At 42.7% G+C, this 72089-nt stretch overlaps 1 protein-coding gene across 1 annotated transcript; it reads left to right on the forward strand.

Moving 5' to 3' along the window:
* The first annotated feature begins 29141 nt into the window (after window positions 1-29141).
* IFNG (interferon gamma) lies at window positions 29142-35388 on the forward strand. The gene is made up of 4 exons (XM_077473041.1): window positions 29142-29379; window positions 32123-32194; window positions 33311-33499; window positions 35109-35388. Exons 1-4 carry the CDS (start codon window positions 29257-29259, stop codon window positions 35256-35258), a joined length of 534 nt encoding a protein of 177 aa, XP_077329167.1. The 5' UTR covers window positions 29142-29256; the 3' UTR covers window positions 35259-35388.
* The last annotated feature ends 36701 nt before the right edge of the window (window positions 35389-72089 follow it).

The following is a 72089-nucleotide window of genomic DNA, read 5'->3' on the forward strand; positions in this document are numbered from 1 at the left end:
TGTTTCTTCATAAATTTAGTCCAAACTGTATTCTGTATTTCTTTGGTGAAAATAACCCAAATCAGTGTTTATTATTTAGTCTGTAGGTAAGTTATAGAGTCAGAAACTAAGATATACAGTATACAGTATTTATGGAAATCAATCAACCCTGATGTATTGTCGGCCTATATAATTTCTTGAGGCCTAAAAATGCCAGGACCATACAAATATCCCCCCAAATGACTCATGTTTGAAAAATAGAGTGGAAGGCTACGTGCTTGGAGCTCACAGCTCCTTCCACTGGCCTCTAGAAGGAGTAGAAGGAAGTGGACGTGGAAGGAGCTGTGAGCTCCGAGCACGTAGCCTTTCATTCCCAGTGACAGTCCTGACCCCTTCCTCCTGCCCCCTGCTGGTGACGGGACTAAAAAAGGAAGTTCAATAGCCAGTAGCCAATAGCTTCCCTTGCATCGTATTCGGTCCGTCGGACCAGCATACAGACGAACGGTTTTCCTGATAGGAATTGAGTCTGTCGGACAGATTTGAAACATATTCTATTTCTAGGTCCATCAGATTTTTATAACAAAAAATGATCGGATTAGCCCACACACGATCGGATTGTCCGATGGACTGATTCCGTCGGACCTAGTCTGCCAGAAAGTCCAGTGGTGTGTACGCGGAATTAGGGTTTTTAATCTTGTGCAATAAATGATACTGGTTTAATACTACATTTAGGCTTGATTCACACCTATGCATTTTTAGTGCTTTTGCATTTTGCAGATTTGCACTACAGAACGCGTTCCATAGGAAACCATGTTAAATGGACTGTAGTGCAAATCTGCCAAATGCAAAAACCACTAAAATGCATAGGTGTGAATCCAGCCTTAGAGAAGTAATTTTTTCCTTCAGATTTACTAAAACCATATAATATGAGGTCAAACCTTAGGCGTTTCAATTTGTATGCAATGAGGCAGGCCCCTACACTACATGGTTTTGGTAAATCTGAAGACAAAAATAAGCAAAAAAATCTGATAGTGTGTATGGGGCTTTACAGATAGCTAAAAAGATCAATTATGTCATCTGGGTCATCTTGTCAGTGGGAAGATATTTCTGAAAATAATTGTGCAAAAAATCTGGTGAAGTGACAGGAGAAAATAAGTATATTTTACTATATGCAGTAGGGTATATTTAGTAAATGTAATGGGGGGAGCTCTGCTGACTTCCATCATCCAATCATGGGCAAGCAAAAATGCTGTTTTTTGTGTTTTTGTTTTTGCCTTCCCCAGTCGCCACGGGAGGCTTTGCCAGACGGCCTTTGGGCCCTGATGATGCCGGACTGGAGGGAAGCGGCTTACTGCAGTAAAAATACTTTGCCACTTTGTTCCCCATCTATATTGTTACTTAAATATATTAAGTTGTTTTTGTCTCATCATGTAATATTTATATCTTTTCAGATGTATTTACTGTATTTCCTGATGAAGCTGTTCACAGCGAAACTAGTTGAAATACTATACCATCTGCAATTTTAGATATCAATGTTGTTGTTTTTATATCAATAAATGTTGTTATATTTTTTATATATGTGTTGTACTATATTTGTTTGTTTACACACATACCTGTACCGAGATAGTACACATGCTCCCCTTTTTTGTAGGGTCTGGTCAGGGACCAGACTCTCAAATTTCTATTCCATTTAATTTGGATGATGGTACACTAGGTATAATTTCTTATATTATTCTTTGTTGTGAGGTCACACAATTATCTAATCATGGGCAAGCAAAAATGCTGTTTTTTTTCCTTGCATGTGATTGGGTATTCTTTGTAAAGTGAAGCTTTACCTCATTTAGTAAGCTCTGGATTAACTTGAAAATTGCACAGTCTATTTACCTTGAAGCAGAACTATAGTCTATTTTGGATATAGTAAAGAAGGGTTATAACCCCTGTCAGTTTTTTGCCATCTATCATCCCCATTGGAAGATGTCCCCTCTATTACTTTTCTGGGGACAACCCAAAATGTGGAATTTTCTTTTACTTTCACTTTCAATGATAATGGTAAACAGGACAAATGGCGAGGGTGAATTTGCCTAATGGGGGTACAAACAGCAATACAAACCTGTCAGGTATTCTAATCCACCTCTACTCTATCCATAGAAAAAAAAAAGTTTTCCTTTAGTAATACTTTAAAGCGAGACTACACTGCGGAAAAAAATATTAAAAGCCAGCAGCTACAAATACTGCAGCTGCTGACCTTTAATAGATGGACACTCACCTGTCCCGGGGTCCAGCGATGCCGGCAGCCGAGGCCGATCTATCGCTCGGCTCTCGGCTGCTGCCGCCACCATTCTAGGTGAGGGAATCAGGAAGTCAAGCGAAGAGGCTTCACTTCCCGGTTCCCTACTGCGCATGCACGAGTCGCGCAGCGCAATAGGAATTGTCCGCGCTGTCTCTGGGACCCGTGTGTGTCCCAGCAGACAGCGTGCAGGGACAGGAAGAGGCATAGACTCCCGTGGGAGTCTATGCCCGGAAGTGGGTGTAAATACCTGTCTTTGACAGGTATCTGCACCCCCCTCCCCCCTGAAAGGTGCCAATTGTGACACCGGAGGGGGGGAGGGTTCCGATCAGCGGAAGTTCCACTTTAGGGTGGAACCCCGCTTTAACTAAATCAACCTCAATGATTTCCGCATTTCAGTATTGAGGTTTCTATGTATTACTGTTGAGAGAACTGATCCAAAAAAGTCAGAGACTACTAAAAATTGGCTATTCTATTTTTATATTCCTTAAATACTGCATGCCTGGGCCACTACTTAATTACTGCTTGCATTTAATTATTTATTTCCTTCTGTGAATTGCGTTTTACGCCTTTTCATGTGGTATCTACCAAGCATTTTCAATGTTTTGCAGTAAATACCACAAAACAGTATAGTGAATTGAAAGTTACAGAATCGCATTCGGTAATTAGTGAAAATGTGTCTGGACACATAAATACTGCATGTGAGGTGCTTTTGTGAATGGAGCCCACTGTCACCAGTGCAGTACAGCCTCATCACATAGCTGGTGTCGCAGTGATCATTGACACTGACTGGTGACAGTATGTAAAAAAAACAATGATTTTTTTAACACACTTTGACCAGAGTAATACAGTGTTACCTGTGTAGTATAATGTATCACTTTACTACTCTGGGGAAGTCATCAGGATTTTTTTTACACATTATGACTTCTTATACCAGTGAATTTCACTGGAGTAAGCAACCATTTTTACTGAATAAAACTGATTAATTCAGTGTATATTGTTGTGATTACCTGTGATTGGCCACAGCTAAACATATGCTACAGATGGGCTGTGATTGACCATGTCTGTACCATGTGATCACCGTGACCAATCACACCTAGAAACACAATTGTACACAATGAATGGCATGCATCAAAGCCATTCATTCTTTATAATTATCATGCGATCTACTGTAATTGATCATAGCGATCACATGGTATCACCTGGTACACTGATCAGTTATCAAATGGCACCGCAGAGTGACCTGTTCCGGGAGAACATCATATGAAGTGGTTAAAACTTCAGGCTTTAGAAATTACCCATGCAGTGGGGTCCCCCCACTACATACACAGCCAACTAAATGCTTATTTGGCTAGAGAGGAAAGGATTAGGTAGAAATGTATAAATTATTCCTCACTCCCTCGGCAGTCTGCATTCTGATGTACAACAATCCTGAATGTGGATAGGCCCTCGTTATCTTCCTGTACAATGTAGGACTACTAATTCTGCATTGTATATGACTTTGGAGCGCTAAGACTGATCAAGTAGTGAAGTGAAGGGGCTTCAGGGTTGCACAGAAAGAAGCCAGTGTTAGCAAGGTATAAGTTAAGTATTTCTACTTATTCTTTTGCCCCATAGCCAAATAAGCATGCAGTGAGGGGTGACCCACATGGGTAAATTTACCAGCAGCCCAGTGTAGTGCTTTTAAGTAGTGAAAACGTCATCGCCAAAAAGCAGGCTTGAAAAAATTGTTTTGGTCCATAAGGGATATTAAAGTAGAAGGTGCTGAAGTAGTTAAAGAAACAAACTGCCTTTCAGTACACCATTGGCACAGATGTGAATGTAATCTGTGTTGTGGTGTGTTACCCAAAAATAGTGCGGGTGCATTTATTTGCGCTTTTAGGCTTATTAAGGCCTGATTCGCACCTATGCAGATTGCAGTCTGTATTTTCCAGGTGCATTTTGCATTTTTCAATATACGCTTTGAAACCATTGATGTCTATGGAACCAAAAACCAGAAAAAAATCCCCCATATGCCCCGTACACATGATCGGACAATCCACCGGACTTTGCAGCTATGGTCCGCCGGACTTTCTGAAAGAGCAGACTTCCCCACACATGACCACACACGAACAGACCTTTCTGGCGGACAATCCGCCGGATTTTTGGCGGAGGTCCGCCAGACTTTCCAAATGAACGGACTTGCCCACACAGGGACTAAAGTCCGTTCATTTTGAACGTGACTTCAGGTACGACGGGACTAGAGAAGGAAGTCAATCTCGCAGCCTCCATCGGCGAGATTGACACCTTGCTAGCCCCGTTGCCTGATATGTATTTTAAAGGGAAGCCCCTACGCCAAAAAAACGGAGCGGGTGTCCCCCCAAAGTCCATACCAGACCCTTATCCGAGGACGCAGCCCAGCCGGTCAGGAAACGGGGTGGAGACAAGTGAGCGCCCCCCCCTCCTGAGCCATACCAGGCTGCATGCCCTCAACATGGGGGGTAAGGTGCTTTGGGGTTGGGGGCCCACAGAAGACCGGGCCAACTCTAGTAAAAGAGCCGGAAGAAGATAGCGGAGGAGCCCGGCAGAAGAACCAGAGAGAGGGAGAAGGGGCTGGAAAGCGCAGAGAAGTTGGAAAAAGACCCCCAAAGTCGGAAGAAGACCCCTGAAGTCGGAAGAAGACCCCTGGACAGTGACGATGATGAAGGAGAAAGCCGAGCTCCGCTAGCAAATGAGTGACAAAAGAGCAGAAGATAGCAGAGGAGCCCGGCGAGAAGACCCCCGAAGTTGGAAGAAGACCCCCAGAGCTGCCTAATAAACTACTTTAAAAACCTGTGTTGTGTTTTTCTTTATTGACACTTTTTCCCTCCAGGTGAATGGGTAGGGGTTCAATGTACCCCATACTCATTCACACAGGGTGGGGGGGGCACCTTATTAAAGGGGGCTCCCGGATTCCGATAAGTCCCTCGCCTGCAGACCCTGACAACCAATGGCCAGGGGTTGTCGGGAAGAGGCCCTTGTCTTCATCAACATGGGGACAAGGTGCTTTGGGGTGGGGGGCCCGCCGGATAGTATGATTGTATGTACGTGGCATAACTGTTCTCAAAAATAAAATTTAAGTTATAAATGTTCAATAAATGTTACTAAAGCATTAATCAAACATTCCAACTTTGTTTTCTGCAAGGTTTTATTTACATTATGCTTTATATTATACAATTCCAAAATCGAATAAATAAAATGATCTCAGTTTTCCATATTACAAGTTCGGGAACTCAAACAGTTTCGTTCACAGTGTTGAAAGTTACAGGAATTTCTTACAATATACCAAGTATTAAATTAAAATGAGTAAGCTTCAACCTTTTGTATAACAAGATGGTAAGTAAAACACTTTAAGAGCAGGTTCTTAAATTTTGTCACTTTTGCCACATCTTCCTGTCACTGAAGAGCACACCTCATGCTAGCATTGATCAGCTAAAACCATTTTACTGGTAAAGCAACAAAGCTGAGGTAATTACGTGTCTGGAAACTCCAGCCTGCTTTGTAAGAGGGTACACTGTTTTGTTCCTTGGTATTCCGGATTGTTCCTTTCATATAATCGTATTACAAGTTAGTAGCGCGTGCTCTGAGTATCTACACCCATCTCAATCCTTACTATAATCATCTCATATTTTCTTTAACCTAAACAACCTAATCACAAGTCCACTTTATAAATCGTATGTTTACTGATTACATAGAAACATACAATTACTGTAGTTGCCTACAATATTCTTTATCGATTCACTTATGTCATGCTTAACTAATATATATTTTAGTTTATATATTCATATTCATTCACTAACAGAAAACTGTACAGTAGATGCTAGCACTTAATAAGTATTTAGTAAGAAAAATATGATGCAAAGCAATCAACCAGAAATCCCCTTTCTCTATTATGGCAGCACAAAAATGCTGAACCCTAATGTCCCATACACACGATCTGACTTTTCAACAACAAAACCGTGAAATTTTGTTCAACGGTTGTTGGCTCCAACTTGTCTTGCATACACATGGTCACACAAATGTTGGCCAACAATTATGAATGTGGGAACGTGGTGATGTATAAGACGTATAACGAGCTGAGAAAAAGAAAGTTCAATAGCCAGTACGGCTCCTTCTGCTTGATTCCGAGCATGCGTGAACTTTTGTGCGATCGGAAAGAACCTGTTAGCCAACATCTGTTGGCGGAAAGCCTGACAACAAATGTTCAATGGAACATACACATGGTCGGACTTTCAGCCAACAAGCTCACATCCAACACTTGTTGACAGAAAATCTGATCATGTGTACGGGGCATAAGGATTCATGGAGAGCAGAGGAAACAACTTAGATTTATTATTTTATTCTACAAAGTATTTCAAGCACCACCAGCATATTAATTCACTAAATAAATATTTAACTAATTACAATAAAATAAGGTTTGGCAAGCATTTACTGCATGCAATAAAAGATGTCATTTCTTATTTGTCTGTTCATATTGAACATTTCTGCTCCCTACATTCAGTTAGATTTACTGCTTTTATAGATAACTTGCTACTTTGATCCACCATTTATAGCTAGATTTACAGCTTTCAATTATAGTTCTTCTCTTTGGTTCATCATTTCTGGTTAGATTCACTGCTTTTAATGTTAGTCTGCCACTTTTGTTCATCGATTATGTTTAGATTCAGGCTGAATTCACACATAGTGCAGTGACCGGTTTTTTACCACAGTTGTTTTCTGTGTGTCCCATTCGCACTCCAACACAGCCAGGAGCTGTGCTAAAATGCAGACATGGTGCATTTAATTGTAGTGCATCGTACAGGACCACATGCTGTACAGTGTCATGAATGAAGTGTACTTTTGTACACTTTAAATAAAGTTGAGTAAAAAATATTAAATCACAGAACAAGTAAAGAGCTGCCCATTTCTATGTGAATAGAGCCTCAATGCTTTCAAGTGTAGTTCACCACTTTAGTTCATCAATTCTGGTCAGATTCACTGCTTTCAAAAATTCTTCACTAGTTTGGTTCATCATGTATTCACCTTTTTGTTACGTTTAGTACACTATTTTTGTGATAATTTGCCAGTTTCTATTCACATTTCAGAATCATAATAATTATTATTATCAAATGTTCTTCAGTTATAGTTTAGATCACCAAACCTATTTACTTGGCTACCACCAGTCTTCTTCCTTGCACAATTGACCTTCAGGTTCAATAAATGTTTATTGTGATTTTACCAAAAAAGGTACAACATCATGTATCATATGCACATGAGAGAAAACACACGTTATAAAAAAAAGTTAGATGTCCATAGAACAGTTACTGAATAGAGCACTCGGGACACTTGTAACTACCATTCCTACATATATTCAGGAGCAGAAAATGGGGTCGGTCCGGTACATGGAAACGTTCAGGGTTTATTCTCAAACAGAAAGGAGTCATACTTGTAAGACCTTATGAAATGATAAAGGAGGTTGTATTGAAATCCAAAACAAAGGCTTGTGTGTTATCACATATATATATATGCAGACAAAAGCAAGGGGTTAAAAAAGAAAAGGGGGAGGGAGGGGTAACATGGGACAGGGGCCAAGGATCATCCAAAGATGAAAGGCCCACTGACTAAAAAGAAAGAGAAAAAAAAATGGAGGGGGGAAGGGTGTACGCATAGTCTGTAGAGAAATTATGTGCTAGAAGGGTAGAAAATGGGAGAAGAGGAAGGAAGGAAAAAGGGAGCAAAAGAGCATTTGAGTGCCACCTCGAGTATACGTGCGTAGTTGACCTTCTTTTTTATTATGTCATAGTCCATACTTTACATTCATATTACATGATTTAATGGCAAATTGGTTTATTGCAATGGAGACAAAATGTGTGCCTGTTTTGTAGTGGAACTTGGCTTAATAAGGAGAGACAGCGGATCCCTAATTTTTCAAAGGATACAATTCAAAGTCTTTTTTTTTCTAACATAAAAGACTTCAAAACCATGGCATCTTCTTAGACCTTCTATTTAGCTCCCAAGTATGTACCTATGGGAAATCTTTGGCATACTCATCATTCTTTCTTTCTTTATTTCTTTTTCTCACGCACCTCACTTTTTTAGAACTCTATTCCGCATCTAACCTATTTTATAGCAATTTATAATCTAAGTAGATATGAAAAGCTGTGTAGTACTTAAAAGTTAGCAGCTGTACACAGTAGGTCTTTTATTTCAGAAATGCAATGCTTTACAAAATAACTTTCCCATCATGTAGTACATCTTGAGTTCTTGTACTTATATATTCTTCTTTTATATAACAAACTTTGGACAGAGTTCCTTTTTTTGCTTTTCCTGTTTTTTCCCCATTTAGGTCAATAATAAAAATAAAGTTTTGTTTTTTTAAGTGTTATATATGATGTACTGTATCCTGTAAAAATGTAAATGGTAAAAATTAGCCAAATGTCAGACTTTTCATGCATTATGTTGGAACCTTTGTTCTGAAACCTCCAATGTAAGTTTTCTTATGCTGTCTTTTTTATAAATGTTTCCCCTCATCTTTCTTCTTGATGTTTAGATCTGTATAAAAGAAAATGGTTACTGTTCATATTGATTTCATATTTATTGATGTATATATTGTGTTATATGTTTTTATATTTTATGTACGGTTTCAGCTACAAGTGAGATTAAATTTTGGTTAGTAGCATGATATTTACCTCTAATTTGCTACATTAAAAAAATGAATGTGTTGTGAAGGAAGTAGTAATTAACAGGGGGCTAATGTCATAATACTAAATGAGTTTTTACAATAAGCAGTGAAAAATGAATCAGGAGTATCAAATGTTTATTTTGCCTTCTAACTTGTATGATTCAAACCATCCAATCATAATTTATAAACTGTATGATTTTCTAGTGCGTGTACATGCATCAGGGTTAAGGTATTATTGTAAGTCACCTTAGACTACAGATTTTGGACTGTCTCCAGTGATCTATTGAAACATGTCAGCAGTGTTGATGGTCTCGTTTTAGCCCCTAGTAGTCTCTTATAACATTTTGTGGTGGTTTCTGTTTTTACATACTTCTGATGTGGGCAGTCATTATGCTGCATGTAGGGAATGTAGTGGCTGAGAAGCTCTATCACTTAGCTGCATCCCTATTTGGCCCCATGTTTTTTTTTCCTATCGTCCCTTTTTTTACGTTTGAGTGAACATTTCACTGAGATTTTGCCATTTCAGCAAAATAAATTGTTGACAACAGAAAAAAAAAAAAAAGTTATTCTGTGGTGATTTTTAAGGTTGCAATGTGGTTTCCATGACTCCTGAGGGTTAGGGAAGTTTCTTTTTGAACTGTCATTGACCTCTTTTTGTGCCAAAAAAACCAAACCCAATCTTTAACATGTTCTTATTGTATTTCTGTCACTGACTTACTTTACTAAGGCCCAAGCCTAATGTATTGCTGCTATTTTCTGCACCACAGCTGTGTCTCTTTATGTTACAAAATGTATTTAATATGTTCCAAAATGTAACTTTTGCATTATTAGGAACACTGTTAAACATGCTAATTTCACACTGCATGGGATGGACCACAGTCAGGAAAAAAATAAGGGTGGTTAACTTTTGGGGGGCTACTATTCATAATAGGGCTAAAAGAAATCCACACTGGTTAAACTTTAATGCAAATTATATGATCAATGAGTACTTCTCTCTGTGTTCAGGGTACAGTTGTGTGATTTACTGTAAGCATGGAACCACGTAAAAAGGAACGGAGCAATATGCAAGGTGCTTTAATCCACAGTAACTAACCAACTGTCATCTTTAATTCTTCAAACCATTCTATATGGATGTAAACTAAACTCTGATTAGTTACTTTGGGTCAATTATCACTCCAGCCCCATCTATTATTATATGTACCTATTTATGTACGTGTGTATGTCTATGCACATGTTTGTGCACCATCACTAGTCCATTCATATAAATCAGGCAGTATACTTTGTTTATGTCCTATTTGACTGAGTATGCACAACTGTAAACAGGAAAGAAGATGTAGCTCTTTTTTGGAGGACAGGCAGCATACAGCTTGAAAAGTCTACTGTCTACTCTGTAAAATGATTTAAAATATTGTCCTTCTTTTACCTAAATAAAGATATTCAATTTAAAAAATAATATGGTTATGAACTTTTCAATATGTTATTTCCACATTACATACATAAAAAAGTCTCAAGACAAGACATACATTTATTTTTTTATACTTTCTATATATATTTTTTTTACACCTTCAATATAAAACATGTTAAACATTTGGAACCTATTATGTGCTATAATCTAAATAATGCCATTACTGAGGCATAAATAAAAAAATCCCCTTTCTTTTTGATATGTAGTAACATTAAGACATAGGGTAAAGGAGATTTTTCCTGCAATTTTCTGCAATTTTCTTTTTATTTACAAATTTGTGCACTTGCATCTTTACTGCCTTGGGACCCAGGCAGCAGAAGTTGAATCATCTGGTGGGCTTACTGGACTAGTTGACTGGCTGTTTTTTTTTGCCCTTGTCTGGTGAATGAGTGTTCTTACTAAGAACTGATGTTACTTATTTTCAGAAAGCAAGCAGAAATTAAACCTGCCTTGAAAGTATGTATACATTTAATGGCATTGGACAAAAAGGCTCAGTTTGTAGTAATAACACACTGAGGCTGGGTTCACACTGCTGTGCGGAGCGGCTCACAGCAGGGGTCCGGGCGTCCCTGTTCTCTGTTTAAATTGTTTGGCTAGATTTGGACCTGAAATGGATCAGAAGACACACAGGATTCTTCTGCAAACCACTTTGCAGCTGCCCCGGGGGCTGTATGAACCGGCTCTATTGAGTCACAGTCTCCTGACATGTGAATTGGATGTGGAAAATCTTTTTTTTGTGAAAAATGTGAAAAAAAATTTTTTGCATGCTAATCTCAGATTGAATCTGAATAGTTTATTAAAGTCATTTTTGAACGACAGCTGTACTGATTACACGAAAATCGTACAATCTGGCATTGTATGAAAAACATTTCTGATCAGATAATATTGGATGAACTGTCATGATGGGTTCTCGAAAGCTCTGTACTAACAATCTGATTATCATATGATTGCTTCAAAAGCGGTATTTTTCATACAATTTTCTGATCGTGTGTACAGGGCTTTAGGATTGCGGAAAAAAAAATTGCAAGACATTATCAAGAAAAGAAAACCTTATTTGTCCTTAAAAAAACAATATGTTGTGATTTGGGGTGATTAAGCTCAGTGAGGTAGATGCATTTTTAGTGAGTCATGTCAGTCCGAACTGTGTTTAAAAGGCTTGTAAGCCCCTTTTATTAAACAAGGTTAAAGAAAACAAAGTCTCTTGTGTCAGTATTTTTCCCACACTGGGGTATCAGCTTCACAAAGCATTATCAGAAAACAGGCAGTGAAAAAATGCTAAGCCACCTAGCTCACTTTGGCAGCAATGCTGCTTTTCTTACCAGTACCTCTGACTGTAATTCCCACATCTCTGGCTCTTCTGGCTCAGTCAGCCTTGGTTACAGAGAAGAGCTGCACATGCCCACTCATGGCCTCTAGATAAGGGTTCTCTTGACACCCTCTGCTCTCTAACTAATCTTAGACTTCTCTTAGTCCTGTAGACCTGCCTTGTTGTTCCAGCCATCTCAGTCTCTCAGACCCTCTCTTGGTCTTCCAGACTTGCGTAGCTACCTCAATTTTCTCAAGTCCCATGGACATAGAACCCCTCCAACATGGTCTCTAGGAAAGAGCGCCTTGGTCTCCAGACAGGATCATATTCCTGTATACACACAAAGAGGTAAAGTGACCCCAAAGAAAAACCATGGAGTGCCACTCAAAGGACGAGCATGAACAAATCCTGGCAGATGCAGTCATCCAGTCTGAGCTCATCTAAGCTCACAATGAAGTGCCCAATGTCAAACATAGAATGCAGCACACCAAAGGCAGCCCAGTCCTGGTGAAAAGCAATGGCTGTATCCTGTCTTCTTCCAGGCCGTGCCTCTCGAATATGTTTCACCCTCCCACAGGCTTAATCATAGAGATTAGAGGTGAAACTTCTGAATTTTAAAATTAAGTTTAATAGAAAGAAAGAAAAAAAAATGCTGCAAGACAATATTTACATAAAAAGATATCACAAAATAAACAGACAAAAGCAGCGGTAATATAAAAGAAAATACAAGTGAAAAGTACTTAACAATGTTTTGTCTGGTCTAGGAGTCCAGTTTAATGCAAGTGGCAGCTGCCACTTCCAATAGCTGTTTATAAACCCTCTTGAGCAGTCTTTCTCAACCTTTTTAAAATGGAGGGACTCTTGACATAAATTGTTTGTCCCAGGGAACCCCTGCTAAAAAATACTATATTTACAGCATACTAAATATTAGCATGATGGATGAGCACGAGGGAAAAATTCCCTCTTCTACAGATAGCTAAAAAAGATCATTCATGTCAGTAGTAGCTTAACTGAGAGGCAGAAATATCTCAAATCTCAAGGAACCCCCAACAACCTTTGGAGGAACCCTAGTTCAGAAAGGCTGCTCCAGAGGAAACCAATTCAACTAAATCAGAAGGGCTGAAGGGTGGGATGTAGGATGGTTGGATTAGTATACTTCATCAGATTCTCCTTTATTGTCACTTTTTCTAATTATATAGCAACCAAGCTATTATTGTACGCAACATAATCGCAGTGTAATAGAGACTAAACATGAATCGGATATAAATAATTAGACCAATCATTCTCCTGTACATAATATCCTATGTATGTCTGATATCATATTATTTGGGATTAACAGTTGTTATATTCAGATGGGCACTTGTTATTACTGATATTCTAACAGATCAGGATTTATGGATTACAAATGGATTTTGAGAGCTGAGAGTTTGAGAGAGGGCATTTTCAGGACAACTGATATCAGAAAGATAATGGTTTTAAGTTATATTATATAAGGTATATTAAAGTGTTTCGTTTTACAGCCTCTATTAAGTGCTGTGATAATGAGTCGTTATCTTTTTACAACCAGCTAATTAATGTCTCTTCTGATTAGTCCAAATCTGCTGATTAGTCCAATTAGCCATTCACAAAAAAACAGTCCAAGGAACGTTTAATGACTATTTTACAATAGATCCCAACTAAACAGAATTAAAGATAGCCTAATCTGTGTCACAAACTGAAAATTGAATCGGAGGGTTTGGCCCCTGAACCAGTTCAGCTGGTCGCCTTTGAGTTTTGTAACAAAGTATGACTTCTCATTATCATTACTGAGTTTGGGACCTCGGTAGACTTCATTAGACCTCATTATTGTCACAAACACTTCCTGTCCTTGAATGATCAATGCTTACTCTACTTTATCTATGGAGGAACAGGATTGTCACCGCAGGGTGCTCTTCCAATTTGGACTAAAAACACCTTCTTCTCTCCTCATCTCCATAGCATAGGTTTTGGTGTTCTGTATTTCATAGAGGAGATGGGTAGGCTGATAATACTATTTGAGATTTTAGTTCAGCGCACATAAAGTTACAAGAAAACTGGATTCTTGTAGGATCAATGGATATATTTCTGTACTTTCAGAAAATGTTTATTTATTTATTTATTTTTTTTGGAGAAAGATAAAAAGGTGCTGGATGGATGTAAAGTGGAAAAATGTTCCTCTAGGTTTAAAGACATAGGACAAGCAGGACATCAAAGGGAAGTTTTTTTGCTACAGGTACCATATAAACATTTTTAGTATATTTCGTTTTAAATATTATTCTTACATTGCAGTGGAAAATGCATGTCAATGACTAGCATCACTTTGTGGTTTTTATACAACCCACAGAAGATGAATATTTTAGGGATGTTACAAGATTATTTCCTTTAATTGACTAATCTGAAGGGCAAATTTAAAGGTGTGAATTGCTTCACCATATAACACATGCTTGTCAGTAAGATACACCTGTTTCCATGTTGGCTTTACTTTTTCTAATGACAACAATAGAAAACATATACTTTCACTTTCCAGCTGCAGTCAGCACTCTTTTCATATAGATATGATCTTTTAATGGTTTTGAAGATATGAATACTTAACATACAAAAACAAAGCATGCAATTGTTAGGTAAATACATAAAGTAAATGGGCATTTCCAGGGCAATCAATGGCCCTATCTCATTAGACCAATACTTTTCAGCTCTGATAATCATGTCTTCTACACATGCAGCAATTAAAAGGCCTTCGATGGTGTGATAAGAGATTGAACTCCATATGATCTTCAAACATTATCACTCATCCAAATGAAAGGTCCCCATATTCTATGGGACCGGGTGTGTGGAAGCACGAGGTCCCATGGTCTGCAATTGCTATATTGTGTGCTGCCAGGCTTTGCTGCCCATGTTCTTTATTTTGATTATTGATCGGCTCCAGTAAGTACTATATGGAAGAAGTTATCTTTAAACCCCAGCTCTGAGGTCTCCTCTTGTACAGCTTTACTAGTTAATATAACATATTCCAGAGAGCCTGCTAACCTGTATTGAGGTATTCAGGTATATTTTTAGAGAACAACAAAGTATGGTGATTTCTTTTTGCATAGAGAATTTGAATATTTAGCTTTTTTTTGCTATTTATTCTGTTTGCACAGTTGTCTAATATGTGAGAGCATCTATCACGTAGTGGAACAAATGCTATTCTTTGCTGTTGTCTATTGGGGAATATTTCTATCCCTGATACTTGTGGCCAGATTTACCATTAACAACAGTTGACCTGTGCCTATAGGCAACAGAGTCAAAGAGGTGTCTTTTCTTTGTACAACCACACATTTTTCTCATCACCAGAAGGTATATGGTAAAATCACTAGTGGCATTCTGGGAAGTAAACCAGCAAAATTGACATCTATGCATTTTTGAGATTATTAATGTGTAAACTGCTGGATGTTGGATAGTCAACAGCACCACATCCCTATATTAAAGTACATGAATAGAAAGAGGATGATGGGATTTTGTACGGTGCCAGGAATGAACCAAAAACAAACTGATATATATAAATATCAAATTTATTTATACATAAAAACATCAGGATATCACCATACCGTAACCATATTGTAGACGAACAGCAGTATTTTCTTGCTCTACGTGTTTCACCATACAATGGTTTCCTCAGGAGATAAGTACTGCAAGTATGGTCACTATGAATTGAAAACAGTATGTTAGAGACATACAGAATTGATGTACCGTAAATGCCGGTGTATAAGACGACCGGGCATATAAGACGACCCCCTAATCTTACTGTTGTTTAAGCATTTTTTTCTTGTACTTACCGTATAAGACGACCCCCTTCCAAGGCTTTCGACGCTTGATATTTCGTCCTTCTTGCTGGAGCAGAAGCTGGCGCCATATCCTTCTTCCTGCTTTTGCTGGAACCAATCACGGCGAGCGATGTATTCTATTAATGAATACAAAGCCTGCTTGGATTGGCAGAGGCTGTATCATCATCAGCCCGCGCCTCTCTGACTCTCAAAGCCAATCCGAGCAGGCTACAGAGTAGCCTGCTCGGATTGGCAGAGGTTGTTGTTCATTTGAATACATCGCTCGCTGGGATTGGCTCAGCGGTATATACTGTATGTAGCCGAAGCTACATACAGTATTACCGAACCCTCAGCAGGCATCGGAGGGGCTGATCCGGCGTATAAGACGACCCCCGATTTTCGGCCAGTTTTTTTAAGTGTAAAAGGTCGTCTTATACGCCGGCAAATACGGTATATAAATATAACATCTCAATACAAACAGTATACACATCAGAAAATTCTCAAAAAGCATGGAACCAAGAAGCTGCATTCAGCATAAACCTACCTGATATACTAAATATCCTATCAGTCAAGGTTAACGGCTCGGATGTCTAGAGGACATTGATAATTAGGAGATATCTGGTGCACCACAGAGGGGGATATAGGCCTGTAAATATGGGAAGATATTATTTGAAAGATCATCATACACTGTATAAATATTAGAAACAATTGGGCAAACATAGGCACGTACACATAATGCAACCAATAGGTTGAACCTACCAGAAAATTCTAAATCTATAACTCAATGTTCTGAAATGTTCATCCCAGAAACATGGACTCTCGGTTGTCGCATATTGAAAAAATGTAACTTCCCAAATGAATTTCAAAAGTTGGTGATAGTCCTATATTAATGATGAGTAAGAGAAGGAACAGTTCATCAGTGTACAATCAACTTCACCCTCAATCAGAGAGAGAAAGGACTGAAACAATACCAAACATTTTTCTTTACCTTAACCGAATGGTGCCATACAAATCTCTTCCATCCAGTATCAGACCGCTGCAAAAATAGAAGGCTAAGAGAGCCTTTTATACCCCCTCCACTTCCTGAGCGCAACGAAAACACCGGTGCCATGTTAGAAAATCTGCCCAGAGCAGGGAGTGGCTTCAGGCTGTACAGCTCTTAGCCACTCAGATCTGCCTAAGACCCAACAGAAATTAGGGTAAAGGGGAAGGATACTACTATGGGGGAATGCTGAGCAGATGGCCAGTGGCTCAGCACCAAGTCACCCACAAAGGAAAGCCCTTAAAGGAGAATTATGGTGATCACCCTGGGCGTTCATATGGTCACCCATCTCCAAACAATGAACATCATAAGTAACCAACAGCACGCCACCTGGTGGCCAAGAATGGGAAATACAACCTCAGCATATAAAATAAATGTAATATTGACATATGAGCCAAATGTCTATGGAACAAATCTCAAGACAACAGACAGGATATATTAAAGGCAAGGAAATCTGACTGACAAACCAGTTCCATACTTGAATGAGTTACAAAAAACTATTAAACATATACACAAACATTATATCATCTTATTAATAGGAAAGATTATCCAAAAAATGCACTTACAATTCTCCTTCAGAGAAGAAAGAAAAAATGAAATGGCTAAAGGAAGGGTTTGTAGCTATAGCTAACATCCTGGACTCGTTCAATCCAGGATGTTTCATAGCTGATAAGGTATAGATCCATTTGGTCTCACGCTGTGAGAGAAATTTATCAACGACACTCCCTCTCTCATGTACAAGTATAGTATATTGCAGGTAAATACTTTTTAGCAGTTGTTAATGTGTTTAGGCTCCTCCTAACCTCTAGACCCTGGTTTTCCTGTATGAATGGTAATTGGTTACTTGTGGAACACTCAAATTACAGATGTCATGGTCCCTGATTGGACTATATTTCCTGCCAGTCCTTTCAGGAGATGTTATTGATGCTTCCTTTACAATGCCAATACCTGTGTACTGAAGGAAGCGCAAGCGTGACTATATCATACTAATCTGTCTAATGTGGCTGCTCCAAAGCACTTTGGCAATGTCATTGGCTCTGCAAAGAAGTGATGTCAAAAGCGCCATTCTGACAGAATGAACAGGCAGGCGAAGAAAAAAAGAAGGGCACTGAGTATTATGTGAAAGTTCACACAAAGGAATATTCTATTAACTGCATATAGCTTTTATAAGGAGATACAGAATTACATCTCTTTATACATTTTTAAATAATTTTTCCCAATGTTTTCCAGTTGAATTCAATTAGAAAAAGTGTGAATCTTGAGTACAGGTGATACTTTTATGTCTACTTGTTCCAAAGCTTAGTATTATGAAAAGAAAATTGACAGTGAAGATGTAAGTAGGGCAGGTTACCAATTGTATTATCCCTGCATACTTTTATGTAGCTTACTTAATTTCCAGCAGGGTTGGCAACCTCTCATGACATTTTTTTACTGACAAAGCATGGGGAATTTACTGACTGAGTACACTTTTTACTAACAACCTGAAAAACAACTTAACTCCTGTTAAAAACAAAGACAATAGATAAATTATAAATGTATAAATATGATATGGAAACACTGACAATACAATCATAATATGTCATTTACCTGGTTTACACTTAAAAAAAATAAACACAGCATGATTTTACGCCCCCTAGGGATACAGTTGAAGAACAAGTTCTGCTCTGCATGCCTGAGGTTTAAAAGAGGATGATTAAATGGAACTGCCCCCTGCCACCTACCTTTATCATCTTAGTTAATGTGAGGGGCCCCCAGACTGGAAGATGTAATATCTATCCCATGGAGGGACCCCAGGGATTGAGGTGCCAGACTCCTATGGAGGAGCCCCTGGGCTAAAGGTTGCAGTCTCTCTACAGAGGGACCCCTGAACTGAAGGTGACAGTCTCTCTATGAAAGGGCCCCTGGACTGAAAGTGGCAGTCTCTCTATGAAGGGGCCTCTGCACTGGAGGTGGAAATCTCTCCATGGAGGGTCCCCAGGACTGGAGGTGGAAATCTCTTTATGGAGGGTCCCCTGGACTGGAGGTGCCAATCTCCCTATAGAGGGGCCCCTGGCCTGAAGGTGGCAATCTCTTTATGGAGGGTCCCCTTGACTGAAAGTGGCAATCTCTCTATGATTGGAGGGGACAATCTTTCTATTAAGGGGCCATTGGACTGGAGGTAGCGGTCTTTCCATAGAGACTGCTACCTCCAGTCCAGGGTCCCCTCCATAGGGGGACTGTCACCTCCAATCCAGGGGCCTTTCCATAGAGAAACTTCTACCTCCGCTTGTTGTAGGGTGACATTACAATTAAACTGGGGATAGTAGATCAGTGCAGTGATAGCAGTGCAGGAACACTGTGCCCCCCCCCCCCAGCAATTTATGCATTAAGGTGTCCGGTGTGTGCCTCGTATGTGGTGTCATATGAGCTGAGCCTGGTCTAACACTTCTCTTCTCCTCCTCAGCAGGCAGGTGCCAATTACGGCCTTGCAGTGTGGGCACAGGGCAGCATAGGGCGCTTGCTGTGTGATGAGGGAATTGGACATAGTGAAGCTTAGGGGTTGCCTGCTCCTTAGGTGTTGGGCGCCTGCCCAATGCTCTCAGTGTATTTTGGCAGAGGTGCCTGCTAGTGTTCTACTAAAAGGCCTTGATTTTCACAGGCAGAAAATGTCTATACTGGACATTTACAGACAGTTGTAAAAATCAGTGATTGATGATGATGAAATGTATGGATGGTTGGCAACCCTGGGTGACAATAGAGGACTATGCCTGTTTAAGGTGTGTTGAAAGGTGTTGTAGTTTCCAATGTAAGCCTATGTTGCAATGTAACAATGCAAGAACACAATAGGGTGATGGGGATAGAATGTTGTCTCCCAATAACAAGAAGTGTCTGACCAAGGACCTTCATGACAGGATCAACTAATATTATTTTTACGAAAACTGTAGTTTTAAGGGCATTAAAAACGACTTTTTACATTAACATATTACAGCCTATGAGACTTTAAGGACTAGATTACGTGTACGTTATGAATCATTTGTCCACATAGACAGTATGGTCTAATTTTTGCCTTTATAAAAACATTTTACTGGTGATTTTGTGTATGGACATACAATTATTGTGTGATGATAGGAACAATGCATAAATAGGTATTGCAAAGTACAGAATTATGTGATATATATTGCACTCTCCATTCTTTGGCAGTTTACCACAAACTATATTCGATTTTTTTTTTAATTTACAAACGCACAGCTGCAGTATCATCACTGGCTGTGTTTTAAGAATTTAAGGCGACAGCAAAAGAACACAGTTTTCACAAAGAACACTGTTTTCAGAGTTCAGCTTTAATCAAAACCCTAGCAAATCATAGTTATTTTTAAGAGCTTCCCTTTTTGAGGCCAGAAAGGTCAGGAAAGCCACAGATACAAAGTATGAAAGCATGGTTTCTGCCTAGGATTCCCCACTCCTCCTTTAAATCTTTTTGTTTAACAATTTATTGACCTGTGCAAGTTATTTTTAGATTTACTGTTTTCACCAATTCAAGAATACATTTTTTGTCTGATCCGAAGTACCGCTAACAGGGCATATTTCCCAGATACTTCTTTTGAATGCCATGTGATATATTCGGTACATACACTATATCAGGGATAATTTTAAGTCATGAGCTACTAGCCAGGCCTTAAGAGTTACTCGCCACCAGTTGCCCTACCCAACCCCTGCCCTGCCCCTAAATACCCCCTCTTAAATTATCTCATGAAATGACAATATTAAAGTTTTATGCAGAATTAAGTTACAAAAATACATATTTACAACAACAACTTTAACAATATTAACATAAAGCATATTTCATTGTTCTGACTGTGATAAATAAAATACGGCTAAAATATGATTGGCTACCATAGGCACTGTACATCATAACTGCCTTGTTTAGTAAATACATACAGACTACAGGGTTGAGAGAAGCGCTACACTAGTTGCCTTGATGGGAGTGACACCTTCTTTCTGGGTTTGCACCGATCCCATCCCTAAGGCTCCACTCACACCTGCGCATTTTGTAAACGCATGCAAAGTTGTGTATTTTTGCATGCATTTATAAAACCAGCTAAAACCATATCACGTTTGCTGTGCCATTTATTGTTAATGGCATTCCAAACACTGCAAGCTGACATGCGTTTGTCTGCATGCAAAAATATGCAAACACTGTAAAAGAAGTGGTAATAAAAAATAAAAAATAAACATCCAAAACTGAATACGGCAAAAGCTCATGCGCCCACCATCCCTGTACACTGCAGGCCTGTGCACACTTACATACTCAGATTTGTCTCAGTCTCTGATGGTCTCCCCGTCCTCTCACTTCTCCCTGATAGGCCTGGCTGTTTCCTGGAGCCTGTGCTCTCGCTGCCAGTCTGTTCTTCCTCCTCCTCACTGTCCTAGGACAGTAATCACCTCCACCGTCTCCTGTCCGCCATATTGGTGAGAAGAGAATCCATGGGGCTGCACTGGAAACTTCACTTTCTGGCGTGCAGCTTGCCACACTGAGCCCTCCGTATAGTTGACTGGAGAGGCCACCCCCGCCCAAACCGTAACACGCGCCCTCAGCTTATTTTGGAAATTTTGAGGGCTGGTTTAGGGTACCATTAGACATGAGATGACAGTGGCTCAATCTGGCCAATTTTGGCCAGTAAGATGGAGATTTCATGCCCATGATCCTCCCAGTCAGTCACTTTGTAGGAGGATCGTTGATAATACACGTTTGAAAACCTTCAATGATTGCTATTCTTCCCCCTGAGATATGCAACTGCAGCAGTGTTAACCTGTTCCACTCTACTCATACTTCATGTGGCACACGGATCCCTCTGTACAGATCCACCCCCTGTCCGAGCCAGCCGAGCGGACCAGCCTAAGCACCTAAGCTGAGCAGACCTGCCCCCTGCTCGAGCTGAGTGGATCTGCCCGAACGAGTCGAGCCGAGCGGAGTGGACCTGCCTAAGCACCCAAGCTGAGTAAACCTGTCCCGCCCCGAGTTGAGCCGATCCACCTTCCACCAGAGCACGGCCGAACTGGCCTGAGAAGAGCAGACCTGCCTCCCGCCCAAGCCGACCGGCCTGCCCCCTGTCCAAGCCAGCTGAGCCAAAAAGACCTGCTTAAGCACCTGAGCAGACTCTCCCATTGCCCAAGTGAATGGACTCACCTGAGCCGGAATACTCGCCCTCAACTAAATTCCACTTGCCAAATGTGAGCAGGTGAGTGGAATTTTTGAGAGTTGCACTTGTTAATAGTATTGGGATGCCTGCCTTTACATGCAAATGAACTTTAATGGCATCCCAGCCTTAGTCAGAAGGGTGCAATATTGAGTTGGCCCACCCTTTGCAGTTATAACAGCTTCAACTCTTCTGGGAAGGCTGTCCACAAGGTTTAGGGTTGTGTTTATGGAAATGTTTGACCATTGTTCCGGAAGTGCATTTCTGAGGTTAGGGACTAATGTTGGATAAGAAGGCCTGGTTTGCAGTCTCCACTCTAATTCATTCTAAAGGTTTTCTATCGATTTGAGGTCAGGACTCTGTGCAGGCCAGTCAAGTTCCTCCACCAAAGCTTGCTCTTCCATGTCTTTATGGATCATACTTTATGCACTGGTTAATCATTTTTGTGGAGGGGGATTATGGTGTGGGCATTGTTTTTTAGGGGTTGGGCTTGGTCCCTTAGTTCCATTGAAAATAACTCTTAAGGCATCAGCATATCAAGACATTCTGGACAATATGAACATTCACAGCTGATCATAGTATAAACAGAATTGCCAGTTATTGACATTTCTCTTTTCATGTGCTATCACTAGCAATTCCAACAGGGTACATGCACACAAATAATCAGGGCACTAATCATGAGTGCCCTGATAATCAGTGCAGCCCCATCAGTGCCTATCAGTGCCCATCAGTGCCACATATCAGTGCAGGTTCATCAGTGTCCAGTTGTACGACCTCATCGCTACCCATTAATACAGCCTCATCAGCACACATCAGGGAAGGAGAAATTTTTTTTTTTTTTTTTTCCAAAATATTTTATTTTAATAAACAGGGTAGTATACATACAAGAACAGGTAGAATTGCCAGCATTGCGGAAAGACCAACGGTACAATTATTAGTATACAAACAGGCAACATTGACCGCAAGGGGAACAAAACCTATATGAAAAGAGACATAAACTCAAAAAGTTACGGAAACAGTAACAGTAATTATCATTACACATGCGGAAAAGAAGGAAATTGATTGACCCTTGTGGGGAAGACAAATTCCTAATAGGTTCGGTTCGGGGCACCGAGAAGAAGGGTGTAGGGTTGAAGGCCAAGCCATGGGAAACCTGAGAACCTAGGCACTGAAGTAAGAACAACTGGCCTGGAGTAATGAAGGACTGGACGAGTTCATGCACCATCCTATTATGGTCTGTTTTCCCAGTGCTATAATAGCCCCTTGGTCCTAGATACGCACCGTAGAGGTGACACATTTATGTAAAAAACAAAATACCCTAATGTCGAGCGGGTAAGGGGAGAGGGAGGAGGGGGAGACGAAGCAGGTCATACACAGGGGAAGTGAGAGTGGAAAATAAGGGGGGGGGAGAGGGGGGGGAGAAAGGGGTCTGAGGAAGGGTGGGGAGGAATATGGGGGGAAGGGGATCCAATTATGCACCATAAAATAACATTTGATTACTAAATCAGATTTCTCCCAGAACAGCAATAGCGCTAGTAATCAGTATAAGTAAAGGAGGCAGTAGATTAAGACAACTTCAGAAGTAGACTATGGTAGCGCAAACGTTAAGAGAAAAATTATTTACTTGCAAAATTTTATAGCAGAAACTAAGAAAAAAATATATATATTTTTTTAAATTGTCTGTCTTTTTTTGTTTGTTTAGCAAAAAAACTGTGGTGATTAAATACCACCAAAGGAAAGCTCTATCTATCTCAAAAAATGGAAAAAGGGCCATATGGGTACATTCAAATTGTGACAGCATTGACAGCTGAAAATAGACCTGGTCAGGAAGGGGCTATAAGTGCCCAGTAAGCAAGTGCTTAAATCCCCTAGTGGAGTGGTTGTCAGAGGTGACATAAAGGCTCAAAAGCCCAAGACTGACACCACTCTCAGGTCTATTGTCCTGAGTGGAGTCACCCAGTGGCAACAGCAGGAAAAAGAAGCAACCCTCAACTTAAGGGAGAAACCAAGTGAACAAAACTACAAATTGGCCCTAGGCAAAATTATTACCCAGGAGAACTAATTTACTAGACTCCTCTGATAACAGAGTGACTACACATACAGACTCGCCTGGATGGGCCGAGTTCCTAGGAAGATTTCTCTCTCTCTCTCTCTCTCTCTCTCTCTCTCTCTCTCTCTCTCTCTCTCTATATATATATATATATATATATATATATATATATATATATATATATATATATATATATATATATACAGTATCGCACAAAAGTGAGTACACCCCTCACATTTTTGTAAATATTTTATTATATCTTTTCATGTGACAACACTTAAGGAATGACACTTTGCTACAATGTAAGGTAGTGAGTGTATAGCTTGCATAACAGTGTAAACTTGCTGTCCCCTCAAAATAACTCAACACTCAACACAACACCACTGGCAACAAAAGTGAATACACCCCTAAGTGAAAATGTCCAAATTGAGCCCAAAGTGTCAATATTTTGTGTGACCACCATAATTTTTTCCAGCACTGCCTTAACCCTCTTGGGCATGGAGTTCACCAGAGCTTCACAGGTTGCCACTGGAGTCCTAATCCACTCCTCAATAGGGTTTAGGTCTGGAGACATGCTTGGCCAGTCCATCACCTTTACCCTCAGCTTCTTTAGCAAGGAAGTAGTCATCTTGGAGGTGTGTTTGGGATCGTTATTATGTTGGAATACTGCTCTGCGGCCCAGTCTCTGAATGTCACAGTACATGTTGGCATTCATGGTTCCCTCAATGAACTGTATCTCCCCAGTGCAGGCAGCACTCATGCAGCCCCAGACCATGACACTCCCACCACCATGCTTGATTGTAGGCAAGACACACTTGTCTTTCTACCCCTCACCTGGTTGTTGCCACACACGGTTGACACCATCTGAACCAAATAAGTTTATCTTGATCTCCTCAGACCACAGGACATGGTTCCAGTAATCCATATCCTTAAACTGCTTGTCTTCAGCAAACTGTTTGCAGGTTTTCTTGTGCGTCATTTTTAGAAGAGGCTTCCTTTTGGGACTACAGCCATCAGACCAATTTGATGCAGTGTGTGGCGTATGGTCTGAGCACTGACAGGCTGACCCCTCACCCCTTCAACCTCTGCAGCACTGCTGGCAGCCCTCATACATCTATTTCCCAAAGACAACCGCTGGATATGATGCAGAGCACGTGCACTCAACTTAATTGGTCGACCATCGCGAGGCCTGTTCTGAGTGGAACCTGTGCTGTTAAACTGCTGTGTTCTTGGCCACCGTGCTGCAGCTCAGTTTCAGGGTCTTGGCAATCTTCTTATAGCCGATGCCTACTTTATGTAGAGCAACAATTCTTTTTTTTCAGATCCTCAGAAAGTTCTTTGCCATGAGGTGCCATATTGAAGTTCCAGTGACCAGTATGAGAGAGTGAGAGCAATAAAACCAAATTTAACATTCCCATTCACACCTGAGACCTTGTAACACTAATGAGTAACATGAAACCGGGGAGGGAAAATGGCTCATTGGGCTCAATTTGGACAATTTCGCTTAGGAGTGTACTCACTTTTGTTGCCAACGATTTAAACATTAATGGCTGTGTATTGAGTTATTTTGAGGGAACAGCAAATTTAAACTGTTAAAAAAGCTGTACATTCACTACTTTACATTATAGCAACGTACAATTTCTTCAGTGTTGTCATATGAAAAGATATAATATAATATTTACAGAAATGTGAGGGGTGTACTCACTTTTGTGAGATACTGTATATACTGTATGCAGTATATACATATACAAGCATGGGATAATGAAATGCAGTGTCAGAAAAACCGATTCATATGTCTGTCATTCGTATGTGACTCTGCTTTCACTCCAATAATGCTGATATACTTGTAGTCAGAGGCATGTGCTGCCAATGTTCCAACCAATTTAACAGGCCATGAACTGAACGGGTGAGGGATTTCTCTATTTACACTGTGCTGCTACGTTAGCCAGTCTTCAGCTGAAAACAATTTATTTCTACTTTTGTGTGCCTGTCAGTTGAATGGAGCTGCTATGCAAATCTAAAGAATCTAGCACGCAAACATTATGTTTTATGGGATTGAATTTCATGATGATTTTTTATTGTTTGTTGAGAAGTTAATGAAATTTATCTTGCACTGGCAGAACTAAAGCCTTATATGTTTTCTGCATCCTCACTGCCATTTTTCCCTTGGTCTACACAGTCTGCAGCTCATAAACAGTACAGGGAACATTCCTGGCCCAATCTGTAAGATGCTGATAGAAAGGACTCAGGTGTTGGGACAATGTAAATTCACCATGAGTGAACGAGAGTTACATCATCTGTATCTGCCCAATTGCTGAAGAATAAAGATGCTGGGTGATGAATATCAAAATCTAAATAGAAGAGTAAAGTACCAACTTACAATTAAGGGATAACTGTACTTTTAGAACAGCTATCCTCCATTTGTCCACCCTCCTCCCTGTAGCCCCTTCAGGTCTTATTCCTACCTGCATTCATCCTGGGCACCGCACAGCCTCCTCATCAAAAGTCTCCTGGCGAGACTCTGTTTCTTCCTCAAGCTGTGATCTCCATTCCTTCCTACGATGCCTATCAATGGTGGACGACCTTTTCATAGGAATGAATGAAGATTGTGACATGTGAGAAAGAAACAGAGCCAGTGTACAAGAGTTTTGAAGAGGAGGTTTTGTGGTGTTCAGAAGGCTCTCTCTGTGGGTAAGCTATGCTTGCATTCAGACATAAGCAGAGAATATGCCTGGTGACTTTGAAGCATTTTTTTAGGCATTATTACAGGTGTTTTAAAGGCATTTTTGCACATGTATCAAGCTCCAGGCGTTTGTTTCCTGGGCTTGGCAAAGGGAGGAGAGCAGTTCTTTAGCAGGAGAGGAATTCTTCAGGCATAAAAGTGCATGTATGAAAAAACACTAGTTTAGAGACTTTCCCATTGAAATCTAGGGGGCCAAAAACACCTGAATATGCTCAAAAAACGCTTGTATCTTTCTGAGTGTAGGGCGTATAGCATAGGGCAACTGAGCGTATAAGTGAAAAATATGTCACCAGCACACCAAGGATCTTCAGAATGGGTCCAAAGCTTTATTCAGCATTTACATCATAATTACAGAGGCAACATTTCAGAGTCACACAAGACCCCATCATCAGGCTCGTGACAGTTTTTTTTTTACCATTATGCTTAAGTATGCAGCCTCCCCTTATACTCACCTGAGCCCAAGTCCGATCCAGTGATAATACATGAGAGCTGCTGCTCTTCTTTCTCTCTGCCTCCTCATTGGCTTATAAACAACAATGGGGCTCCCGCTGCTGTCAATCACAGCTAGTGGAAAATGAGTGGGGGCTTGGGCATAAGCATGGACAAGTGCCACCATAGCAAGTGGCTTGGGGGGAGGAGCCAAGAGCGCCAGAGGAGGACCCGAGAAGGGGATGATCGATGCTGCTCTTTGCAAAACTCTTTCACCGAGCAGGTTAGTATTACGTTTGTTTTGTTTTTTTAAAACACATTTAAGCCTTTAAGGGGGTGCTGGGGAAGTGGTGGGAATTACTATTATAAATAAGATGAAGTTACGCTAAATAAATTGACCTGTAAGGCACAAACCAATGAAATTAAACCAATGCACTCACCACTGAAAAATGACTGTGAATATTAGGTGAACTGGTATAAACCAGTGTGAAGATGGATCAGTCAACTTTTAATTAAGGATTACCCACCAATCCACTAGGAAAGATATAAAAATTAAAATTGCAAAACAACATCTGAAGAAATAAACCCAATAATGTAGTAACATAACTCAACAAAAAAATACCTAAACCAGGTGAGAGCAATTGCTAATTTGCATATGTGACAATGATAAATAATGTACTTAAACAAGTGAATGATGAAAATAAAATAAATGGCGAAGTCCATATATGATGATAGTGATGATGATAAAAAAGAAAAGCCATGCACAATATATAAGTGGCTTGTTCACGGTGACATTAGGAATAAGAATAGGAATAGGAAAGAGCTTCCACCTAAGCACACGCTGCCACTTACCAGAACTATATGGTCCCTGGTTATAGAGGACCAGGGAACGCAAGTGGCTTACAACCCAGCCTAGGGTCTCAGTAGCATGCACCAAACTTTTCAAACTCAGCGATGGTATCCTCATCACGATTAATATATCCCCATAAAGCAAGAAAGGCTTGCATAGTGTAAAACCTTTTAAATGTATTCAAGTTTAAAAAGACAAATGGACACTTACAGTCATGATGAATAAAAACAGCATTAAGAGAATCGAGCCTGTTGGCCCTCGATAACAGCCCGTTACTTCCAGGACTTGTGCAGCACGTGGTGATGTCAGCATGTTAGTACCCTCTACGCGTTTCGTCAGTGCAAAGAACGTCGTATCTGGGCCATTTTTCAGGAACATGTGAATTGAGAATAATGCATTTGAGTGTACAAGTGTAAACAGGGACAATTAGAAGGAATGGGACTCTGGGTAGTCATGTGTAGTAAGGCATAGGGAAACCAGCAGAAAAATGCCTCCCCTTATACTCACCTGAGCCCGAGCCCAATCCAGTGATGTGCATGAGAGCTGCTGCTGTTCCTTCTCTCTGCCTCCTATAGCAAGCTGCTTGCTATGGTGGCACTTGTCCATGCTTATGACTAAGCCCCCACTCATTTCCCACTAGCTGTGATTGACAGCAGCGGGAGCCATTGGCTCCCGTTGTTGTTTATGAGTCAATGAGGAGGCAGAGAGAAGGAACAACAGGCACACATTAACAGGTTATAAATTGTCATGTATCCATTGCATTTATTTCTTTATTTATGGTCAGAACAACTTGCACCACAGTTACAAAATCAAATAGCGTTTAGGGAGTGGGAGGTTCAAAGCCTCTGTTTGCATATTTTGAAAAGATTCTAAAATGCTAAGACTAAAAAAGTATAATATGTAATTTTATTAACACCATAAAGTAAAATAAAATTGAATGTATAATAATGACAAAGTGCAAGTACATAAATGAGTGTATGTATTGTTTGCACATAAACTGACTCTTGTATGATTAAAATGCACATTATTCTTTTATTTTCCATTTGAAATATTTCCACTTCTTAGGTCTGCAGCAATACTTTCTAAGGATTTCTTGATTTCCCAAAGCCCTTTACATTTAAGGTGGGCCTGCCTGCTATGTCACTTAGAGGAAACTAACACTTCAAAGCAGAAAACCCCACAAACCAAATCTACAACTACAGAAAAAAAAACAGAAGTATCACACCGCCTATCTAACACCATCTCATTTTTTTTTTTTTAAGCCTGTGAAAAATGACTAATTGTGACGTAGTACAAAAAGTTAGGTGGGCTATAAATACCTGCTGTAGTCTATATGAAAGATATTGTTTTTTCACTATCTTGGTTCACTGACCTGAACTTGACAAAAAGACACTAATTTTAGTTCTGTGATTGATATCCTGAGAAACGATGAGACATTTTAAGATGCTTTTGCTCTGCAGTACTCTTCTTTACTGCATCGGACAAGTCATTGGACGTAACATAGATCTCAACAAGGCAGCTAATGACATTGAAAAGCTGAGAAAATTCTTGGTAAGTATATCTTGTACTGTATATGTAGCTATATAATATTTGCACACACTTTTAGCATTTATAACATCCGTCAAATATTTTATGGTCTAATTTTCTTTTCCATCTATTGTCGGACAAGTAATTTCATCACCGTTTAGACTGACGAGTAATCTTTTTTTTTACATTACTTAGATATGTTAGTACCTTGTAATATAAATGCGGTAGCTTTTCTAACATATTCTGCCAATGTAAACATTCCTGGCAATGTTGTAAGTTGTGGGTGATATGCTGTAAAGATTAATTATAGTTAGCTAGAGAATACACTTCTTGAACACTATTAGTATCCAAAAAGTAAAGTAATACTTAAGTAAATGTAAGAAGCTGCTGACGGGAGATGTGATTGTCTAACTTTTGGACTGCATAATCTTCTGGGGACAGATATGCCATTTTTAGATAACATTAAGGATTTTAGCTCCATGGTCCTGAAACAAATAGGCAGCCCAGGAGAAAGAAATTTGAGGCTTCTCACACACATGTATTGCTTTGTGACAGGTTCCCTTTAGCTTGTCAGACATGACACAGGGAGGGGGGGTTATTTACTAAAGGCAAATCCACTTTGCACTACAAGTGCACTTGGAAGTGCAGCCGCTGTAGATCTGAGGGGAACATACAAGGAAAATAAAAAACAGCATTTTTGCTTGTAAATGATTGGATCATTTCAGATCTTCCCCTCAGATCTACAGCGACTAAATCCTTTCTACTTATAATAGTATAAAGCTTAGTGAAGATTGAATGTTGTGAGTTACATTATACTTGAAGTCCTGTGTTTTACGGCTTATTATTTTCAGCCAGGCGATTAGCATATTCAGCTTTCGCTGACTTTCATTATTGAAAATAATAACCTTTATGGAAAAGTATCATTGTTATTCAAGAAAATTGCAATTTATATCTTTTGTGTGTCTACCTACAAATCTGTTGATGGTCATACACTATGCAGGCTTTTAAGGCAAGGCGATAGATCTGAGGGTCATTTCATGATCAGAATAGCTGTTATTATCATACCTGAAGCTCCTGTCCATCTTTGGAGGCAGGCTGAAAAGTCAGTTCCCAGACAAGGAGGTCATTGTATGTGGTGCTGCATGGATCATAGACAGTCTCGGGCACTGTACGACTGTTGGCTGTGACAGTTAATAGCTGTGATTGAAAAGATTTTGTACATAATTTGTATGTCACCAAAGAGATCACTATTGTAGTGATAGTGTAGTAATGCTGAAAGTAATATTTAATAATTGAAATGTATTTGTTGATCTGGAAACAATGATGGAAACTGTGGATGTGGTCAAACATTTAACAAGTCGCTGCTTACTTGTAGGAGGAAATGACACTTACTATGCAGCACATAAGATACACTACTCAATTTATAACCATAAGCAGAAACTTTCATAAGGCAACTTAAAAGGATATTTTTTTACTAGCATTTGTTTCTTTGCATCCTGTATGCAAGCTACAGAATTAAAGCAGAAGCAAAAGCAGTTGCTTTTTTTACCATCACTGAAAATGACATGAAAAAAAAGTGTGATTTTTGTGTGCAAAGCGTCTTGATGTGCACATGGTAGCAAACCGAATGTCTTGCAATTTGTCAGGTTAGAGTGGAATTAGTAAGTTATCGTAACTCTGTATAAAACTTCTAGTGCAATGTAAGGTCAGATAGATGATAATTGTGTGGCATATATCCGTTTCAAAACACTATTGGACACAAGTTATTTAACAGTGCAAGTGAAGCAATTAAAGCAATGCTAAGATGCTGCTTGCATTATGTGTCGCTAAATTCATCACTCTTAGCAGATCCTAGAGAATCAATAAGAAATGAAAAAAAAAAAGACTCCAAGTAAACTAATTTGTCTAACCTTACCATTAAATTTGTACAATTTCTTCAGTCTGTTATAGACTGAAAGGATGGCAAAAATGTATTATATTATTTATAATACTATAACTAGTTCAACTGAAAATTGTCTCCAACAGGTTTCTGAAATACTTCACTATTATCATCTGTGATAAATAACCAATTAATATAAAGGATCTATCCACGAAAACTTTTTTCAGTTGATGAAGAAGCTGTAGAGACCATAATGTTTATTTTACATTTCATTGGACCGCTGGTAGTGTGCTTGTGCTACTGGGTCTACATACCTGCCATTGCCATACAAAGGAGTCCCACACGTCTTGTTCAATTTTAGTTTTTTTTTTTAACAGGTGTAGAATGTCATAGAAGAAGTAGGAACATCTAAAAACAGGTGGATACAACATGTAGACAGTGTAGGGATAGGAACCAATTTATCATTGATTGTTTAATAAAGCTGTGTATTTAATAATGCAACAGTAATAATTTAACAATAATACCGGGAGTCCTCACATAAGATATTCTTGTAGATCTTTAATACTCTTATGTATATGCAGCTTCTAGTCTTTGGGGACCAAACCACAAGTACTCTCATTGGTGTGACAGTACAAACAGCAGCGGGATATTCTTAATCTCTATTGGTTACCTCTATTTTCTTACTATTGGGGTAACGTATTGGTGATCTTTTATCTTTCAATTATTAATCTCAATGCTTGAATTCCCAAAAATATTAGAATCCAAAGGGTAACTTAACCCATCAGACTCCTCTTAGCTAATATGTACCGGTAACTTGTAAGCTGAACAATCTTTAATTCACCTGCTTTTATTTTCCTTTTTTTTATAACAACTTCTTTCTAATTACAGAATTCCCAAGACAAAAGCAATACTGATGATACAGATCAAATATTTGCAAAGGTCCTGGACTCCTTTAAGGAGGTATGTTAACATACATTTAATAATACATTTATTTTTATAATAGACGGGTAAATGTCTACTCGGATACTAATCAAAGAAAAAGATGGTTCACTGAACATTTCAATATTTTAATTTAAAAAAAAATGTACTAAGATGAATGTTGCATTATTCATGATATGAATGTTTCAATAATATTTAATAATATATAGTAAGTTGATTCCTTTATCTTTCTTTAAAGTGACAAGATCACATATCTTTTTAGATTTTGTAGCTTTCTGAGTGACTTTAAATGGAGGCTGCCATTTTCTGGCTCGTTAGCTTAATACTAAATATGTGTAATGTAGCCTCTATGCAGTGTAATGGAAGTGGAGTTACTGCTCTGATCTCTTCCGTTTTAGATTATGGGGGTTATTTACTAAAGGAAAATCCACTTTGCACTGCAAGTGCACTTGGAAGTAAAGTCGCTGTAGATCCGAGGGGGACATGCAAGAAAAATAAAAAACATTTTAGATTGCACATGATTGGATGAAAAAATCAGCAGAGCTTCCACTCATTTCAGATCTACCCCATAGATTTAGAGCGACTGCACTTCCAAGTGCACTTGCAGTGCAAAGTGGCTTTGCCTTTCATAAATAACCCAGTGTCTGTGTATATCATGTAATACCAGCGGTGGTAACAGTGAATGAGAGGCCTGTTTTGTGTAATGTTTATCAGTGCATAACACCATTTACAGAGGGCTTAATCACATTATAAAATTCATACGGGCTGGGTGGCGTTGTGTAGTGGAGTTGAGGAGTGGTGTGCTGTGTTGTTACAATGCATCACACTATTGGCTTTTTTTTATGTATTGCATAAAAGAAAATAGGTTTGGAACTGGGATGTACTTGATATAATATATATTTTTTTTACTACAGTTGGCAGTAGGGGGGTGTATATACTCTATATATCCTTTAACTACTTCTCTCTACAAATAATGGATACGTCAGCTTTCAGGTGGAATGAGTTATTTATAAAGTCTACAAAGTATATTTGTCTATTATTTTTACTATTGGGGAAAAGTGATATAAATATCTGGAAACTTTTCAACGTTTTTTTTCGAAGATTCCATCTTACAAAAGATTCTCTTTACCCTTACAGGAAGGAGAAAAGAAACTTTTACTTAGCCAGATTGTTCCCATGTATATGAAGATGCTTACTTCTATTAAAGCAACAGAAGTGAAAGACAGCATTACTAACTTGTCACAGATGTTGTATCAATCCAATGATGACTACTTAAAGCCAACTGAAGATAAACTGAAATTACTGATGAAGCTGAAAGAAATGCTGGTATGATTATAAAATATTCTTTATATAACCAAAGAGCATGGTAGCGCACACAGGGAGACTGCCTGGTCAAAGGGATAACAAATCAGCTTTTTGTTTGGTGTTTTTAAATCAAAAAGTCAAAAGGAATGTTATGTTTCTCATTTTAAATTATGCTAAATTTGGGCAATTCTATCAAAATTTACTTGGGGGAATTGTTGGGATTAAAAATAGTATTAAAAATAGTGACATTCACTTGTTAGTTGTGTTATCTTATTCACATTGCGGGTGACTTTATTTTCAAGTTAATCAATGGATTACAGGAATAGGGGTGTGTTGCTTTTAATTCTCCTCAGCAAAAGGCCTCAGACATTTTTTAAAGGGGTCACAAATACTGTGATATGTGATGTGATATGTGATGTGTTCTGAGATCACAAGCGTATCTCTTTGCCAGTACTGGAAACCTATAATCATCTTGGTCTACATTATATTTATCTATGCAATCAAACATGTTTACATTACTACAACATTGTTGAGAGCATATACCAAAATCAAGGTTTTTTTTCATTATTAAAATCCTGTGTACGCATGTGACAACTTTGCAGAAAGTTGCATACCAGCAAAATGTAACACGTCCTTTCAGAGAAGCTCACAATAGATAATGATGTTTTCCTGCACAGTTTTCAATTCCAGAATTTATTTTTCTGAAAATGATGTGTAAAGATGGAATATCTGACATTGCATGATGCATCATTAAAATTTCCAGGTGTATGTATAAAGTTCACCAACACATAATGTAATATTCCCTAAAAATGATATGCTAGTATACAAAGAGGGGAGGGGGCTTGTTTGATGCTGCACTCAGGGGACTGAACCAGGGGTCCCTGTTTTTCAAATGATTGACATTTCTTTAGCAAAGGAAAATATGCTAAAGATTTTGGATTTTCCAGCTGTCCCCAATGCACGTATATATGGCCAATGCTTCGATGCTTAGTCTCAATGTAGCACTTATGCTGATTAGATTATTTATTTTGTGTTTATATCTCCAGTGGTGAGTTAGATAATTGCTGCATATTTTACAGACTGGTGTGAAAACTATGCATATTTAGATTGCATGAGTATGCATGTTTCTGTCTAAAGAAAGGAGGAGCGAGCATATATAGCTATTTCTGACATTGGCTTATTTTATAGAAACCAAGTCAAATTATCTAACACCCATAGACTGAAAAATGATGCACATGGCTATAGTTAAAGTGATTGTAAAACAACCCATTCAGTTAAAAAAAAATTAAAACTAAAATGAAATGCAAAACATTTTTATATAAATATAAAACATTTTTAACTTTATTTAGGCATGACTATGAATAGTCATGCCTAAATAAAGTTAACATTTTTTTGATGGTGTCAATTAGTGACACCTTGGACTGATTTTGTGTCTTTTCTTTAATAAAGTAATATGGGGAGTACCACACATAATAAAATGTGAAAATGTGTTTCAGAAGTGCTCCCTATTACCAATAACTATATCATTCTAAAAATAGAAAGGAGAAAATAATACACAAAATATAATAAATACTGTGTTATAGTATGTGCTCGTATTTTATAAAGTTTTAATTCTGTGTTCTTTTACTAGGTCTCAGATATTAAAGTCCAGCGGTCAGCCATGAAAAACCTGTTACGAATTTACAGATGCACTTATGACATTTTTGAATCTCAACATTCAAAAGAATCAAACACCCAAAAATGCAAAAGAGAAAGCATACGAAGGAAAAGAGGATGTTAGAATGAGTTTATTTCAGTCAATACTAATTTAAACAATGCTAGCTAACTTAATTTATGTTATTTATCATTATTTTACTATTATATATTTATATCAATAACAAATTAATTTATATTATAATTATCTGCTGCTAAAGGACTAAATAAAAGTTTACAATGTTTTCAGTGTTTGATGACTTTGCTATTTGCTTCAGTACATTATATCTTAGAAATGATAGTTCAAAATACATTTCCTTGCTTGACCACTAAATGGCAGAACTACCAATTCTGTGAAATGACTGATGATCCCATTCTGTATTGGTTTCGTAATTACCTAACTCTCACTGCAGAACTTTCACAGAATTGAAATACAGTATCTGCTTATACTGTGACTGCAATAGGTTTTACATAAATAACTGCAACCTAGACTATTGCTCAGGGCTGGCAAGTTCCCAATGGCCCAGCTATTACAGTCACCCATGGAACACTGGTATGGGGACTCCAGTCATCCACTTTGAATGTTGAACCAAAAGATATAACCACTTAAAGCGGGATTCCACTCTTTTTTTATTTTTTTCTTACCTGTCTCACTGGTGGGCGAGTGCTACCTTCGATTGGCATCCACGTCCGGCGTTTATTTGACCCCCGGCGCGACGAATCTTTTCCTCAGGATGACTTATAAAAACCTGCTCTGGCCTTTTCCATTTTAACTGTGGGCGTCTGAAGCCCTCAGGCATTTACTTCCTGGTATATGATGACGTCTGGCTCCCAGCATGCTCCGCTCCATCTTGCACATGCTCAGTGAGAGCAGTGACAAGGAAGGAAAAACTTTCATTGTCACCCATGGATTCTTGGGAAATTTCCCAGGGACCATTGCGAGGACGATAGCCACGCCTACTCCCACGGGAGGACAACCCGGAAGTCAGCTGAAACATCAGAAATAAAAGGTAACTAAATAATATTTTTTTTTCAGGGTTCGTTTAGGTAAGTATGCTATCTGTTGATTTTAATAACATGAACTTTCATTTTTAGGTACCAAACCCCTTTAATTAAATCCCAAAGATTGTTTATAACTTACCAGGTGGCAGTGGTGGGGACTTTCACACGATGTTACCTCAAGTACATAAGCAAAACCCCTCTGCATTTTTTAATTTTTTTTTGCAGTTTATGACCCGTTAGGGAGACGTTCCTTCCCTACCTGTGGCAGTGTGAGACATAAAACTTTGGATTTTCCATTACTTTCTGTTCTTTAACCTTTATCCTCCTTTTAATCTTTAACCACTTCAGCCTTGGAAGATTTGGCTGCTCAATGACCAGGCCATTTTTTGCGATACGGCACTGCATTGCTTTAACTGACAATTGTGTGGTCGTGCGAGACTGTACCCAAACAAAATTGACGCCCTTCTTTTCCCACAAATAGAGCTTTCTTTTGGTGGTATTTGATCATCTCTGTGGATTTTATTTTTTGCGCTATAAACAAAAAAAGAAGGACAATTTTGAAAAAAAACACAATATTTGGTACCTTTTGCTATAATAAATATCCCTAATTTTTTTTAAAAAAAGCAAAAAACGCTATAAGCACATATTGATTGGTTTGCACAAAGTTATAGCATCTACAAAATAGTGGATACATTTATGGCATTTTTATTATTATAATTTTTTTTACTATAATGGTGATGATCAGCGATTTTTATTGGGACTGCGACATTATGGCAGACAGATCGGACACTTTTGACACATTTTTGGGAGCATTGACAATTAAACAGTGATCAGTGCTATAAAAATGCACTGATTACTGTGTAAATGTCAGTGGCAGGGAAGGAGTTCACACTAGGGGGCGATCAAGCGGTTAACTGTATTCCCTCATGTGCGTTCTAACTGTAGGGGGATGGGACTTACTAGAGGAAATGACAGATCCTAGCTAGTAGGAACACACGATCGCTCTCCTCAGCTCACAGAAAAGGGATTTGTGTGTTTACACATAGGGATGGTCTTGCGGTTCGCCCGGCGGTCGGTTTGCGGCAAACTTGGCGTGTTCGCAATTCGCCAAACCGGCGAACTTCAGTTGCTGTTTGCGTGGCGGACATATGCGTTTACATTGTGAAAGAACTTTGACCCATGATGACACATCCATCATGGGGTACAGGACAGCCAATTGAGACATTTCAGCACATGGACAATTGGACATTCCCCCTACCTTATAAATAGACCTGATCTGGCGGCCATTTTACATTCTGTCTTTTGTCAGTGTAGAGACAGGACGCTGTGTGGACAGACTGTAGTGACACAAATCACTAGTTATTAGGTCCACAAAAGTCATTTTAAGGACTGGTATAGGTGTACAGTATATAGGGTTCTGGTGCACTGCTGCTGACTGCTGTGCTGCTGATTGCTGAGTGCACTGCTGACCGATTCTGCAGCTGTCTTTTGTCAGTGTAGGGACAGGTCGCTGTGTGGAGCAGGGACAGTCAGTTTAATCACTAGCTATTACTATTAGGTCCACAAAGGTCCCTTTAAGGACTGGTATAGGTGTACAGTATATAGGTTTGTACACATATAATATACTTTCTTTCAAATATAGAAAGCCTATTATACTTGACTGCTGAGCTGAGTGCTGACTGATTCTGCAGCTGTCTTTTATCAGTGTAGGGACTGAGGGACAGTCTGCAAATCACTAGCTACTAGGGCCACAAAGGTCCTTTTAAGGACTGGTATAGGTGTACTATTTGGTGTGCAGTATATAGGGGTGTAATACACGTATAAAATACTTGAACATATAGAAAGCATAGTATAGTGCAATTTCACTGTGCAGCATTGTGACTGCTGAGTGGTTCTGCAGCGATACTACAAAGAGTGATAAACGCAATTAAAAAAAAGTATTATAACTGGTGTGATAGACCAGCGGCCCCCAAAAACTACAGATTGAAGTGGGGTGTTATATACCTTCTTCCACATACATACTGTACTTCTCTAGAGACTTTTGTCACAGGGTCATTTAAGAAATGACAGGCAGAGGAAGAGGCAGGCCCTTCCGCAGGGGTGGTAGGGGTAGGGCAGGAGCAACAGACTTGAGCCAAAGTGGCAAATTGCAGAAGGTGCGTGCGATTACGTCAAAGGACGCACCAGACTTGGTTGAGTGGCTCACTCAGCCTTACTCTTCTGCACCCTCCTCATCCTCTCGATCTGCACCCTCTTCTTCACTCTCTGCTGTGTGCACCCCCAAAGACACTACCACCAACAACACCACCACCACCATATACCTTCCGCTTGAGTCACAGGAATTATTTTCCGATCCATCACAAGACATTTCTGATGCGCAGCCACTCTTGGCATTGGATCAGGAAGAGGAGGTAGCAACAACCGCCACTCAGCAGTCTGACGACAGTACCCAGATCAGCCCAAGGAGGTTGGTCCCCGCTGTTGCTGCCTACTCCGAGATCTCTAATTATAGCGGTGGGGAAGGTGATGTCTATGATGACGTGTCTAGTGATGTCACATAGGTGCCCACAAGAGAGGAAGAGGAGGGGAGTTCAGAGGGAGATATGGAACAGCAGATAGGGAGGAGAAGCAGGAATAACTTACATTGCACAGGAGGGACAAAGCAGACTGCTAATTTATCAGGAGCGAGGCATCAACCATGTACGGTCACATCTGGTGCTCCCAGGATGCCGGCACATGGCTCCGCAGTGTGGGCTTTTTTTAACGTGTCCGCTGCTGACAATAGTGTTGCCATCTGCAATCTTTGCAGTCAACGTATAAGTAGTGGTAAGCCCAACACTCACCTAGGGACGACCGCCTTAAGAAGGCACATGAGCAGCCATCACCGAGCCCAGTGGGAGCAACGGAACCCACAAAGCCACATTCCAGGTTCTCACTGTCCAGCCTCGTCTTCTACTTCTCCTTCTCCTCTCTCCTCACAATTCTCATTCACTCCACCTTCCATCATGCCGTCCTCATGTTTTTCTGCAAAAAGGCAGGCTTCCGTGGGCCAAATGTTCGAGCGTAAAAAAATTATGACGCCAGATAACCCTCTTGCCCAATGGTTGACGGCTGGCTTGTCAGAACTGATAGCCCGCCAACTACTGCCATATAAACTGGTGGCCTTTCGAAAATTTGTGGCCACTGGAACACCACAATGGAAGGTCCCAGGAAGGAAGTATTTCTCACAGAAGGGCACCCCAGAGGTATATGGCCATGTTCAGCGGCAACTGAATGTAACTCTGGCACACAGTGTCGGTGCCAAGATACATCTGACCACAGACACGTGGTCTAGCAAACACGGGCAGGGAAGGTATATAACTTTTACTGCCCACTGGGTGAACCTTCTGACGGCCGTCAAGCATGTAACCCGTATCACCCGTGTAGATTTGGTTTTACCGCCACGGATTGCATGCAGGCCTGTTTCTTCTTCTCATCCTCCTACTCCATCCTCCTCCCTCTCCTCCTCGGCTGACTCCTCCTTTTTGGCTGCTAGCATCTCTTCCGCTGCACCGCCCAAGCTCCCCAGAACCTATTCGACATGCCAGGTGAGACGTTGCCATGCTGTGCTGCGTCTGTTGTGCCTGGAAGCCAAGAGCCACACTGGCCCTGCACTCCTTTCAGCTTTGCGTTCACAGGCAGATCAGTGGCTAACACCGCTCAATTTGACAGTTGGTAAAGTGGTGTGTGACAATGGTGCCAATCTGCTTAGCGCATTGAAACAGGGCAAAATTACACCCGTGCCATGCATAGCACACGTCTTAAATTTGGTCGTGTAGCAATTCGTTGTCCAATACCCTGGGGTCCAGGACATCTTGCGGTAGGCAAGGAAAATCTCGGCCTATTTCAGAAGATCTTACACGGCCATGGCTCGCCTTGCTGACATTCAGCAGCGACACAATCTGCCGGTAAGACGTCTTATTTGCGATTGCCCAACATGATGGAACTCAACCTTCTATATGCTTGATAGGCTGCTCCAGCAGAAACGTGCAGTTAACGACTACCTGTACGAACTCTGCGGCAGAACAGATTCTGGGGAGCTTGTTTTTTTTTCACAGCGCCAGTGGCTGCTCATGCGCGATGCATGCAGACTTCTGCGGCCATTTGATGAGATCACCAAACTGGTCAGTCGCAGCCATGGAGCCATCAGTGACATGGTACCTTATGCCTTCTTTATGGAGCGTGCATTGCGTTTCATTGATCAAGCCGTGGAGGAGCAGGAGCAGGAAGATGAGGAAGTCGCAATACTGGATGAATTCCCCGTGGGCTACTCTATCTGAGACAAGTCAACAACAGGAGTCTGAGGAGGAGCAAGAAGAGCATGCTTTAAACCTTTCTGGGATCCCTGTTGTTGTGTGTGGATGGGGAGAGGAGAATGAGGAGGACGACATTATCCTGGATAATGAGCAGGAGCCAGGCCACCACACCGCTTCCAGTTTAGTGCAAATGGGGGCCTTCATGCTCCAGTGTTTTAACAGGGACCTCCGTATAAAAAGCATAAAGGTCAAGGACCAGTACTGGGTGGCAACGTACTTAGACCCCCGGTACAAACACAAAATGGCGGAAATGTTAGCACCGTCACAGAGGGCTGTCAGAATGGAGCACTTCCAGGCCTTGCTTCGAGAAATGCTGCATTCTGCTTTTTCATGAGCTGACAGAGGAGGAATTCCCACTCCCTGAGAAAGAGTTGCGGGTACCAATCCAACAGCGCCTGCAAGAAGAGGGCGGTTTGAAGATTTGTTGGTGACTTCTGATATGAGGTCATTCTTTCAGCTGACCGATCGACAGGTGTCATCCGGATCCAGCATCAGGGAACGCCTACACCGACAGGTGTCCGACTACATCGGGTTAACGGCCGATGTGGATGCTCTGAGGAGTGATGAACCCCTGGACTACTGGGTGGGCAGGCTTGACCTCTGGCCAGAGCTTGCCCAATTTGCAATGGAACTGTTGGCTTGCCCCTCATCCAGTGTCCTGTCCGAAAGGACGTTCAGCGCAGCAGGGGGATCGTGACCGATAAGCGCACTTACCTAGCTCATGACAGTGTTGACTACCTCACATTTATAAAAATGAATGAGGCATGGATCTTGGAGGAATTCAACACATGTGACCAGTAGACCATGTATATGCATAACTCTATAAACAATTTATTTACTCGAGCACACAGACCTTTTTTCTACCTTTGGCTCACTTCCTTGTACAAAAAAAGCACACCATACTATATGCCCATACCGTCCTGTTTGAAGAGGTTGAGCGTCATATTTTTGGGTCCCGCAGTGAGTTGCTGGTATCAGTGCTGCTGTCAGTGCTCTCTATCTCGGTGCTGGTGTCAGTGCTCCCTCTCTCTATCTTGGTGCTGGTGTGGTCTTGGTGCTCTCTATCTCGGTGCTGGTGTGGTCTCAGTGCTCTCTATCACGGTGCTGGTGTCAGTACTCTCTATCACGGTGCTGGTGTCAGTGCTCTCTATCTCGCTGCTGGTGTCAGTGCTCTCTCTCTATCTCAGTGCTGGTGTCAGTGCTCTCTATCTCGGTGCTGGTGTGGTGTCAGGGCTCTCTATCACGGTGCTGGTGTCAGTGCTCTCTATCTCTGTGCTGGTGTCAGTGCTCTCTATCTCGGTGCTGGTGTCAGTGCTCTCTATCACGGTGCTGGTGTCAGTGCTCTCTATCACAGTGCTGGTGGGGTGTCAGTGCTCTCTATCTTGGTGCTGGTGTCAGTGCTCTCTATCTCGGTGCTGGTGTCAGTGCTCTCTATCTCGGTGCTGGTGTCAGTGCTCTCTATCTCGGTGCTGGTGTCAGTGCTCTCTATCGCGGTGCTGGTGTCAGTGCTCTCTATCACGGTGCTGGTGTCAGTGGTCTTTATCACGGTGCTGGTGTCAGTGCTCTCTATCTCGGTGCTGGTGTCAGTGCTCAGTCTCTATCACGGTGCTGGTGTCAGTGCTCAGTCTCTATCGCGGTGCTGGTTTCAGACAGTGAGGGAGATAGCAGCGGAGAAGCCAATCAGCAGGCAGTGCCAGCACCATGGCTGAGGATCAGCACTGGTCTGGAACCTCCGGACCACCGCAGTGGAGCCCTGCATAGGTGGGGATAAGGGCCGGGCAGAGGGAGGGGCTCAAGCACAGGTTGGCACACTGGGACACTGGCACAGGACTGCGGTGCCCTGACTGTGGCACTGCTCATCTCCTGCATCCCCTTCATAGCCTGGCTTGACCATGGCCTTCATGTGCTCCTGAATTGTCAAAATTTCACTGATAAAAAAAGAATGCTTGTCGTTGTCAATCCTATATTCACTTAATACTTTTGTTATGTCAGTGTCCATGTTGTGGGACTATGTGTTCACAGCTAGTAAGTATTTTGTGGCTGAAAATATGACCTGTAGGTTTTTAAGGTTCACCTGCCATTAAAGTCAATGGGGCCTGCTGCGAACTTTGCGGTTCGCAAACTTTTGGCTGCGTTCGCGAAACGTCCCATCGGAAGTTCGTCCATCACTATTTACACACACACGTCACTGTTCTGGCTCCCGTGCCCGCGATCGCACATGGCTGGCAGTCATCGCCACTGGCGGCCATGCGCATTGGCTCCCCCGGAGCACAGCGGGTGCGCACACATGCCCCAGGCTGCGTGCGCATGCCTGCTATCCTGCTTAAAGGAACTGACGTACAGCAACGACAGTTCGCGGGAACATGCTGACCTGCCACAGTACAATAGCAGTGGCTGGTCGGCAAGTGGTTAATGGAGGGAAACAGACAGCAATAGAAACCTTCAGTGGATATTATATAAACGAATCATCCATCTGCTGGTTCTCAGCTCAAAAACAAACATTAAAGAACAAAGTCGGACCCAATTAGGGCTCATGTACACGCAGACTAGGTTGATTGCCATCAATGGGAAAATGTAAAGCTCTGCAAAATTGTGCCACATTTTTGCTGTGATTTTGCTGTGTTTTGCGATCGGTGGTCAAAACGTTACTTTCCTGAATGCGATTCTTCTGCGTTTAGGAGAGGGAGGTTGAACCTACCCTAACCGCAGCAGCTTCTAAACTCTTGTAAAAGCCTAATGGTCCATACACACGGTCAGATTTTCCTACGTAAAAAAGTTTGATGGAGGCCTTTTGTCGGAGATTCCAACCACGTGTAGGCTCCATCAGACAGTTTCCATTGGAATTTCCGTCACACACAAAATTAGAGAATTGGTTCTCAAATTTTCCGACAACAAAATCTGTTCGCGGAAATTCTGATTGTGTGTACACAATTCTGACGCACAAAGTGCCACGCATGCTCAGAATAAATTACGAGATGGAAGCTGGTCTGGTAAAACTAGCTTTTGTAATGGAGATGGCACATTCGTCACACTGCAACTTTTTTAATAGTTTAATGCAGCGTATTCTCTTCTTTAGAATTCTAGAAGAATGAAGTTGTTTTTCTACTCCTCTTCCTGGCACTTTTTTGTGGAAGGCTGAGCAGAGGGACCTCGGATTCGGGCAGGCTACTGGGCCTAGCCACCTCCTGGCTGCCACTTACCTCCACCACCTCCTGGCTGCCACTTTCCACAGCCTCCTTCTGGCTGAGACTTTCCTATGTATGAAAAAGGGACATAGTTTTATTTTTGGTTCATCAATCACACACACTTTTCAGGTCATGACTGTTTCAAATTGAATGTTAATAAATAGAAAAGACTATCATTCTGACCCCAGCATTTTTCAGTCTTGTCCCAATCATTTGTGGCCACTACTGTCTATTGATATGTAAAACACTTTGTGAAATCAGAAATTAGTGATAAAAACTAACATATTTAACATCATTAATTTGGAAACGAGAAATATTTTTAAGAATGCTATATCTGACTCAAGCTGGGCTCCCCCACATGTTGCTGCCTGGAAGGCCCAGGTTGGTCATTGGAAGCCTCAGCTGGGGGGGAGGAAGCCTTGAAGAAAGACTGGAGAGTGCTGGCCTGGGTTCCCTGTGGTCTGACACAAAATGCAGTCTGTCATGGTACCACAGCCTGGGTACATAAATGTCATCTGCTGCTCCTGATCTCAGGGAATCCTGACCCTTCTTGCACTCCCTATTATAATTACTCCTCATGCCGCCAATTATGGAGGTTAAATATTTTATGTCTGCCGCGGGGATCACCGCCTTCACAAATTCAAGCAGTTTCTCCAGTACTGCCTGCCTCTTTGTTGGATTATTATAAAACGGGTGGTTCACCTGCCACAGGCACGGCAGCCCCCTGAACATATCAATGAATATTCCTAGAAATTCCCTATCATTGAAGGAATACATTTTCTCTGAAAGACACAACACAGGACAAACCCTAATGTCAGGCAAAACTTCCCTAATCTTGACCCAATATAAGCCTCAATTAGGGATGAGCTGGGTGTTCGAGTCGAATGCATGTTCGACTCGAACATCGGCTATTCGCCCGTTCCGCAGTGCATTGCTGGCTGATGATTGGCCAAGCATGCACTGTGACGCGCATGCTTGACCAATCACAGCGCCGGCAGTGAGGAGAGCCATAATTGGCCACAGGCAAGATGCCTGTGGCCAATTATAGCTCAGGAGATTTTGTACACGCCGCACACTATATAAGGCCACCTGCGCGGTGGCCTTGTGTAGTGTGCTGCAGCATTCATAGAGAGAGAAGAATAGGCAGGGACAGTGTCTTCTTTTCTTGTGATTGAACCTAGCGCAGTTAGAGTTGGTGTATTGTGCCACCTGCACAGTATACACCTGAAGCTACCCCCAATTGCTGGCGTCGTTCTGTTCCTATACCACAGGCAGCTGCAGCAGTTACAGTTGGTGTATTGTGCCTCCTGCACAGTATACACCTGAAGCTACCCCCAATTGCTGGGGTTGTCCTGTTCCTATACCACAGAGAACTGCAGCAGTTACAGTGGCTGTATTGGGCCTCCTGCACAGTATACACCTGAAGCTACCCCCAATTGCTGGTGTTGTTCTGTTTCTAAACCACAGGCAGCTGCAGCAGTTACAGTGGGTGTATTGTGCCTCCTGCACACTATACACCTGAAGCTACCCCCAATTGCTGGTGTTGTTGTGTTCCTATACCACAGGCAGCTGCAGCAGTTACAGTCAGTGTATTGTGCCCCCTGCATATTATACACCTGAAGCTACCCCCAATTGCTGGTGTTGTTGTGTTCCTATACCACAGGCAGCTGCAGCAGTTACAGTTGGTGTATTGTGCCTCCTGCACAGTATACACCTGAAGCTACCCCCAATTGCTGGTGTTGTTGTGTTCCTATACCACAGGCAGCTGCAGCAGTTACAGTGGGTGTATTGTGCCTCCTGCACACTATACACCTGAAGCTACCCCCAATTGCTGGTGTTGTTCTGTTTCTATACCAAAGGCATCTGCAGCAGTTACAGTTGGTGTATTGTGCCACCTGCACAGTATACACTTGAAGCTACCCCCAATTGCTGGTGAAGTTCTATTTCTATAACACAGGCATTTGCAGCAGCTACAGTCGGTGTATTTTGCCACCTGCACAGTATACACCTGAAGCTACCCCTAATTGCTGGTGTTGTTCTGCTTCTATACCACAGACAGCTGCAGCAGTTACAGTGGGTGTATTGTTCCTCCTGCACAGTATACACCTGAAGCTACCCCCAATTGCTCGTGTTCTTCTTTTCCTATACCATAGGCAGCTGCAGCAATTAAAGTGGGTATATTGAGCCTCCTGCACAGTATACACCTGAAGCTACCCCCAATTGCTGGTGTTGTTCTGTTCCTATACCACAGGCACCTGCAGCAGTTACTGTCGGTGTATTATGCCTCCTGCACAGTGTACACCTTAAGCTAACCCCAATTGCTGATGTTGTTCTGTTGCTATACCACAGGCAGCTGCAGCAGTTACAGTCAGTGTATTGTGCCACCAGCACAATATACACCCGAAGCTACCCCCAATTGCTGGTGTTGTTCTGTTTCTATACCACAGGCATCTGCAACAGTTACAGTCGGTGTATTGTGCCACCTGCACAGTATACACCTGAAGCGGTAAGGTGCATATTAATGCTGACTTATGGTCCATCAGGCATGGACAGGCACGTTACCTATCTTTCACAGGGCATTGAGTCACTCCTCTGGCAGCTGGGAAGGTTGCGGGACAAGGAGCAGTAGTGTTGGAGGGAGTTCCGCCACCATGCTTCCAAAATGCTACTACTGGTTGTGAAACACCTCTCTCCTTCACCCCCTCCTCTTCTTCTTCCTCCATGGCCTCTTCCTGTGCTTTGTCCTCGGAACCAGTGGTGCTCCGTAGGCGTTCAAGGGGCTATGCAAGTACGCTGGCAAAAAGATGCCATGCCGTGCTTGCACTGGTGTACTTGGGGGACAAGAGCCACACTGGGGCAGATATTTTGTCAGTTCTGCAGGGGCAGGCTGAGAGGTGGTTGACACCATGCTAGCTTAAGCCAGGAATGGTGGTTTGCGACAATGGCACCAACCTCTTCTACGCCCTCTGACAGGGACAACTGACTCATGTGCCCTGTGTGGCTCACATCCTTAACTTGGTGGTGCAGCAGTTCTTGGGTAGGTACACAGGCTTACAGGATGTCCTGAGGCAGGCCAGGAAAGTCTGTGTGCATTTCCGTCAATCATATAATGCCAGTGCTTGGCTGGCTGAGCTCCAAAAGGAGTTGAATCTGCCCAAGAACTGCCTTATCTGTGACATGTCCACCAGGTGGAACTCAACGTTGGCCATGCTGCAGCAGCTGCAAACACAGCAGAGGACCATCAATGAGTACCTGTGTGACTATGGCACCAGGACAGGGTCAGGGGAGCTTGTTTTTTTTTCCCACGCCAGGGGGGCATGATCAGGGATGCATCCACTGTCCTGTCACCATTTGAGGAGGCCACAAAGATGGTGAGCAGTGACAGTGCATGCATTAGTGACACTGTACTTCTTGTCCACCTGTTGGAGTATACGCTGCATGGAATAATAGACAGGGCACTTGAGGCAGAACAGAGGCAGCAAGAGGACTTCCTTGCCTCTCAAGGGCCCTTTTATCCAGAAAGTGTTCCTGCTGTCCTGCCGATCACACAGGAAGAGGACGAGGAGGAGGATTGTGTCAGCATGGAGGTGGAGACTGGCACTCAGCAGCAGCAGTCTTTTAGGGATGATTTACAGTCCCAAGAAATACGTGGACTTGTACGTGGCTGGGAGGAGGTGGCTGCGGATCATGTCGTCCTTAGTGACCCAGAGGACTCCGGACCAAATGCCTCAGCTAACCTAAGCTGCATGGCCCCCCTGATCCTGCAAAACCTGCGGAAGGATCCTCGTATTCTTTGGTTTAAGGAGAGGGATCATTACTGGCTGGCAACTCTCCTTGATCCACGGTACAATGGTAAGGTTGCGGACCTTATTTTACCGTCACAGAGGGAGCAGAGGATGAGACATCTCCGGGGGGCCTTGCAGAAAGGTCTGTGCAGCAAGTTCCCAGAGACTGGGAGCTTACAAACTCCTGGTCCTGGACAACGTGTTGCTGAGGCTTCAGTCAGTCACAGAAGGAGCGGTGGAGAAGGTGGCCATCTGACCGATGCGTTCAGACAATTTTTTAGTCCGTAGCCCCAAGGTATGATTGGTTTCAGCAACCATCACCAGTGTCTGATTTACATGGTGCAGGAATAACTAGGGGCAAGGTCAGACTTGGGCACCTTTCCCACCGAAAATCCTCTGGGTCTTGAGAATCACTGGCCAGAGCTTGCACAGTATGCAATTGAGCTACTGGCCTGTCCTGCATCCAGCATTCTTTCAGAAAGTACATCCAGTGCTGCTGGAGGCTTTGTAACCAATCACAGGGTGTGCCTGTCCACCGACTCGGTTGATCGACTAACCTTCATAAAGATGAATCAGTCTTGGATCACCACCAGCTACCAAGCACCTGAAGTTGATGTAACCAAATAATTTTTTTGAAATGTCCCATTCCTTCAAGACTGCCTATGCTGATGCTGAGTGACTATCCTGTTATGTTTACTGACTATCCTCTTCCTCTTCAATGATCCTGCTGATAGCTTGAAAGAACAGTTTTGGTTCTGGGTGCCGCCACCAGTGGCTAAGGCACAATTTTCCAGCCACTGTTTAACAGAGGCATTTAATTACAATTTTTGATGCAATACTTTGCAGCAGGGCTCATTCCCGCACACCAACTAAAGTATCTGTGAGGGGTTGCTGGGTTGTGACACCAGCACCAGTGCCTAAGGCCCAATTTTTCAGCCCCTGTTTAACAAGGGCGTGTATTTACAATTTTTGATGCAATGCTTTACAGCAGGGCTCATTCCTGCACTCCAACTAGAGTATCTGGGAGAGGTTGCAGTGTCGTGGCACCGGCACCAGTGCCTAAGGCCCAATTTTTCAGCCTCTGTTTAACAGGGGCATGTAATTACAATTTTTGATGCAATGCTTTGCAGTAGGGCTCATTCCTGCACTCCAACTAGAGTATCTGGGAGAGGTTGCAGTGTCGTAGCACCAGTGCCTAAAGCCCAATTTTTCAACCGCTGTTTAACAGGGGAATGTAATTACAATTTTTGATACAATACTTTGCAGCAGGGCTCATTCCTGCACTCCAACTAGAGTATCTGTGAGGGGTTGCAGGGTTGTGGCAGCAGCACCAGTGCCTAAGGCCCAATTTTTCAGCCTCTGTTTAACAGGAGCATGTAATTACAATTTTTGATGCAATGCTTTACAGCAGGGCTCATTCCTGCACTCCAACTAGAGTATCTGGGAGAGGTTGAAGTGGCGTGGCACCAGCACCAGCGCCTAAGGCCCAATTTTTCAGCCCCTGTTTAACAGGGGTGAGTAATTACAATTTTTGATGCAATACTTTGGAGCAGGGCTCATTCCTGCTCTCCAGCTAGAGTTTCTGTGAGGTGTTACAGTGTTGTGGCACCAGTGCCTAAGGCCCAATTTTTCAGCCCCTGTTTAACAGGTGCATGTAATTATAATTCTTGATATAATATTTCACAGCAGGCGCGTTCCAGTGCCCACCGAGAGTAATGTGAGGACTTACAGTGTTGTGGCACCAGCACCACCACAACCACCAAAGGACCAATTTTATTACCACTGTTCAGCAATGGCATGTAATTACAATTCTTGATATAATAGTTCACAGGAGGGCGCTCCAGCACCCACCAAGAGTCACTTTGAGGGCTTACAGTGTTAACTTGTGGCAACACCAACACCTTAGGGCCAAATTTCTGCAGATCATATAGGGCAGGCCCCTACTTTCAAACATCCAACTTACAAATGTCTCCTACTTGCACTTGCAAACGGAAGGAGACAACAGGAAGTGAGATGAAAAAAGACGGACGGCCAAAAAAATTATACAGGGGTGATAACCCTTCCCTATGTTTTCCAAAAAGCTTAAAAATAGATTTATAGACTGGAGCTAAACTTTAAAAATGTACCACTTCAAAATTACAAACAGATTCTACTTAACACAACAAACCTACACAGTCTCTGTCTTGTTTGCACCGCCTGTATACTGCTGTTCTGAGTATAAAGGGCCTGGGGTACGGGGTTTCCCTTAATATCCGTACAAAACCCAAAGGGGCTGGTAATGGGCAGGGAGGCTGCCCATGCCATTTTTCTCACTGATTTTCATCCATTAAAACCGCAAGCAGTTTTAAATGACTTTTTTTCTGTTAAATGCCATTTTTTGCAGGGACTGTTCTAAACACGGGAAACACGTGCCACTTAACAAGCATACAATAGACACCCCCCCCCCCCCCCCCAGGCACGATATTTAAAGGAATATTTGGCTTTTTATTTCACTTTAAGCATCATTAAAATCAGTGCTCCCGAAAAAATAGGCATTTTAAAAAAAATGCATTGATCCATGTCCCCTGGGGCAGGAGCTGGGTCCCCAAACCCATTTTAGGACAATAACTTCCAAATTAGCCTTTAAAATGATCACTTTTGATTTAGAACGTTCAAGTCCCATAGACTTTAATGGGTTTCTAAAGTTCGTACGAATTTTCGGTCCGTTCAAAGGTTCTGGTGCGAACCGAACTGGGGGGTGTTCGGCTCATCCCTAGCCTCAATCTATAAGCAGTATAGGCCACTGATGCACCAAGTTAAAATTGTACCTTCATTATAACGATCGTCGCTTCCGTTACTACGTCCTCCGCTCACTGATCATACATACGACGCATGCATGTTCCACTTTATATACACTGCGCATGCAATAAACTCTGCCTGCCCCTGATGTTTTTTCTAGTCTATTCCCTGCCCCTTGTCTTTCGGCACAGTGGGAGAGCACATGGTGTATGCAGAGGAGAGAAGCAAAGAGAAAAGGCCGGAGCCCCGAACTTCCCGACCCCGGAAAAGATTAAAGGCCTTAATTATAGTCTTTATAGAGATGGTGGAGATGGTGGACATCTTCAAGAGGGCCGACTATAATGGGAAGTATGGACCGTACCCAAACCCAAATGTGAGAAAGGCCAAGATCATGAATAAAGTTTTGAAGAGTCTGCATAGGAATTTTGAGGTACGACGATCCAAGGAACAATTGAGGAAACGATGGTCAGACCTCAAATTGAGGGAGCACAATCAGTACAGAAAGATCAGGAAACTGCTTCTAAAAAGTAAGTATTTGTCCTGCGTTCCTATTATTAGTACTTGCATGCTGCTCAATGTGCTTTTCTTTACTGTTGTACAGTTTAATATGGCAACTTTCATCTTCATGGGCACAGTAATCAGTCATAGCAAACATCGTTCGTTCGCCCACTTATAAGATGTTTTCGGCTAATACAGGTTAACTACATTTGTTCAGGCCTATTTGTATTAAAATAAGTTTGTTGTCTAGATGGGTTTGTAACTAGAATGAAATGCAAACTTAATTCAGTGTAAGGAGAGGACACTCTGCAGCTGCTTGCACATCTGGATGCAGGAGCACTAGTGTGGGACACCAGAATCTAAATTTTTAGGGTGTCTCACGTAGGTTCTCCTGTGGATACTAGGGGTCTCTACATGTGTGATACTTTAACAAAAAAGTAAGTATTCCAGCTTTAGAAAGGAAATAAAATGTTCTTCAGCTTAGAACTCTGCCAAAACAGACAATTGTACAACACTTCCAAGCAATGTTTCATATTCCTATTTCTGCCCTCCAATATCTGTGTGCTAAGTATACCTATTTTTTATTCACATAGGGGAGAAAAGACTCAGGACATCTGCGGACACCAGGGACCCCACACCTCCTAAAGAAGGGGAAATCACAAAACCACAAGTGGAAGATGAGAAGGGAAAGGTTTATGAAGTGGGCGAAATTGTCACTACGACAGGTAAGTGTCTGAGACCACAGCTTCGGATAAGAGATCTATACCTGCATATTTCTAATACATGGTGTGTTTTTTTCTTTTAGGTGATGTGGATGTTGAGGAAGAAGAATCTCTATCAAGTCTCAGATGTGGGGCCCGGTTACTGAGAGGGTGCCATTTGTGGCTGAGTGCAGCATACCCCTGGTAGTGAGACAAGGAGTATGGTGTCCAAAGGTTCATGGGTTGCCGGATGCGGTTTGCTCGGTAGTCGAGTTTCTAGGGCAGCTGGGGTGCACTGTATAGTAAGTTGGGCCACCGTGCATGGAAGGATCCCAGTGGAGCAACCAGGAACAGGATCAAGCCAGGCCAGGGGTCATACACAACAGGTTCAGTCCGAGAGGAGGTACAACTGAATGAATCAGGAACAGAGTTGGTAGCCAGGCCAGAGGACAACACCGCGTGGACAAGTGGAGGTACAGGAGTGCAGACGGAAGCGTAGTCGGGTCTAAGCCAGGGGTCGGTGCAGGCGGAGAACAGGGAGAGTCAGACAAGCCGAGTAGTCAAGGGACTCGGGGAGCTGATGATATTCCAGCAACCTGTATACAATCTGCAGTAGACTAAATAGGCCAGAAGGCACCAACTACTGTCAATGTGCACGAGCTGGAGCACGTCTGTGTGCACCTGCCATAGCACATCTGTGTGTGTCCACCATATTGCAGCTGCGTGCCCCCATTGTCATGCACCTGTGTGCGCACATGGGCCAAGGGATTCATCTGGCGTAACCATAACGGTTTCTGCCAGGATCGCCAGTCCTATGGTTACTTCCCTGACAATCGCATTTCACCAATAAAAGTGCCCAGATCCTCATCGGGGAGAGAATGGGGTGCAATCGTGATTTAGAAAATATAAAGGAAAACATCAATGATGTTCAACAAAAAATGAAGAACATCATTGATGTTTTAGGCAGAATATAAAACACACAAAAATTGTACAGTTTTATCATATATTTTTGCTTCGAAATTTTTTTTTAAAGTATTTTAAAAGCCAACTTTTGAAGATGCACACAGTGTGTCAACATGTACTATCTGCCATCACAAGATATCAATGTACTTGTTTTATGGGTAAACCCCCTTCTTCGCAACTCAATTAGATGAGAGGAAGGGATTGCACCCCCAAAACAAGTCCATTGATCCCCCATGTTGACATTAGACATGGGATCAGGAGGGAAATCTCCAGTTTGAACCCCAATTTCTTTGTATGTTCAAAATTTGGCTTTTACAGGGGTGACACCCCATCTGATGAAGGCAATATCAACACAGTTTGGACATACTAATGACTGATATTGCCCTTACTTTGTCAAAGTTGAACTTTGTAAGTTCCTGAGTTTTATATGTTATGCTTTGAAACATGCCTGTTTAACCAAAAAAAGGATATTTACAATGTGAAAAAAATAATTATACACCAAAGATGTTGGTTTGTTCCAAAACCCTTTTCTAACGCACATATGAATGTGCTTTGAGTAAAATTTTTCTACTCAACAATGTGTGGCTTCTTTTTTCAATGCTCAATAGCAATTTTTGTAGCAAGTTGGTTTTTACAGTGACAATGGGGGTTAGTTACTAAAGGAAAATCTACTTTGCACGACAAAGACACTTTTGCAGTGCACTTGGAATGCAAAGTGGAATTTCCTTTAGTAAATAATACCCACAGTTCTTTATAATTTGCCACGATCACGCCATTTTCATGACTCCCCAAAATTCATTCATGGTGATGAAAATATTGAATATTTTTGTCAGTAATACATTACAAACATTAACCTCCCTGGCGGTATGATTACTTCAGATTTTTGGTGCTGAAAGTGGTACAATTATTTTGCATGAAAATTTGGCATTTTATATTGTAGGTCTGTAATTCTTAGGAATTACTCACTTAAATCTGTCTAAACCAGAGTCTAGTAGGCATCCCAGGTATGATAAAATTTGAAAAACAAAATCATTAATTAAAATATAATAAATAACTATAAAGAATTATACCAAATAATAATATAATAATAATAAAAATTATTCAATAATGTAATCAAATCGAACACACTGAAATTTGCTCAGTTGCAGAATTGTCACTGTCATTACTTTTTAGTATTTGATGACGAATTTCCCCACAAATCACTATCGCTCAATTCTGCGAGTGATTCTAATTTATTATCGCTGTTTTCTAGTTGGTCTAAAACCCGCTTTTGATGTAAAGGGACAGTTTTGGTTGTTATGGACAATCTCCAGTTTCCAGGCAGAAAGAACAGTTTTTATAATATAAAACTGCATGCAGGGCACTGGACAGGGACAAAAGGGATGTGAAATAATTACATACAGCAATGTAATCTGTAAGATTACATTATACTGTATGTAATGTGTGTGTTTCACTTTTTGAATTTGGCGACACACGGGGACAGAGGACAGAGAACGGGTACATCTGAGTACCCGAGTACCTGAGTACCTGTCACAGTTCATCTGAGTTCACGAGTACCTGTCACAGTGTATATTAGTACCTGTCACACCTCACCTGAGTACCTGAGTACCTGTCACAGCCCATCGGAGTACCTGTCACTGCCCATCTAAGTACCTGTCAGCACCCATCAGAGTACCCGAGTACCAGTCACCAGCCCATCAGAGTACCCGAGTACCTATCTGTAGCCCATCAGCGTACCCGAGTACCTGTCACCAGGCCATCAGAGAACCTGATTACCTGTCACCAGACCAACAGAGTACCCGAGTACCTGTCACCAGGCCATCAGAGTACCCGAGTACCTGTCACCAGGCCATCAGAGAACCCGAGTTTCTATCTCCAGCCCATCAGAGTACCCAAGTACCTGTCACCAGCCCCTCAGAGTAATCCAGTACCTGTCACCAGCCCATCAGAGTAACCCAGTACCTGTCACCAGACAAATCAGAATAACCAAGCACCTGTCTCCAGTTCAACAGAGAACCCGAGTACCTATCTGCAGCCCATGCCTTGTTGGGGTGTTTGCTTTCCAATATTTTTTGGGGTAATTCCACTGGGCTGGTGCTCAAGAACCTTCATAAGTGTGATAGGTAGGAATGAAATGAGATGTGTATGAGATGTGTAATTTATGCTCCTAGCAAACCTAAAGGTACTACAGGCATACCCCACTTTTAAGTACACAATGGGGTTTATTTACTAAAGTTGGAAAGTGCAAAATCAGGCTCACTTCTGCATAGAAACCAATGAGCCTCTAACCCCAGCTTGTTCAAATAAGCTTTGGTAATAAAACCTGGCAGCTCATTGGTTTCTATGCAGAAGTGAGCCTGATTTTGCACTTTCCAGCTTTAGTAAATAAACCCCATTGTGTACTTAAAAGTGGGGTATGCCTGTACTTCAATATTGGGCCTCTGTATGTGGACTGGCTGTGTAAAAGTCTCACACATGTGGTATCACCATACTCAGGAGGAGTAGCAGAATGTGTTAGAAATATCTTATAAATTAACAACTTTTTGTAAAAAAAAAAAAAAGAGATTTAAATTTTCTTTCCATGTTTTCTGAAGGCTTGTATAAAAAAATTAACTGTTCAAAAGACTCATAATGACTCATAGAATATATACGATGGGATGTTTGTTTTCCAAAATGGGGTCCTTTTGCCCTGGATGAGGTACACCCTGTGGAGGTACAGTTGTAAGATACCACACTATAGAAGACCTCAATGTTTTAGTTCTTAAAGGTAATTTCAGAACTATCCAGGAAAGGAAAACCTTTGAACCAAGAATGATAATTCTTTTTGACATAAAAAATAATGGCCTGAATTTAGATATAGATTCCCGTACCCATTATAGCAAAGTTTTATGACCCCCTCAGTGACTAGCATCCCCCCTCCATTCTATAGCTCTCCCTCTGTCTTATCTCACTAACTTTGCTGCTATCTTTATTGCCATTGATTTGTATGTGTTTATTTTTCTCTCTTTTTTTTCTCTCTCCTTTCCCTCAGAGATGTGTTTTTTTTTTAAACATTCTGCTTAAAAATTTGTAAATCAGTACTGCTTGGACCTTGAAGAAGGGGACATACCCCGAAAGCTTGTCCTGAAAAATTGTATGTTAGTGCAAATAAAAAAAGTATCACGGGCAGTACTCAATTTTCTCTGATGCAAATTGAAAACACATTTTACTGCACGTGGTGTGAACCAGCCCTTACAAACATTTCACTGTTTTGTTCTGGCTATTTTCTGTGTCTTTCTATCAGACTGACCACCCATCTGTCTCTAATTTTGCAATTACTCACCTTTTACAAAGCAAGTATTTCCACATACTAAGATACAAGAGAAAGCTTGATAACAATTCTATGTGGATAGGTGCTGGAGTCCAGTATATTTCAAAGTTGTTTGACGACTCTGGGTTGAAATCATATAATCAGTTGATGGTGGATTTTCTGTTACTCAGAACTTGCTGCTATCAATACCTGTGGTTGCATCACACTATAAGTAGCCAGGACAGGCATGTATTCCATGTGTTTGACTGAATCCATCTTTCTTCAATCAATTTTTATTGACAAGGAGAAAAAGGGTATAATATCTAGAATCTATGCACATTCACTGACTTATATACATGCCCGATCTTCTGCCTTGTAGAGGGAAATGGGAAAGAAATCTTGAACCTATCGATGGAGAACAATGGGAGAAGATTCATTGAGGCAAGGCCCTTTGGTTTTTGTATCTGCAGCTCATAAATTGTACCAAAAACCAAGATGTTCCGGCGCTTAACCTACACCCTTTTATGCTTAAGGGTCCGCTGCAATCCCAGTCTTAGTACTCCACCAAAAGGATCAGGGTAAGCGTATGGTGCATAAAACTTAGGGGATTTGCGCCTCCCACTCACCATTTCAACTTTAATGGGAAATCAATAAAAACATATTGCACTCACATTTCAGTGTGCCTATTGGCCGGCACCAAGCCTTTCCAGCAATGAGAAAACCGTTTAAAATTGGGCAAGCCAATGTTGTTCCGCAGGTGGTGATATTCTCCCTCCTCTGGACCGACCTGTTCCTGGCTTGTGTTTAGGAATAGGATGTCTCCCACAACTCCTACACGTTTCGCATTTGTGCGCCATCAGGAAGCCAGCTTGGTGTCGGCCAATAGGCACACTGAAATGTGAGTGCAATATGTTTTTATTAAAGTTGAAACGGTTTTACACTATATTGGTTTTATCTAATTTTGTATGAATATACGGACATCGAGGAATTGCTAATACTGATGGACGAACTTCCGACAGGACGTTTCGCGAACGCGGACCGCGAACGCGGCCGATAGTTGGCGAACCGTAACGTTCCCGGCGGGCCCCATTGACTTCAATGGGAGGCGAACTTTGCAAACCTACAGGTCAAATTTGCAGCCACAAAATAATTACTAGCTGTGCAAACATAGTCCTACCACATGGCCAATGACATAACACATGTATGAGGTGAATCTGGGATCGACAACTACAAGCATTCTTTTTTTATATGTGAAATTGTTGTGACAATTCAGGACTGTGGAGCGCATGAAGGAAATGGAGGAGAGGGAAGGTCAGGGTAGGCAAAGAAGAGGGTGCAGGAGATGATCACCAGCAGCGTGACATACAGCAATGACACCTGCACCGTGATAGAGTCATCTGACACCAGCACCGTGATAGAGAGCACTGACATCAGCAGCGTGACATACAGCAATGACACCTGCACCGTGATATACAGCACTGACACCGGCACCATGATAGAGAGCACTGACATCAGCAGCGTGACATAAAGCACTGACACCAGCACCGTGATATACAGCACTGACACCAGCACCGTGATATACAGCACTGACATCAGCAGCGTGACATACAGCAATGACACCTGCACCGTGATAGAGTGATCTGACACCAGCACCGCGATAGAGAGCACTGACATCAGCAGCGTGACATAAAGCACTGACACCAGCACCGTGATATACAGCACTGACACCAGAACCGTGATATACAGCACTGGCATCAGCAGCGTGACATACAGCAATGACACCTGCACTGTGATAGAGTGATCTGACACCAGCACCGTGATATACAGCACTGACACCTGCACCGTAAGCAGCCCCAGGAGGAAGTCAGCATAGCACAGTGATGGTGGGAGCCCCTCATAATTAGCATAGCACAGGGATGGTGGGAGCCCCTCATAATATGCACAGCAGAGGTACAGCCCCAGGAGGAAGTCAGCACAGCACAGGGATGGTAGGAGCCCCTCATAATAAGCAGCCCCAGGAGGAAGTCACCACAGCACAGGGATGGTGGGAGCCCCTCATAATAAGCAGCCCCAGGAGGAAGTCAGCACAGCCCAGGGATGGTGGGAGCCCCTCATAATGAGCATAGCACAGGGATGGTGGGAGCCCCTCATAATATGCACAGCAGAGATACAGCCTCAGGAGGAAGTCAGCACAGCACAGGGATGGTGGGAGCCCCTCATAATGAGCATAGCACAAGGATGGTGGGAGCCCCTCATAATATGCACAGCAGAGGTACAGCCCCTGGAGGAAGTCAGCACAGCACAGGGATGGTGGGAGCCCCTCATAATGAGCATAGCACAGGGATGGTGGGAGCCCCTCATAATATGCACAGCAGAGGTACAGCCCCAGGAGTAAGTCAGCACAGCACAGGGATGGTGGGAGCCCCTCATAATAAGCAGCCCCAGGAGGAAGTCAGCACAGCACAGGGATGGTGGGAGCCCCTCATAATAAGCAGCCCCAGTAGAAATATGACACCGCTCAACCTCTTCAAACTGGAGGGTACGGGCATATAGTACGTTGTGCTTTTTTTGGACAAGGAAGTGAGCCAAATGAAGAAAGAAGGCCGGTGTGCTCGATTAAAAAAATCGTTTATAGACATATACATGGTCTACTGGTCACAGGTGTTGAATTCCTCTGAGATCCATGCCTCATTCATTTTTAGAAATGTGAGGTAGTTAACACTGTCGTGAGCTAGGCGAGTACGCTTATCGGTCACGATCCCCCCTGCTGCGCTGAACGTCCTTTCGGACAGGACACTGGACGAGGGGCAAGCCAACAGTTCGATTGCAAATTGGGCAAGCTCTGGCCAGAGGTCAAGCCTGCCCACCTAGTAGTCCAGGAGTTCATCACTCCTCAGAGCGTCCACATCGGCCGTTAACCCGATGTAGTCGGACACCTGGCGGTCTAGGCGTTCCCTGATGCTGGATCCGGATGACACCTGTCGATGGGTCGGCTGAAAGAATGACCTCATATCCGAAGTCACCAACACATCTTCAAACCGGCCTCTTCTTGCAGGCGTTGTTGGATTGGTACCCGCAACTCCTTCTCTGGGAATGGGAATTGCTCCTAAGCCAGCGCACGCAAAAGCAGAATGCAGCATTTCTCGAAGCAAGGCCTGGAAGTGCTCCATTCTGACAGCCCTCTGTGACGGCGGTAACATTTCCGCCATTTTGTGTTTGTATCGGGGGTCTAAGTATGTTGCCACCCAGTACTGGTCCTTGACCCTTATGCTTTTTATACAGGGGTCCCTATTAAAACACTGGAGCATGAAGGCCCCCATTTGCACTAAACTGGAAGTGGTGTGGTGGCCTGGCTCCTGCTCATCATCCAGGATAATGTCGTCCTCTTCATTCTCCTCTCCCCATCCACGCACAACAACAGGGATCCCAGAAAGGTTTAAAGCATGCTCTTCTTGCTCCTCCTCATCCGCCCCGGCACCATTCTCCTCTGACTCCTCTTCAGACTCCTGTTGTTCACTTGTCTCAGATAGAGTATCCCCCCCGGGAATTCATCCAGCATTGCGACTTCCTCATCTTCCCGCTCCTGCTCCTCCACAGCTTGATCAATGACACGACGCAATGCATGCTCCATAAAGAAGGCATAAGGTACCATGTCACTGATGGCGCCATGGCTGCGACTGACCAGTTTGGTGATCTCCTCAAATGGGCGCAGAAGTCTGCATGCGTCGCGCATGAGCAGCCACTGGTGCGGTGAAAAAAACCCCAGCTCCCCAGAAACTGTTCTGCCGCAGAGTTCATACATATGTCAATCGCAAATAAGACGTCTGACCGGCAGATTGTGTCGCCGCTGAATGTCAGCAAGGCGAGCCATGGCCGTGTAAGATCTTCTGAAATGGGCCAAGATTTTCCTTGCCTGCCGCAAGATGTCCTGGACCCCAGGGTATTTGACAACAAATTGCTGCACGACCAAGTTTAAGACGTGTGCCATGCATGGCACGTGCGTGATTTTGCCCTGTTTCAATGCGCTAAGCAGATTGGCACCGTTGTCACACACCACTTTACCAACTGTCAAATTGAGCGGTGTTAGCCACTGATCTGCCTGTGAACGCAAAGCTAAAAGGAGTGCCGGGCCAGTGTGGCTCTTGGCTTCCAGGCACAACAGACGCAGCACGGCATGGCAACGTCTCACCTGGCATGTCGAATAGGTTCTGGGGAGCTTGGGCGGCGCAGCGGAAGAGGCGCTAGCAGCGGAAAAGGAGGAGTCAGCCGAGGAGGAGAGGGAGGAGGATGGAGTTGGAGGAGGAGAAGAAGAAGAGCCAGGCCTGCATGCAATCCGTGGCGGTAAAACCAAATCTACACGGGTGCCATGGGTTACATGCTTGACGGCCGTCAGAAGGTTCACCCAGTGGGCAGTAAAAGTGATATACCTTCCCTGCCCGTGTTTGCTAGACCACGTGTCTGTGGTCAGATGTATCTTGGCACCGACACTGTGTGCCAGAGATACATTCACTTGCCGCTGAACATGGCCATATAGCTCTGGGATGCCCTTCTCTGAGAAATACTTCCTTCCTGGGACCTTCCATTGTGGTGTTCCAATGGCCTCCGAGTCCACCAGTTTATATGGCAGTAGTTGGCGGGCTATGAGTTCTGACAAGCCAGCCGTCAACTGTTGGGCAAGAGGGTTATCCGGCGTCATCATTTTTTTACGCTTGAACATTAGGCCCACGGAAGCCTGCCTTTTTGCAGAAAAACGTGAGCTTGGCGTGATGGAAGGTGGAGTGGAGGACAATTGTGAGGAGAGAGGAGAAGGAGAAGACGAGGCTGGACAGTGAGAGCCTGGAGTGTGGCTTTGTGTGTTCCGTTGCTCCCACTGGGCTCGGTGATGGCTGCTCATGTGCCTTCTTAAGGCGGTCGTCCCTAGGTGAGTGTTGGGCTTACCGCGACTAATGCATTGACTGCAAAGATTGCAGATGGCAATGCTATTGTCAGCAGCGGACATGTTAAAAAAAGCCCACACTGCGGAGCCATGTGCCGGCGTCCTGGGAGCGCCAGATGTGACCATACATGGTCGATCACTCGCTCCTGATACATTAGCAGTCTGCTTTGTCCCTCCTGTGCAATGTAAGTTATTCCTGCTTCTCCTCCCTATCTGCTGGTCCATATCTCCCTCTGAACTCCCCTCCTCTTCCTCTCTTGTGGGCACCCACGTGACATCACTAGACACGTCATCATCGACGTCACCTTCCCCACCGCTATAAGTAGAGATCTCGGAGTAGGCAGCAACACCGGGGACCAACCTCCTCCTTGGGCTGATCTGGGTACTGTCGTCAGACTGCTGAGTGGCGGCTCTTGCTACCTCCTCTTCCTGATCCAAGGCCAAGAGTGGCTGCGCATCAGAAATGTCTTGATGTGGATCGGAAAATAATTCCTGTGACTCAAGCGGAAGGTATGTGGTGGTGGTGGTGTTGTTGGTGGTAGTGTCTTTGGGGGTGCACATAGCAGAGAGTGAAGAAGAGGGTGCAGATCGAGAGGATGAGGAGGTGCAGAAGAGTAAGGCTGAGTGAGCCACTCAACCAAGTCTGGTGCGTCCTTTAAAGTAATTGAACGCACCTTCTGCAACTTCCCACTTTGGCTCAAGCCTGTTGCTCCTGCCCTACCCCTACCACCCCTGCGGAAGGGCCTGCCTCTTCCTCTGCCTGTCATTTTTTAAATGACCCTGTGACAAAACTCTCAGTCCCTATACTGATAAAGGACTGATGCAGAATAGGGCAGCAGTCAGCAGTAGTGCACCTCAACCCTATATATTGTGGACCTATACCAGTCCTTAAGGAATAGCAGACTGTACCTCACTCAACCCTATGTACTGTAGTACCCTAGACCTTACCAGTCCTTATAAGGACCTTTGTGGAACTAGTAGGCTGTGAATGATTAGCAGACTGTACCTCAGTCCCTATACTCATAAAGGACTACTGCAGCAGAAGGGCAGCAGTCAACAGCAGTGCACCTCATCCCTATATATTGTGGACCTATACCAGTCCTTAAGGAATAGCAGACTGTACCTCACTCAACCCTATGTACTGTAGTACCCTAGACCTTACCAGTCCTTATAAGAACCTTTGTGGAACTAGTAGGTTGTGAATGATTAGCAGACTGCACCTCAGTCCCTATACTGATAAAGGACTGCTGCAGTATAGGGCAGCAGTCAGCAGTAGTGCACCTCAACCCTATATATTGTGGACCTATACCAGTCCTTAAGGAATAGCAGACTGTACCTCACTCAACCCTATGTACTGTAGTACCCTAGACCTTACCAGTCCTTATAAGGACCTTTGTGGAACTAGTAGGTTGTGAATGATTAGCAGACTGTACCTCAGTCCCTATACTGATAAAGGACTGCTGCAGTATAGGGCAGCAGTCAGCAGTAGTGCACCTCAACCCTATATATTGTGGACCTATACCAGTCCTTAAGGAATAGCAGACTGTACCTCACTCAACCCTATGTACTGTAGTACCCTAGACCTTACCAGTCCTTATAAGGACCTTTGTGGAACTAGTAGGCTGTGAATGATTAGCAGACTGTACCTCAGTCCCTATACTCATAAAGGACTACTGCAGCAGAAGGGCAGCAGTCAACAGCAGTGCACCTCATCCCTATATATTGTGGACCTATACCAGTCCTTAAGGAATAGCAGACTGTACCTCACTCAACCCTATGTACTGTAGTACCCTAGACCTTACCAGTCCTTATAAGAACCTTTGTGGAACTAGTAGGTTGTGAATGATTAGCAGACTGCACCTCAGTCCCTATACTGATAAAGGACTGCTGCAGTATAGGGCAGCAGTCAGCAGTAGTGCACCTCAACCCTATATATTGTGGACCTATACCAGTCCTTAAGGAATAGCAGACTGTACCTCACTCAACCCTATGTACTGTAGTACCCTAGACCTTACAAGTCCTTATAAGGACCTTTGTGGAACTAGTAGGTTGTGAATGATTAGCAGACTGTACCTCAGTCCCTATACTCATAAAGGACTACTGCAGCAGAAGGGCAGCAGTCAAGTATAATATTCTTTCTATATTTGGAAGAAAGAATATTATACGTGTACAAGCCTATTACCATACCAGTCCTGAAAAGAACCTCTGTGGACCTAATAGTAACAGCTAATGATTAAACTGACTGTCCCTGCTGCACACAGCGTCCTGTCCCTTTCTCTACACTGACAAAAGACACTCAGGCTGCTGCAACAATCACTGGCACAGCAGTGTCTCAAACCTATATCCTGCACTACACCTAACACCTATACCATGATACCAGTCCTTAAAAGAACTTTTGTGGACCTAATAGCTAGCGATTTGGGTCACTGAAGTCTCTCCCTGCTCCACACAGCAACCTCTCCCTATAGTGACAGTAGAAAGAATGTAAAATGGCCGCCGGATCGGGTCTATTTATAAGTTTGGGGGAATGTCCAAGTGTCCATGTGCTGTAATGTCTCAATTGGCTGTCCTGTACCCCATGATGGATGTGTCATCATAGGTCAAAGTTCTTTTACACAGTAAACACGGAAGTCCGCCGGGTGCACGGCGGCAATAGTCCGCCAATCGGGTGGACGGCGAACAGCCAAAATTTGCCGCGAAACGACCGCCGGGTGAACCATTCGGCCATCCCTAATTGCTAACGGGAGAAGTGCATTAAGGATTGGTTATCCGTTGAATGAACGTCTGGTGAGTGGCCATTCTGTTTGGTGACGGTGGCACAGATTTGGTTTTCTTAGTGGACACACGTAGCCTTTTTTCATTAGAAGATGAATGGTGATTAAGACGGCACGGTTGGAGGGGTCGCATCAACCATTGCACAAGAAGGACACTGTTTTTGCAGACATATATATCATCATAAAATCATTGTTTTGTGTATAATTTTAGGACATTATGGTGACACAGTGACTATTTAGTATAAGTTATTTAGAAGGGGGTGGGTGTAGTAGTGAGTGGGAGGAGCAAATCCCCTAAGTTTCATACACCATAAATTGTACCACTTGTTTATTCTGCATCGTACCTATAGGACTCCAGTACAGCTCCATGCTTGGGGCAGAGGTGAGACGCCCATTTGTCCCAAATGTCAGTTTCACCCTGGTGAGTTAATTCATATGTTGTGGAAATTCCCCATATTAGGGATGCATTGGAACCATGTGATATCAACCATTAATCGCATTTATCAAGTTCAATTGGCAGTGGATCCGCTGACGTGTTTGTTGGTAAGCCTTGCTGAGGAATTATATTCGCCTCCTATTTACAGTGGTGTGAAAAAGTGTTTGCCCCTTCCTCATTTCCTGTTCCTTTGCATGTTTGTCACACTTAAGTGTTTCAGAACATCAAACCAATTTAAACAATAGTCAAGGACAACACAAATAAACACAAAATGCAATTTGTAAATGAAGGTGTTTATTATTAAAGGTGAAAAAAAATCCAAACCATCATGGCCCTGTGTGAAAAAGTGATTGCCCCCTAAACCTAATAACTGGTTGGGCCACCCTTAGCAGCAACAACTGCAACCAAGCGTTTGCGATAACGTGCAATGAGGCTTTTACAGCGTCCTGGAGGAATTTTGGCCCACTCATCTTTGCAGAATTGTCCTAATTCAGTTACATTAGAGGGTTTTCGAGCATGAACGGCCTTTTTAAGGTCATACCACAACATCTCAATAGGATTCAGGTCAGGACTTTGGCTAGGCCACTCCAAAGTCGTCATTTTGTTTTTCTTCAGCCATTCGGTGGTGGACTTGCTGGTGTGTTTAGGATCATTGTCCTGCTGCAGAACCCAAGTTCCTTTCAGCTTGAGTACACGAACAGATGGTCGGACATTCTCCTTCAGGATCTCTTGGTAGACAGCAGAATTCATAGTTCCTTTTATCACGGCAAGTCTTCCAGGTCCTGAAGCAGCAAAACAGCCCCAGACCATCACACTACCACCACCATATTTTACTGTTGGTATAATGTTCTTTTTATGAAATGCAGTGTTCCTTCTACGCCAGATATACTTGGACACACACCTTCCAAAGAGTTCCACTTTTGTCTCATCGGTCCACAGAATGTTGTCCCAAAAGTCTTGGAGATCATCAAGATGTGTTGTGGAGAAATTGAGACGAGCTTTGATGTTCTTTTTGCTCAGCAGTGGTTTTCTCTTTGGAACTCTGCCATGCAGGCCATTTTTGCCCAGTCTTTTCCTGATGGTGGAGGCATGAACGCTGACCTTAACTGAGGCAAGTGAGGCCTGCAGTTCCTTGGACGTTGTTGTGGGGTCTTTTGTGACCTCTTGGATGAGTCGTCGCTGCGCTCTTGGGGTAATTTTGGGCGGCCGGCCACTCCTGGGAAGGTTCACCACTGTTCCATGTCTTCGCCATTTGTGGATAATGGCTCTCACTGTGGTTCGCTGGATTCCCAAAGCTTTGGAAATGGCTTTATACCCCTTTCCAGACTGATAGATCTCAATTACTTTCTTTCTCAATTGTTCCTGAATTTCTTTGGGTCTCGGCATGATGTGTAGCTTTTAAGGATCTTCTGGTGGACCTTACTGTGTCAAGCAACTCCTATTTAAGTGATGCCTTGATTGTGAACAGGTGTGGCAATAATCAGGCCTGGGTGTGGCTATAGAAATTGAACTCAGGTGTGGACAACCACAGTTATAGTATGTTTTAACAAGGGGGGGGGGGCAATCACTTTTTCACACAGGGCCATGATGGTTTGGATTTTTTTTCACCTTTAATAATAAACACCTTCATTTACAAATTGCATTTTGTGTTTACTTGTGTTGTCCTTGACTATTGTTTAAATTGGTTTGATGTTCCGAAACACTTAAGTGTGACAAACATGCAAAGGAACAGGAAATGAGGAAGGGGCCAAACACTTTTTCACACCACTGTATATAGCACTTACTTGGCTACTATATCTAGCCAAGAAATCAATAGCGAGGTTTTGGCTATCTGCACAAATGCACACAGTGAATTCAGTCGGTCAATACCATTATTATTTGTAAAAAAAATGCTTATTATTATAGGAACTCTCCAAAGAAATTCAGAAATATATGGCAATGTTGGTTGGACACACCAAGAGTAGAGCCCCCTACAACTTATTCTTCACAAACTATCGCAACTTTGGATTGTATTGTAACTAAGAGTGCTTCCTATGAGGCTGGATTCTTTGGTCTACATAAGGCTGAACAATGAGTGTTATTCTCATAATTAACTACAATGGGTCAGTGGGTGAAAATAGCCAGTTTATGGATCCTTGATACCAGAGCTACAGTATTCCAGGCTGTTAATTTGTTTGTATCGTATCTGTTTTACATTATTTGCACTGATATTATGAGGAGTTTACTGACTGTCTGTGTAACAAGATGTCTGCTATTTTCTCAATAAAAGTTACTTGATTTAAAAAAAAAGAAACAATAGAAAATGCTCCAAGGAGCTGGGATTTTTAGGGTACCAATACATTTATTATCAATTGAGTGGCATTCAGGACCAACTGACTTTCACAAAGATGTTCTGAAAGAGGGAGGGCACCCAAAACCAGTACACTTTAAGGGAAACATTTGTGTGAGGCGGCGATTTGTATCCATCTAAATGCTGTAACTGCTGATGAGACAGGCTGTTTTTTCAAGCAAGTTTTGAGACTCATTGTGAGCCAGTCCAGCTTCACGGCTTGCACATTCTTGGGTTGTTTTCCGTTCATGAAATGTTACATGTTATACCCATATTTAAAGTGTTACTAACATTTAACATGTTATGAAAGGATGGCCACCGCTCCTTCCGATCCCTCGTTCTGATAGCTAGCAGAGATCTTCTCCCCATGCCTTCTGTCAAAATTTTAAGTGTTCTATGTTAAGTTTTTCAGTGTTTTGCGGAAAAGGAAGCAGCTGTCGGCTTGTAGTTCTCAATTAACTACCACGGCGCTGTGAGCACTATGGTAGTTCAATGATTCTCCTCTGTCAGAGTGCACAAGAAAGCAGATACACTGATAGGTCTGCAGGAGGTCTGCATGACATCAATGATCTTCTGATCACTGGTGCAATGCTTTACAGGCTCCTAACACAAAAAATAATAAATGCACATTTTTTTCTAGGTTAAAAAATGTGCATTACAAGGTGAACCTATCCTTTAAAGGGTATGGGTTTTGGGTATCCTCCTGTAGCAAGCCATATACCCTGTATGGCAGTGACTTGTCTGGAAGCTGCCCTCCTTCTTTTAGAAAAAGTCAGCTGGTCCTGAATATTCCTCCTGCGGCCAATTGTATACCAGCCTTGTTCCCTTGGAGGTTTGATCGATTTGTCTTGCTGGATGTTGATTTTTTTTTCAGAGCTTCTTTGAGTTAGTTCCCAGCCAGATTGTTGTGATTAGTGTGATACTGTATATTTCCTGTGAAAGCCTGTAATAGGTGAAACATGTTGAGATTGCTACACCATGAAAACCACAGTAAAATTGTGTTGTGAATATTCTAATTCAAAGTTTGTTTCATAAATAATATATTTTATGAAATTTTATCAAAGTATTTTAATGTTTGATATGGATTAAATGACGATTTATGGACTTTTATCTTAGAGCCGGTTCACACAGCGGGCGATGCGAGGCGACACGACTCGCCTTGCCTCGCTCTCGCAAGTCGCCCCCGTTCTGTACAATGGAACCGTTCTGAGAGGAGCGACTCGAGTCGCTCCGACTCAGAAAAAAGGTTCCTGTACTACTTTTGGGCGACCTCAGGGCGACTTGCATTGACTTCTATACAGAAGTCATCTGCAAGTTGCCGCTGAGGTCGCGGCAGGTCGCGGCGAGGCAAGTCGGAGTCGCCTCGCCTCGCCTGCAGTGTGAACCGGCCCTTATGGTGTAATACATTTATTGGCACCCTAAAAAAATTACAGCTCCTCTGAGCATTTTCTCTAGTTTCTTAGTACCTGTATGGGATGTGGTACTTCGAGACGTCCTCTGATCAGTTGTTTCTTGTGGTGAAGTATTTCCACATGTTCTTTGCGCTGAATATTGTAAGCTAATTGTGTCTCCAAAAAAAATAACAGCAAAACACACTGGCAAAATGCAAAACAACATTCCTAGTAACAATGAGTCCTAAATATATATTTATTTTTCATTGAAACTCCCAATGAACATTTATTGAATACTACGAAAGTTGTCTATGACAAGATAGGCTTCTTGGGATTTCCATTGCTATTTATCACGCCCCCTCATTATAAATTACAGTGACCAGGGCATGCATCCCTGAAGACGTGAATGCGAAACATATGTCGGAGTGTTACCTTGGTCATGTGATCTATCCCCTTTCCAGTTTCTCTGGCTGTCGTGATCGTCAGGTGGAACACACGCCGTCTACGGAGGGGTCCACGGCATGCACACCAAGCACTATCATTGATGAACGAGCAGCCCCAGTGCTGGATGGGCACAAACAAATGTAAGAGGTCATTTGGCTATTTGTTATGGTTTTAAATTTTTTTAATAAACGTTACTATGCTATGGAAGCATCTATTGTTTCTTCTATGTCCCATACTTATTCATGTGAGCAGGCACAATCCTGCACAAGCCTTCATGACTTTATTTTTAATTAAAGAAGTCATACAGTAAATATCTGGTAAGCAGATTTCACATTCAGCACTGTGGGGTGTCGTCTCTATTTCCTGGTGAAGGAACTTCTCCTATTCCCATAAAAGATTCTATATACACCTAGAAGACCTAAGTGTTCACATTCCAATCATGGTTGTTACAATTGGGACTTTCTCATCACTTTTTTCGTTTGCTTATTAGTGTGATTATTCACTATTGTTGCATATGTTATTCAATACGTCTATTGAATTTTATTTTTTCAATTGTCTTCACACACTTATGTATTATTGTTAGTACTATTATTCACTAGTGCCCCCTATTTATTACTATTTGTTATTGATCACGAGTAGTGATGGACGAACTTCCGACGGGACGTTCGCGAACTGCAAGGTCATATAAAAACCTGCAGGTCATATTTTCAGCCACAAAATACTTACTAGCTGTGCACACATAGTCCCACAACATGGACACTGACATAACAAAAGTATTAAGTGAAGCTGGGATCGACAACGACAAGAATTTTTTTTTTATCTGTGAAATTTTGACAATTCAGGAGCGCATGTAGGCCATGGAGGAGAGGCAAGGTCAGGACAGGCTATAAAGGGGGTGCAGGAGATGATCAGTGCCACAGTCAGGGCAGCACAGTCCTGTGCCAGTGTCCCAGTGTGCCAACCTGTGCTTGAGCCCCTCCCTCTGCCCAGCCCTTACCCCCACCTATGCAGGGCTCCACTGCGGTAGTCCGGAGGTGCCAGTCCAGTGCTGATCCTCAGCCATGGTGCTGACACTGCCTGCTGATTGGCTTCTCCACTGCTATCTCCCTCACTGTCTGAAACCAGCACCATGATAGAGACTGAGCACTGACACCAGCACCGTGATAGAGAGCACTGCCACCAGCACCGAGATAGAGAGCACTTACACCAGCACCGTGATAGAGAGCACTGACACCAGCACCGAGATTGAGAGCACTGAGACCACACCAGCACCGAGATAGAGGGCACTGACACCAACACCATGATAGAGAGCACTGACACCACACCAGCACCGAGCTAGAGAGCACTGACACCAGCACTGATACCAACAACTCGCTGTGGGGCCCAAAAATATGACACCGCTCAACCTCTTCAAACAGGAGGGTACGGGCATATAGTACGGTGTGCTTTTTTGTACAAGGAAGCGAGCCAAAGGTAGAAAAAAGGTCCGTGTGCTAGATTAAATAAATTGTTTATAGAGTTATGCATATACATGGTCTACTGGTCACATGTGTTGAATTCCTCCAAGATCTATGCCTCATTCATTTTTATAAATGTGAGGTAGTCAACACTGTCGTGAGCTAGGCGAGTGTGCTTATCGGTCACGATCCCCCCTGCTGCACTAACGTCCTTTCGTACAGGACACTGGACGAGGGGCAAGCCAACAGTTCCATTAGAAATTGGGCAAGCTCTGGACAAAGGTCAAGCCTGCCCACCCAGTAGTCCAGGGGTTCATCACTTCTCAGAGTGTCCACATCGGCCGTTAACCCGATGTAGTCAGACACCTGTCGGTCTAGGCGTTCCCTGATGCTGGATCTGGATGAGACCTGTCGATCGGTCGGCTGAAAGAATGACCTCATATCAGAAGTCACCAACACATCTTCAAACCGCCCTCTTCTGGCAAGCACTGTTGGATTGGTACCCACAATTCTTTCTCTGGGAGTGGGAATTCCTCCTCTGCCGGCGCAAGCAAAAGCAGAATGAAGCATTTCTCGAAGCAAGGCCTGGAAGTGCTCCATTCTGACAGCCCTCTGTGACGGTGCTAACATTTCCGCCATTTTGTGTTTGTACCGGGGGTCTAAGTATGTTGCCACCCAGTACTGGTCCGTGACCTTTATGCTTTTTATACGGGGGTCCCAGTTAAAACACTGGAGCATGAAGGCCCCCATTTGCACTAAACTGGGAGCGGTGTGGTGGCCTGGCTCCTGCTCATCATCCAGGATAATGTCGTCCTCCTCGTTCTCCTCTCCCCATCCACGCACAACAACAGGGATCCCAGAAAGGTTTAAAGCATGCTCTTCTTGCTCCTCCTCATCCGCCCCGGCCCCATCCTCCTCTGACTCCTCTTCAGACTCCTGTTGTTGACTTGTCTCAGATAGAGTAGCCCCCCTGGGAATTCATCCAGCATTGCGACTTCCTCATCTTCCTGCTCCTCCATGACTTGATCAATGACATGACGTAACGCACGCTTCATAAAGAAGGCATAAGGTACGATGGCACTGATGGCGCCATGGCTGCAACTGACCAAGTGGCCGCAGAAGTCTGCATACTTCGCGCATGAGCAGCCACTGGCGCAGTGAAAAGAAAACCAAGCTCCCAGAACCTGTTCTGCCACAGAATTCGTACAGGTAGTCGTTAACTGCACGTTTCTGCTGGAGCAGCCTATCAAGCATATAGAAGGTTGAGTTCCATTGCATCGGGCAATTGCAAATAAGACGTCTGACCGGCAGATTGTGTCACCGCTGAATGTCAGCAAGGCAAGCCATGGCCGTGTAAGATCTTCTGAAATGGGCCGAGATTTTCCTTGCCTGCCGCAAGATGTCCTGGACCCCAGGGTATTTGACAACGAATCGCTGCACATCCTAGTTTAAGACATGTGCCATGCATGGCACGTGTGTAATTTTGCCCTATTTCAATGTGCTAAGCAGATTGGCACCGTTGTCACACACCACTTTACCAACTGTCAAATTGAGCGGTGTTAGCCACTGATCTGCCTTTGAACGCAAAGCTGAAAGGAGTGCAGGGCCAGTGTGGCTCTTGGCTTCCAGGCACAACAGACGCAGCACAGCATGGCAACGTCTCACCTGGCATGTCAAATAGGTTCTGGGGATCTTGGGTGGCGCAGCAGAAGAGACTCTAGCAGCGGAAAAGGAGGAGTCAGCCGAGGAGGAGAGGGAGGAGGATGGAGTAGGAGGAGGAGAAGAAGAGCCAGGCCTGCATGCAATCCGTGGTGGTAAAACCAAATCTACACGGGTGCCATGGGTTACATGCTTGACGGCCATCAGAAGGTTCACCCAGTTGGCAGTAAAAGTTATATACCTTCCCTGCCCGTGTTTGCTAGACCACGTGTCTGTGGTCAGATGTATCTTGGCACCGACACTGTGTGCCAGAGATACATTCACTTGCCGCTGAACATGACCATATAGCTCTGGGATGCCCTTCTGTGAGAAATACTTCCTTCCTGGGACCTTCCATTGTGGTGTTCCAATGGCCACAAATTTTCGAAAGGCCTCCGAGAACACCAGTTTATATGGCAGTAGTTGGCGGGCTATCAGTTCTGACAAGCCAGCCGTCAACCGTTGGGCAAGAGGGTTATCCGGTGTCATCATTTTTTATGTTCGAACATTTGGCCCACGGAAGCCTGCATTTTTCCAGAAAAACGTGAGGACGGCATGATGGAGGGTGGAGTGGAGGACAATTATGAGGAGAGAGGAGAAGGAGAAGTAGAAGATGAGGCTGGACAGTGAGAGCCTGGAGTGTAGCTTTGTGTGTTCCGTTGCTCCCACTGGGCTCGGTGATGGCTGCTCATGTGCCTTCTTAAGGCGGTCGTCCCTAGGTGAGTGTTGGGCTTACCGTGACTTATGCGTTGACTGCAAAGATTGCAGATGGTAACACTATTGTCATTAGCGGACACGTTAAAAAAAGCCCACACTGCGGAGCCATGTGCCAGCATCCTGGGAGCGCCAGATGTGACCGTACATGGTTGATGCCTTGCTCCTGATACATTAGCAGTCT

The sequence above is a fragment of the Lithobates pipiens genome, unplaced genomic scaffold (assembly GCF_037356315.1).
Source record: "Lithobates pipiens isolate NorthernLeopardFrog02 unplaced genomic scaffold, aLitPip1_a1.2 Scaffold_8, whole genome shotgun sequence".
Classification (NCBI taxonomy): Eukaryota; Metazoa; Chordata; class Amphibia; order Anura; family Ranidae; genus Lithobates; species Lithobates pipiens.

Excerpts from the sequence above, each read along its gene's own strand:
- IFNG (XM_077473041.1), top strand. The coding sequence starts at position 29,257 with ATGAGACATTTTAAGATGCTTTTGCTCTGCAGTACTCTTCTTTACTGC. Across the intron at positions 29,380-32,122 it reads AAAAGCTGAGAAAATTCTTG|AATTCCCAAGACAAAAGCAA; the intron begins GTAAGTATATCT and ends TTCTAATTACAG. Across the intron at positions 33,500-35,108 it reads TGAAGCTGAAAGAAATGCTG|GTCTCAGATATTAAAGTCCA; the intron begins GTATGATTATAA and ends TTCTTTTACTAG.